This window comes from Lemur catta, chromosome 9 (assembly GCF_020740605.2).
Source record: "Lemur catta isolate mLemCat1 chromosome 9, mLemCat1.pri, whole genome shotgun sequence".
Classification (NCBI taxonomy): domain Eukaryota; kingdom Metazoa; phylum Chordata; class Mammalia; order Primates; family Lemuridae; genus Lemur; species Lemur catta.
This window is the reverse complement of record NC_059136.1, coordinates 67,035,937-67,108,025: the sequence shown is the minus strand read 5'-3', so window position 1 is coordinate 67,108,025 and position 72,089 is coordinate 67,035,937.

Below are 72,089 nucleotides of genomic sequence, written 5' to 3'. Positions count from 1 at the left end.
TACAAACACATGCAAAAAAGTCTATCCAATTATCAGTTGCATTCTCCTAGATACAGTGATTTTGCATATCTATGAGCAAGAATAATTTTCACTGTTATCTGTTTTGTAAGGCTTACAGAATTGTCAAAAAAAAAAAAAGATGAAGACAAGCTCAATGAATGAGCTTGGCTGGTCAGCCAATCATTTTATTTTGCTCATATCAAAGTCTCTCACAATTTTCCTTGACCATTTTGTGTATTAAATTAGGTGATGTATATAAAAAGCACTAAGCATAGTGTATAAAAAATAAAAATTATTCCCAAAATGTTGTATATCAAAGTTGATATAAGCCTTTAAAAGTACTAGTTTGAAACATAAAATGTGCAGATATTAGAGCATTTTCAGCCTATAAAAATAGCAATATCATATGGTTCAAATTACTATAATAATTATGGTCACTAAGCAGTAAGAAAAATGGTTCTAATGTCATAAAAAGTTTTGAGGGATGTAAAACTGTACCTCTGTTTGAAGAGAATGTATCTAGAACTAAGAGGCATGAATCTCTAAATTTTTGATGAACTACTTGCTGTTCTTGCAGATTCTGGAGGAGTCAGTTGTTGCAGATTGTGCCAGCTACAGGCATACTATTTCAGGCTATAGGGTATCATTTTCCAATATTCTAAACCACAAAGAGTTCACAGGTTAAAACATGTTAAGGGATACTGAAGTAACAAAGAGGTTGTTTTAGGTATCTCAGAGATTTAACAATCACAAAAAGGGATATTCCACATTTCAAACATTTATTTGACCATGAACTTGATTCATAAAGTAGCTTGCTCTTCTGTTGTTCAAGGGTATTCCAAAGGACACTACTTGAGAAAAGCAACTACAACACTTTGGCTACACACCTTTAGACAATTTCTTAGTCTAGGTCATGAAACCAAGGCAAAAATAATATTAGGAGAGTTCTTAATGCCTAGATAAAATGAGACCTCAGCAACCACACTTTTCCATGGCCTTGAAAATGGTGGGTTTTAAGTGTCAAAGTATATCCACAGTTGAATCTCATCTATGTCCAAAACTCTCACTCTATCTAACCACCTACTCTTTTTCTCAACCTAACTTTTGTGATTCTATTTGTGCCCTCATATAATCTATTCTCTTACAGCAGCAAAATTAGCCATTTTTAAAAATGTGAGTCAGATTATGTCATTTGTTCCCCATTCAGAACTCTCTAGTGACTCCCATTACACATGAAATAGAACCTAGCTCTTCTCTTAAAATAGAAAGTCCTATATGGTCTGACCCAAGTTATCTCTATGACCTCCACCCCCACTCTTTCCAGTCTTACAGGACTCTCTTTGCATGCTTCTGCCCAGTGTCTTTGCTCCACTGTTTCCTCTGCTTGATTAGTACAAGGTTCATACTCACTTGCCTTAGCAAGGTCTTTCTGTACATAGTACCTTTAGATACCACCTTACCTAAAACAGTCCCTGTACTTTCTATCTAACTACCCTCCTCTATCTTTCTTACTAGCATTTGACATCTGATGTGCATTTTTGTTTGTTTGTTTAATTTTTGCTTGGCTTAAGAACCCAACTACTCACTCAGCCTACCACTGCCAATTGTGGCACTTGAGCAAACTACCTGGAGGCCCAGGAAACAGCCTAGCTGAACCCACTAACACTGGTGCCAATATATACGACCCTGGAGTCCAACGACTGGCACAATAAGTTCACTGCTGCCATGACTGGGGCCTAAAGACTGGCCTACATAGTGTCTCAGTCCTCAGCAAAACTTCACCACAACCTCCCCTAACAACTGCACCCTAAGCCACTGAGGAAATCACAGGTACCACTAACACTGTGTACAGCTGAAGAAATCATACAGAAATTACACTACTGCACACAACCAAAGTGCCCTACCCAACCAACACCATAGATATATCTTTAAGGAAAATTCTTCTCCTATGAAAGCAAGTTTACAAAACTGGAAGAAGGAAAAATTGTACCAAATATCAATGTAAAGACACAGTAAAATGAAAAAGCAAGTAAATATGATACCTCCAAAGGAACACAATAATTCTCCAGTAAAAGATCCCAATAAAAAAGAAATCAATGACATCTCAGGAAAAGAATTCAAAATATTGATACTATAGCTTAGTGAGATTCAAGAGAATTTTGAAAAATCATACAAAGAAATTTTTCAGAATATGAATGAGAAATTTCCCAAGGAGATAGATACCATAAAAAAGAAACAAACTGAAATTCTGAAACTGAAGAAGTTACTAAATGAAATACAAAATACAACTGAAAGCCTCAAAAATAGACTACATTAAGCAAAAGAAATAGTATCAGAACTTGAACACAGGTTTTTTGAAATAATCCAGTCAGTTAAAAATAAAGAAAAAAGAATTAACAAAGCCTTCATGACATACGGGACACCATAAAGCAACCAAACCTTCAAATTTTTGGTCTCCCAGAGAGCTAATAGAAAACAGAAGGCCAAGGCAGGTGGATTGTTTGAGCTCAGGAGTTCAAGACCAGCCTGAGCAAGAGCGAGACCCTGTCTCTACTACAAACAGAAAGAAATTAGCTGGACAACTAAAAATATATAGAAAAAACTAGCTGGGCATTGTGGCACATGCTTATAGTCCCAGCTACTCGGAGGTTGAATCAGTAGGATCACTTAAGCCCAGGAGTTTGAGGTTGCCGTGAGCTAGGCTGACACTACGGCACTCTAGCCTGGGCAACAAAGTGAGACTCTGTCTCAAAAAAAAAAAAAAAAAAAACAAAAAAAAAACCAGAAGGATTAGAAAACTTATTTAATGAAATAAGAAATGAAAATCTCCCACATCTAGCAAGAGATTTAGAGATCCAGATACAGGGATGGAACTGGAGGTCATTGTGTTAAGTGAAATAAGCCACACACAGAAAGACAAATTTTGCATTCTCACTCATATGTGGGAGCTAGAAAAGTTGATCTTGTGGAGGCACAAAGTAAAATGATAGTGACTAGAGTCTGGGAAGATTGATGGGAGGATTAAGAGAGGGTGGCCAATGGGTACAAATACAGTTAGATATAAGTTATAAGGTATAATGTTCCACAGCAGAGCAGGGTGACTATAGTTAGCAACTATGTATTGTATATTTCAAAGTAGCTAGAAGAGAGAACTTGAAATTTTCTCAACATGTAGAAATGATAAATACTCAAGGTGATGGATACCCCAAATACCCTGACTTGCTCATTACACATTCTATGCATATAGTAAAATATCACATATCACATATCACATATCCCCTATATGTATCAACAAAAAAAATTAGAAATAACAAAAAAGAATGCACATGAAAAAACACTGTGGTCTGGGTCAGGGTCCGCTTCAGAGGCCTCCCTCTTGCTGATATCTACATACCTAACCACTTAAAGTGACAAGAGTGTCTATGAGTAACAAGCCACTAAAAAGTGATAGATAAAGCCCCTACTCAGATAAACTGGGGACACTGATTATTCTGATCTGTATCACAGATAATGGACTAAGTTAGGAATTTCACAAAAGACCTATTTCAGTCAAGGGACATATAATATCAACACCTGTTAATTAAAGAGATACTAAACATCTATTCTAATCTCAGCATGTCTCTAGGTGGTATAAGACATATAACATTATTTGTCATCATATATGCTTCCAAAAAGATGGTTTGGGGGCTGAGGAAAAAGATATTAATGATAGAAATAGTCATTAACATTTACTGAATGCTTGAATGAAAATTCTGCATGCATAAATCTTTTAATTCCTGCAGTGATCCTACGAGGTAAATACTAGTATTATCCTCTTTTGATAGATGGATAAATGGTTCATAGAGTTTAAATGCCTCCCAAAGTAACATAACTCATAACTAGTAAAAGCAAGACTCAACTTCTTCTGGCTCCAAAGTTCTTACTTTGAGCCTCTATGCCATATTGCCTCCCTCCCTAGAGAATAACGGATTTACTGCATCCCGTAATGTACTTATAGCAGATCTCTTTCTTGAAGACACTCCCAAATTTCTATTCATTTTTAACCCATCTCACATAATTTTTGAAATGATGCAACTAAATGAAGTAATTTGCAAAAGTTGCCTGACACACAGAGATACTCACTGAAAATGTCAGTCTCATTTCCCTGTTCCTTCAAAAAGCTTAAAATCTTTTTAATTATGATAGATATATAATATGGAGGTTAAAAATGAAAGAAATTAGGAGCCATTGGTATTGAGAGATCTATGAGCACTGGAGAATCCATGAAGGAGTGAGACTTGCTGTGAATTACAAAAGATGAGAAAGAGCTATATAGATGGAGGAAGGATAGAGGAGCCAGGTAAATTAATATCCCATGGATAGAAGTCTCCACATCACAATCCTCTGAGTCCAATCATACTGAACAATTTCTGAAATTTCAATGGGTTTTCATTCTTCTTCCAGTATGTCTATATTTGAAATATTTACCTTCAAATCATTTAGATAGGTAGTCTTTTACACCTACAATTATGTTGCATAAGCAAAATATATTACCCTGACACCAAACTAAAAACTATAACTGAACTAAAAACTATAAGGATAATTAAGTTAAAGTGGCCAATTTCTTGCTTGTTCATTTACTTTTACAATATAACCAGAAACTGTCTTATTTTTTAAATGCCTCACAGTATATAAATTATTCAGTTTTTTCAAATGCCAAAGCCCATGCCAAGCCATGAATTCATTGTATGGTCAGCATTAATTATTAGCACAGTTATTTACAGTTTCACTAATGACAATCTTTGGTTCACAATGGTTTCCTATATATAAAAGTGACTATAGCATTTTTATTGATATTATGAAAAGATATGGTACAGAATACTAAAGTGCTACTTTTTTTAATCTTTCACTTTTCTTTTCTAACTAGACACCATGAATTCATTTTCATTTTCAATGTTGGCCTTTGGCAACACTTGAGCTGTGAGAGTCATGAATCTTTGTATAACTCTAATTTTTACCAGTTAGGTGGCCATATGCATAGATAAGCAAGGCTTAAAAAACCTGGAGTGATAATTGAGTAAAGAAAGAAAATAATTGGGTCAAAAAGGATGTTAGGCAAAAGATAATCAAAGGAAAGTTAGATGAGGAAGAAGAGTCTTAGTGAAAGGCCCCCAAAGATATTTCATGACTTAGTAAGGAAGTGTTAAAAGTGGATAGAAGGTACTGAGAATAGAAAAATTATTGAAAACTACAAATCTCATTAATTGAACAGTTTTATCTAGGTCTGTCTGATTATAGACTCTATGAATGATACATATTGATCTGTTATACAGAAGATACTTGCAGTATAGTCAGCCCAGTCAATCCCCAGAATATTTAATTTATTCTAATAAGCCTGTCGAATTTATGTTCTGAGCGTTTAGCCAGAAAACTAACCCATATATTTTTAATAAGAAAACAATTATAAAATTAATAAATTTATAGCTACATGGATCAAGAAAAAGAGAGAAACAAATTAGCAATAACAAGAATGAAAACAGGAAAAATACTAGAGAGAGTCAATAAATTATTAAGGAATATTAGGAACAAATTATGGCAATAAATTCCATAAGTTAAATTAAATTAAAAAAGGCATTGAAAAATAACCAAAAACTGACACAAGACTAAATGTAGGATATAAATAGTCTGTATCTATTGGAATTCATCAATTTTTATTATAAGAAAAATCTTCCCACAAAGAAAATTCTAGGAACAGATACTTTTACTAGTAAATTTAGAAATCTCATAAAGAAGTTATACCAATCACTCAAAAAAATGCTAGTCTTTCAGATAATAAGTTAAGAAAACTGCCTACTCATTGTATGAGACCAGGATAACTATGATACCAAAATATAAAAAAGATATTTTTAAAAAATAAAATTATAGACCAGTTTCTCTCATGAACATACACTGTAAAAATCTTATACAGTGGTTAGAAAACTGAATCCAGCAAAATTTAAAAAGGATAATGAATCAAAACAAAGCAGGTTTTAATCTAAAAATACAAGTCTGATTTTACACTGGAAAAATGAATCAGTGTAATTTCATCATATTAATAAGACAAAGGGAATTAAGCACATGAGCATATCAATAGATGCAATAATAGCATTTGCCAACATCTATTTATGATAAAAATCACTCAGCACACCAGACATAAAATGGAACCACTTCATTTTGATAATGATCATCTATGAAAAAAGTTAGAGCTAATATATCATTTACTGTTTTAACACTAAGAATAAGAAAAAGATACTGTACTATAGTTTTGCAAAATGTTACCACCAGAGAAAACTAGGTAAGGTGTATGCAGCATCTCACTTCTCACAATTGTATGTAAATCTTCAATTATATTTTTTAAATAATTAAAAGAAAGCAATTTTGACCCCTAACCTCACACAAAAAAATAAAAGTCACTTCCAGGCAGATTATAAACCTAAATGTTAAAAAGGAAAACCATAAAGCCTCTTGAAGATTTAATGGAAAAATATTTTTATGTTCTTAGGGTAGATAACAGTCACTTTAAAGAAACACAAAGAGCAATAATCGCAAGGGAAAATACTGAAACATCAGAATTCATTAAAATGAAAGATCTTTTTTTGATCAAAAAAGACATTAAGATAATAAAAATAAAAACCACACAGTGGGAGAAAATATCTGTGGAATACATACCTGACAAAGATCTTTTATCAGTAATAACACGAACAAATAGAAATATAATGTGAGCCACATCTCAATTCTGACCTGCCACATTTCCATTACTTGATAACCATATGTCATTACTATCTACCATATTAAACAGCTCAGATTCAAAACATAAAAATAACTCCCATAAATCACTAAGAAAAGTCAGACAGTCCAATTTTAGAATATATATAAAAGACTGAAATATGCACTCTGAGAAGGGGATATAAAAATTAACAACATAAAATTTAAATCACAATGTGGTATAACTGTACATCCACACAAATGGCAACAATAAAAATTATTAAAACTACCAACTTTCAGAAAAGCTTTGAAGCAACTGGAACTCTCATGCCCTGCTTGCAGGAACACAAATTAGCATATCACTTCGGAAATATTGGGTGGCAGAGTCTCATAAAGCTGAATGTACAAATAACCTGTTAGGAAACAATTCCACTCCTAAAGAAATGACTATTGTGAGCTGCAAGAGATATGTATGGAAAGGTTATTACCAGTATTTATAATTTCTCCAAACTGGACACAACCCATATGCCTATTAACTGTAGAATAGTTAAATGAGTAGTGATGTATTTATCTAATTAAATACTACACAGCAATGAAAAATAAATAAACTGTTACTATGCACAATAGTACAATCTTAAGTGAAAGAAGCTAGCAAAAAGGGTACCTCTTTTTGATTTCCTTTTATAGAAAGCTCAAAAGTAAGCAAAGCTAATTTATATTGATATAAACCAGAACAGTTCTTCCAGTTAGGTGGAGTAATGACTGGAAAAGATTATGAAAGAGGTTTCTGAGTGGTTCAGTGTTTTATCTTTTGAACTACATAGTGATCACACAGGTGTATTTACTCGGCAAAAATTCATTGAATTATACATGTCTGATATGTACGCATTTTTGTATCTATGCTGTATTTCAATCAAATTGCTTACTACACTTAGAATTTCCTTTTATATGACTTTAATCAGTTTCTACAATGGCTTCTCTTCTGATATTTCCAGTGGTGCAATTTTCCAAATCACTCTATCCAATGCTGCTGGGACTTGCTGTACTGGCCTACAATCAAGGCCGTCAGTGTTCAATTAAAACCAACAAGAAGCATAATGGCTAAGCAAAATAAAAATTGTCAAGATCTTATTATTGCAATAAAATATGCTAAGAATTACGTACTGAATTTCCCAGACTGCACGATTGAAATGTTTGCTAATTTTCAAGACAATTTACCAGAAACTGCTGAAGAGGAACTTAATGAAACTGTGGCTGAAGTTAAATCAAAAGAATCCAATGCACTTCTCAAAGGAAAAGGAGAGTACTCTCCAGCTGGCAAACAGCTTTGGCCACATTTGATACTCAAAGAACTCTCAAAACCTAACTTCAATTTATTCTAACATTGACTTGCTGGAAAAGCATCTCACAGACCTCAACAACTTTAAAGAAACTTAAAACACTAGATTGTAGGCAGGGAAAAGGTAGGCACATATTTTTGTGAGAGAATTGAAAACGAATTTTCTTAAGGAACAAACAGCAATTAGTTTTCAAACTCGTTTTGTACATCACAGTCATTACATTATGCTCAAGTGTTCCATTGTAACCAGATGTTCTTGTATCCTAATTCTAATTCATTGCTATTTTGATGGCATATTCATTAACATAAAGCGGTTTTAATCATTCATTTCTTTATTCATTCATCAATTCATTGATGCTTCCTTAGATATAAATGCATACTAGATCCTAGGATGTGTACCACTGCATACATGTGGATAAATATGCACATTTATGAGAGAAATGGAGAAAGGAAATGAGGTACAGTGACAGCTAACAATAGGGCTAGGAAGCTATGTAGTGTTAGAGAAAACCTCACTGACATGAAATTTAAGTAAGGAAATAAAGGATTCCTATGAAGCCATAGACAAAATTAGGATGGTAGGAGCCAGTGGGGAGACAGAGTTGGGAAAGAAAGGAAGAATATTCCAAGTAGAGGAAACTGAGACAGGAGAAGAGTTTTGAAATTGAAGGAAAGGCATAATAAAAATATAATAGAGGATGTAGTAAAGAAATTACCTCCCTCCAAAAAAGAACAAGAAGTTGGAAAATAGTCTTAAAAATAAACATTAAATATTAATCTATTGAACAATTGTGACTTGTGGTATAAATATATTGAATAGACAGAGACTTGGAAAATAGAGTGGGGAATTGTTAATGTGCCAGATCCTGATCTTCCAGAAAGGGAGACTATATAATAGTGTCCAAATCTGATAAGTCAAGAAAGCAGTATAAGCACAGAATTTTGAAATATGAAAATAAAATCACAAGAAATAGCTTTGTACATGTCTCAATGAAATATTAATGTATTAGATGTGTTTATCAACACTATTCTGTATTATGCCTCAGAATTTATATTCTTTGATTCTTTCAACCTTATGGGCAATGATTTCTATTAATACACTTTTAATAGCTATTGATGGGTTTGAATCATAGCTCTACCACTTACTAATTGCATATGGTAGGCAAATTATTTAGCTTCTCTAGCCTCAGTTTACTTATATCATATGTAGTATATTGCTACTTGACTCATAACATAATTGTCAGTAAAAATTAAAGAAAAAACAATCAAAGCACTATGGTGCCGTGTGTGTGTGTGTGTGTGTGTGTGTGTGTGTGTGTGTGTGTGTGTGTGTATAGGACTATATATACTTTGATAATTACAACAAAAAATAATATTTCCTAGCCTATTGTTGGGCACATTACGTCAACAACAATAATTTTGAAATTATTTTTAAACGTTGGGCATCCCTTGCACATTCACAAGTAAAACAGAAATATGTTTACTGTCAACATCAAAATTATCTATTTAAAAGTGCTGCTTGTCATAAACACAGCTAGTACAATCATAACAGTCTGGAAACCTACTAACTTGGCCTTTTGTCTTGTGATGGTCTTGCTAAACTTTACTTTTATTAGCTTTTTGTAGATTCTTTAGGATTTTCTACATGGATGATCATGTTACTGCAAATAGTTTTCTTTCTTTTTTTCTCAGTCTATATGCTTTTTTCTTCTCTTTTTTCTTGTCTTATTATACTGGCTAAAATTTCCAGTACAATGTTGAATAGAAGTGGTGAGAATAGACACATTTACTTGTTATCTATGTTAGAGAGGGTAGACTTTCAACCATTAAGTCTAATGTTAAATATGGTTTTCATAGGTAATGTTTTTAGGCTGATGAAATGTCTATTTCTAGTTCCTTGAAAGTTGTTATTATTAATGGATGTTGACATTTTTTCAAATGTTTTTTTCTGTATCTATTGAGGTGATCATGTGTTTCAGGTTTTTTCGTTTGTTGATTTGTAGAAGAATGTTGATTTTTGCATGTTGAACTAACCTTACATTCCTTACAATCTACTAGACCATTATGCATTGTTATTTTCATATACTGCCAGATTTAACCTGGTTATATTATATTAATGATATTTGTGTCTACTTTATGAGAGATACTGGTCTGCACTTTTCTTATAATGTTTTGGTATTTTGTGTTTTGTGTTAAGGTAATTGTGGCCTCATTGACTTAATTGAGAGGTATACTTTCCTTCTCTGTATTCTGGAAAAGTTTATATGAAATGGATATTATTGCATCTTTAAATATATAGTAAAATTCACCAGTGACTACATCTGAACCTGAAGTAGTTTTTTGTTTGTTTTGTGAAGAGGTACCTTTAAATGTAATCTCCTTAGTAGACAGAATTTTTAGATGATCTATATCTCTTAAGTTTGGTAGATGGGGTTTTCAAAGAATTTATCCAATTCATCTAAGCTATCAAATTTATTGGTATAATGTTCATAATCTGCTTTTATTATCTCATGCATGATTTCCCGTTTCACTGCTGATATTGGTAATCTGTGTCTTCTCTCTTTTTTCTTAATCAGTCAAATCAGAGGTTTATATTTTTTTTTCAGAAAATTAGCTTTTGGTTTCACTTCTTTTCTCTGTTGCTTTTCCCAGTTTCAATTTATGTGATATCTGCTTTTATATTTATTTTTCCTTTTCTTCTGTTTACTTCATGTGTAATTTGTTATTCCATTTCTAGTTTCTTGAGGAAACATAAGATTATTGTTTTGAGATCATTTTTTTCCTCTAGCATAAAGATTTAATGCTATAAATTTCCCTCTATGAACTATTCTGGAATCTCTCACAGTTTTGATATGGTACATTTTTATTTTTTTGCATTCAGTCTAGTTTCTAATTTCCTTTGTGGTTTATTTTTCCATCATAATGTATACTATTGTTTAATTTTTAAATATTTGTATATTTACCAGATAATTTTCTGTTATTAATTTCTACCTTTATTCTGTTTTTTTAGTGAAAATACTTTGTGTATGTGTATATATATTATGTATAATATATATTGCATATAGTACATAATCTTTAACCATATTGAGACTCATTATGGCTCAGAATATGCTCTATCTTGATAAATATTCCATTTACACTTAAAAAGAATATACATTCTACAGTTGTGTGGAGTGTTCTGAATATGGTTGATAGTACTGTTCAGTTCCTCTGTAGTCTTACTTTATTCAATCAATCACAGAGATGATGTTGCAGTCTTCACCTTTAACTGGATTTGTCCATGTATCTAACTTTCAGTTTCATCAATTTTTTAATGTATTTTGAAGTATTATACACCACATACACATTTAGAATTGTTATTTTTCTTGCATCATTGACCCATTTATCATTACAAAGTGTCTTTATTTCTGGTAATATTCCTTACCATAAGTTTACTTTGTCTGATAATATAGTTACTCCAATCTTCTTTCGACTAGCGTTTGCCTGGTATATTTTTTATTCTGTTGTCTTTATATCTTAATATTTAATATTTAATATGGATTTCTAGTAGACACCACCTAGTTGGGTGTTGCTTTCTTATTCAACCTGATTCTGACATTATCCGTCTTTTAACTGAGTGTTTTAAATCATTTACATTTAATACAACATAATTGTTGGTACAGTTGGATATAAACTACTACGTTGCTGCTGTTTTCTAATTGTCCCATCTGTTCTGTATTCCTTTTTCTTTCTTTTTCTTCCCTTCTTTTGGATTGAGTTTTTTTTCTTTTTCTTTTTTTTGGATTGAGTATTTTTAAAGGATCTATGTAATAGCCATTGTGAGATTATATATTTATAGCTTGTTTTATTGTCATAGAGGCTGATCTGGGATTTAAAATATATATGGTGAACTTATCATAAGCTATTTTCTAATAGATTTATAGTATAAAACTTTACAATGTTATACTTCCATTTCCTCCTTATCTTCTGTGCTATTGCTGTTATACATGCTAACACATCATATGTTAGAAACACAACACATTGTTATTTATTTTTTGTATGAGAAGATCAAATATTTTATGAAGCTATTGAAATGGGAAAACTGACTTTTACATTTACCTAATTTTTAGCATTTCTGGCCTTTTCATTTGTTTGTATAGATTTATCTTTCTATCTAGTATCATGTTCTTTCTGCCTAAAATGGGCATGCCTCTCCTTATGTTCTCCCTAGCAGATATTTTTGCCTTTATTTTCTTCAGTTTATAGGTCTTGAGAATATAACAGATGTGAATTTGGAAAGAGAAATATCTTAAACTACGATAATTAAAGAAATCCACAAAGTTGGTAAGTTTTCCAAATTCAGACCTGAGTCAAGTCTAGGCTTCAATATTATAAACAAATTTTAAAAATAAGCAGTATTATAAAAACTGCAAGAAAAGGCAGGCTAAAAAAAAAAAAGTCTACTCTATGGCAGTACAGCAGGTGATAACAAAATGTAAATAATTGACCATGTAAACATTTTGTCCTGACATGACCAGTAATGTTTAGTGATTTAATTAGGACTAACCGTATTATACAATGTGGGAAAACAGTTCAGTCTTCACTAAAACACATCAAGACAATTAAACTAGGGATGATACTGCAATCTTGAAATTAAACCACAGTTGTTAGCATTGTATCAGCTTGAACTGCCTCTGTGTGCCTGCTTCTTAGGAGGGCATTTTTGTACATGTTTCTCTGTAGCTATTCTTCATATCAAAGTGAGATCAAATGGAGAGTTTGGATGCACACCACACAGGGCTCTGTGAGGTCCATTTGGCTCACATTCTAACAACCGAAGCACTTCAGGGAAAATTCCAGGTCAGCTATGATCACCACCTGCCAGGAATCCAGCCCAGGTATGATAGAGCCTCAGAGTCTGGACTGGAGCCACCAAAATACAGAAAAATGAAATGAACAAAAAAAATAAAAGCATGGATGTTCAGACTTGTTTTATTAAACTTCAAAGGGAGGGCTATAGATGGAAGGAATATAAAGAAAATCTAGAGATTAGAGGAAAATGAGAGATCAGGAATATATTAAAATAATTTTGATAGCTATGTATTTAAGAATGATATGGAACCACTTCTCTGGCTCAGGATTATTTGTGGTAACTTATGAAACTGTGCTTTCAGCAAATACAGAGCTCACCTGATTATACTGGCAAATAAAATGGAGAACTTTAAGTGGTAATTTGGTTAATAAAGTCTTCAGGAACGGTCACGATGGATGTAATAGGTGAAAGTTATTTGGGGCATTTTCCTTCCTGCCACAAGTTTCTCAGTGTTTCATCAAAGAAAATGGAAGTAGTTACCAAAAAAATGACCTTGACAAATCCAAATTAAGAGGGTAGATAACATATTCTGAATAATTCAGATAATACACCCCTTCCTCTGGACTGCACATATACTCATAGTACATTTTGATTTCTTTTTAATGTACTACATATTTCCCATTTAAGATTGCAGATTTCTTTAGAACTGGAATAATGCTCAGTTCATGTTGGTATCCTCACAATTCCTGCCCACCTACCAAGCACAGTGCTTGTCCTCCTGTAGCATGCTCTCCAAATAATTTATAGGATTGTATTGTTCAATACTGTTCTATAGTACTGTGCATCTAAAATACTGTAAGCAACATTTAAAAACTAACATGCTCAAAAGCACCTATGATGTTTAGGAGAAAAAATGTTATGCATTGGTAGTTAAATATATTAACTGAGCCCACTATATACAAGACATAATCTTAGAGTTATAATTTTAGATTTATATAACATATCACTACAATTAGTAGATGGGTTCTTAAAAGTCTCCTGATATTTGCTTTCTGTTAAGTCTGAAAAGTGTGATTTAAGTGAATCACACTCAAAAAATACTCACATCACTTCAACTCTCAGGATAATTTGTTCAATTTCTCTTCTGTGCTCAATGACCTCATTATCCAAGAGCTGGAGCTGAAATTTTCACTTACTATCTCTTCAGGATCTTCCCCATTTATATAATATAATGCATAATTTAAATGCATGAAGGTATATTATCCTCCTTGAAAGCTTCTGAAGTTGAATATACAAATATTGAAGCATCCTTAAACAATTTGCTTTTAGTGTATCAACACTCAAATTGAAGTAGAAAAAATTTAAGTGGTCAGCTATCTATATATTTAAAGGATATTGAAACGTACTTTTCAAGTGTGGAAAGATGTTCTTTGTCCCATAAAGTGTTTCTCTAATATCAAAGGCTGCTTTTAAGCAATAATTATTTTTTCTCTAGAACAATCTTAAGAAGTTGCCATAACTTCAGTTCAGGGTCTAGCTTTATAGTTTTGGAAAAGAATGTGACTGGAATATGCAAGTTATATTGATCTTGAGTGATTTCAATGCTTATTGCAAACCACACTTAACCTAATGTGACATAATCTTTTACTGCTAAGACAACTTACTGTGCATGTCACCATCACTAACCCTCAGGGGCAGATAATTAGAAGCTCAGAAGGAAGAGATGATCTACCAAACGTAAAAGACTATTTCAAAGATGTAACCAGTTCTCAATGGATCCTAGACTTAATAGGAATAAACAAAGATGTGTTTTTCTCAGGCTTAAATAACCTTTATCCTGAATTCTCAGCTTAGTGTTGTATTATGCAATTTTTACAATGGACTGACATACAAATAAAACACAATTTTTTAAGTATATGCACCTTTTCATTCGTGTTTTCATTGTTTTCCTCTATAAGCAGAGACCACAAAGTCAATCTGATAGTCATGAAGTGCATTTTATATAAGTGTTTGTACTCTACTTGGCATAATATTTTTTCTTTTTGCAGACTCATCAAAATAGCCAATGTCACCAAACAGCAAATTTGCCAGGTGTAGCTGTTCTACATAGCAACACATATGACTTGAAATACTAATGTCTTCTAAACCTGCTGTCCCCAACCTCCAAGCTGCAGACCCGTACCAGTCTCTGGCCTGAGGCCACACAGCAGGATGTGAACAACAGGCAAGCAAACCTTCATATGTATTTACAGCTGCTCCCCATTGGTCTCAGCACTGCATAAGCTCCACCCCTGTCAGATCAGCTGGGGCATTAGATTCTCATAGGAGCGGGAACCCTACTGTAAACTGTGCATGTGAGGAATCCAGGCTGCTCTCCTTATGAGAATCTAATGCCTTATGATCTGAGGAAGAGCTGTGGTGGTGATGCTAACACTGGGGAGCAGCTGCAAATACAGATTATCATTAACAGAGAGGTTTGACTGCACAATAAATGTAATGCACTTGAATTGTCCTGAAACCATCCCCCTCACCCCTGGTCCATGGAAAAACTGTCTTCCATGAAATTGGTCCCTGGTGCCAAAAAGGTCCAGGACCGCTGTTCTAAACATTCTGGGTGAGATGATATAATTCCAAGAAAACACTTTTTCTCAACAATAATATGATCTAAAAGTTTAGGTCTTTCAAAAAACATTCAATATGCTCAGGATATCATCAATAGCAAAATGTCAATAAGTGCTTTTTACAGTTTCCCAAGATACTTTTTTTTTAATTTCAGGATATGGAGGTACAAACATTTTGGCTACATGTTATGACTTTGCCTCACCCAAGCCAGGATTGGAGGCGTGCCCTGCCCCATACAATGCTCACCCGTCCATTATTTGTGAGTTTACCCACCTCCATTCCTCCAACCCCCAATGAATATCCAAGATACTTTATTAACCAAGAGGTTAGCTTCTTCACTAACTAGACCAAGCCCTGTGATTTGGCTTAAGTACTGGATGCTTTTAATACAGATTCCCCATATGCAACCACTGTTTAATCTTCTACATATACATGCAGAGTCAGGAAAACAGCATAGAAAATTCTCAAAAATGCGGAGCTGGTCAACAGCTCCAGTATACAGATTTTCCTCTAATGACACTTCCTCCTGTACCTTGCTGTTAATAAATATCATTATGTACAACATCCACTTTTTTAAATATTAGAAATCTTTACAAATGTTCCAGATGTGCCAGGGTATACCCATCACCCATAACTTTCTAAAGCCTGATGTTGGAGTTTTGTTTGCTCTTTTTTAAAAAATCTAATTAGCTTTTATTTGTGATTCTAGAATTGGTCAACACCTCATTTATTTCTAGTTTAAATTTTTATTTTAAAATGTACATCTCTTACTTTTGTTTTATCACAAGTTAAATATATACAATAATCTACAGAAACTTGGTAGTAGTCAATCAGCAGGGTAAGTTAATTTTGAACACCATAAGTATATACCATAAAAATATTTTAATCCAGGCATGGTGGTGCCTACCTGTAGTTCCAGCTACCCAGGAGGATGAGGTAGTAGTAGGAGGAACACTTAAGCTCAAAAGTTTGGGGCCAGTCTGGATAGCATAGTGACATCCCCCTCAAAAATAAATTTTAAGACATTTTTGTGCATATGCTTATATTATATAATTGTGATTCTCTTTAAAAGTTGATTTAGTGATATATTTCCGATATACATATTTTTATTAATTGACATAATAATTCCACATATTGGTGGGGTACCGTGTGATATTTTGATACATGTATACAATGTATAATGATTAAATCCAAGTAATCGGTATATCTGTCACCTCAAACTTTTATCATTTCTTTCTGTTGGTAACATTCAAAATGCGTCGTGACTCTGAATCCCACCTCTTCCTTTTTGCTCCTGAGACAAAATGTTTATGTGTGGATCCTTGACCACTTAGGATGAAGAGTTGTGTCCCAAGAGGCCCTTCCATGTCATGCCTTATCTTCTTTATCCCCTAAAAATTTGGGAAGAGAATATAGTTGGACAGTACTGACAGTCATATCCAGCTCATGTCTGATTACAAGCAACATTCTCAGCCTGGATCATTTCTCTGGAATCTTCTCAGAAACTATCCAACCTTTTGTAAGGCCTGGCCTATCAGTTCACCAAACATATCTTAAACTTCAACACTGGGTTGACATCAGCAAGATGGCTAATTAGAGGGGCCTGGTGCTTATTGCCCCCTACCAAAAAGGACCCAAACAACAAATAAACAGCTACATTCTGACTAGAGTGTCTGATAGAGAATGTTAGAGTGCAAAAGGGGCTGGTGGAGACCCTGAGGGACATGGAGTCTCAGGATGACCACCTAAAAATAGGAGCTAAAGTACCCTGCCACTGTCACCATATCTTCCCGATCAGGATCACCTCAGAACCAGGTAAAAATTGCCTGTCTGAGGAGAAAGTAAGCGAAAGATGCCCAGAAGCCACTATTAATATTAATGCTGCAGACACCTGGAGTTGCTGCTGCTGCAGGATCTTGCAATTCCCACAGGCCCGAAGCCCAGTTCAGGGAGCTATCAGAAGATCACATGGCTGCATTGCTCCACAGAAGATTCATTTTACCTGATTAGGTCCCTAGAATTTTGCTCTCCACTCTGTTTTAGGAAACTATGTAATGCATTAAGGCTCCTCAATCCCTCTAACAAGAGTGAAACTTGGAAAGGAGGAGCCACCTCTCCAGTCCCACCACATAGATACCACTGTGCAGGGTGGCATCCAGAGAGCTCAGTCACCAATCACTAACTAGTCTTCTGAGCAGCAGATGAGTCCACAGCTTGGGGCAGCTGGAAGAGAGGCAACATCTCCACAAGGGAAGCAGGCCAATCACTCTATCCTGCAGAATCCCACTGATACTGTGTCAGCAGACAGGCAATATGACTCCTGAGGAACTCAAAAATGCTAAGAGGTAAGCTTTTAAATCTCATGAGTGGCAACACTTCCTTCAGGAGTAGACTAGATCCAAAATGTAGTTAGACTGGTGACAACTATCACTACATTGCATTGTCTACTGCTTCATATTTTATAGAACACTTCATGCATATTATTTTATTAAAACTACCTTGAACATGAACATTCACCCCTTTCCCTGATTTTACCAATGAGTTCCAAGCAAAATATACTTGTTCAGTAAAGACACAGTGTGGCATGAACATAATGAAATTGCCTGACTTTCTGAGTTGAGCCAACAACTATGGGGGTTTGGGGTGTCTTCCCATGGTCAAGATTGGATTCTCCTCCTTCACATGCCCCACCCAATGACACTGCTGCCAACCCTCTAACCCTGCCACTAACCACACTCCAGAGACATTTACACCTTTGAAGGAAGGACAACATTCATAGACATTCAGCTTCAGTGAATACGGTATGAGAGACTAATGGAGAATAGCTGCGCTCCAAAATTATTTCTTTATGGCGAGCTAATAAAGGATAGATTGTTCACAGGGTGAAATGAAGTGTGAAAACACATCTGAATCTTTGAAACACTGCCACAGATGACAGCAAAACAACTACACCAATAAGATTTAGAGACATATTGCAATCTATGCCACGGTGGTCCACTCTATATGAAAAACAGAACACAATTACAGCAGCTAAATAACATTTATTAACCTCTTATTGTGTACCAAGCTCTGTGCTAAACTTTGGGGCTTGAAAACAAATAGAAAACAACCCCTTTCCTCCAGGAACTCACATTCTGTCAGTCTGTTGGAGACAGATAATTAAACAGACACTTAACAATAGTGTAGTAAGTGCTATAATGAAATCATATACAAGGGGTTAGCACGATATACAAGGGATAGAAGCACAGAGGACAAAGTGCCCAAAACTGCTCATCTTTCAGAAAATAAAAGAAGAGCCTCCTCCAAAAAGGCTTCTAAAACCAAAATTAAATGAACAAATTGAAAAAAACAAGAAGCCAATACTGATTGACTGTTAATCCTGTTTTAGGCACACTGCGAAGCAGTTGACATAGATCATCTCACTGAATCTTCACAGCCTCTTCTTTGTATGTGGGCTCCTATTATTATTCTCATTTTACTATGCAAATAATGTTAGTGTTATAAATCACTATAGAGGTTCAGGAGTTGTTATATTCCTGTGGTCCCATAGTTTTTTTTATTATTGTAATGTTTACCATAGTCTATCCTAAATAAGAGGTTTTTAAAAATTTTTTGATATAACTCCTCCATTATGGTTTACACTTCTATTAATAGAAAGCAATGACCTGTGTCTAATTCCAAAACAATGAAATACACATAATAAGCCCTCAATAAATTTTCACTTAAATTTAATGGAATCAAGTGGAAATGGTCCTAATCTTTGCTGTTAAATGGCCATTATATAATTTTTAGGTCCAAGCTACAGAAAGAAGGAAGAATGAGAACTGAAATAACAAAACTTGAATATAATATCATTAAGATCCACTATAACATAGTTGGTGGGCACTGAAGAGGTACAGCAGCAATAAAAAGAACTTGTACAATAAAATCTTATCTGATTTCCTTACTATTCACATTGTGCTTTGACCTTGCCACACTTTAGCTTCACCCTCAGGATATGTCCCTGCATTCATACTGTGTTTCCTATATTATAATTTACTTTGTTATATATTATTTGTGCAAACAGAGCCCATCTCAAGACCCTAGCTTCATTTCTCTGGAGTACAGAAAACTATTTTTGGACTACTTCTTCTCTCCTACAATGTCACCTCCTAGCCTTGTGTTCACCCATGTATTGTATTCCAAATGAATAGAATAATAAACATTCCTGAGTTTCAGAATCTGGAACCTCCCAATACTAGTGCTGCCTGTTCATAGAAGGGACCACCCATGATCTTGAACTTCCTCTCCAGCTGCCACAAGCGCTTGATTATGCAACTAAGTAGAATATTAAAGAATGGAATTGGTAGCATGACCCCATTTCATGTTCTGTTCTCCCTGAAAGTGGAGGAAAGCAATGGCAGGAAAGGCAAGAAATGGTTGGCATATTTCTCACTCTTAAGACCAGTTACTGTCACAAAAGGAATGATAAAATAAAAAAAAAATTAGAATTAGTATAAATGGCCATGTTCACTTTTAATAGTGCTCAGGTTGTAATTATGATGCCAAAACTTTTTAGAACCAGTAGATTTCTTACTTCTTACAAACTCTATCTTCCTGTGTGCAAATGAAGATGATAGGGAAATAGCTGTAGCAATCCCAGCAGAGAAATTTCATAGCTAAAAGTTTCACACAGAGCTTCCAATCTTGCAAAGAAGGAAGACTTGAAAAACTAAATCACTGAGGGAAAGTAGGCGCTTTGCCCTTGAGTGATTTGTGCCAATTTTGAGCATAACTATTAATTTTTGTAGAAAATGCTGTAAGAGATAATTACTTTGCTATTATCTATATAATACTAATCATGCAAATTATCTTCTAATAAATTTTTAATTTATCAAATCATGTGGCTTATGCTTCCCTATTACTTACAATTTCATTACTAGCAAAGGTTTTATCCAAGTTTATCCTGACAAATAATAAAGGTAATAATAACAGGAGAGTAATGTCAGCAAGATGGTGGAATAGGAGCTTTCAGTCCTCATCTCCTTAGAGAAACAGCAATTTTGACAACTACCTCTAGATGAGGTACATTTGTGGGAACCCAGGAGTCTAGTGATACCCCACTGAAGCAAAAAGTCTAGTAGACAGTTTGAGAATGTAGGAAGAATAGTTTCATTTTATACATACCATTCCTCCCCAAAGATGGCACAGATCTGTGCCAAGAGAAACTCCCTCAGCCTGAGATTTCTCCCATTGTAGAAGGTGAAAGCGTAGTGAGCACCTGGATTCTCCAGCCCTGTGGACAATTCTCAAGAGGGCTACTTTTTATTCACCCATCAGAACACTGAAGGGATTGACATAACTGAACAATCTGGGAGCAGCAAGGAGCTGAGCACTGGACTATGTAACTTGACAAAAGGCCACAGATTCTACTAACTACTTCATAGATTCCACCAAGGGTCTACCCACAAGTCTCATAGCATGTATCATCTGTGGACATATCCAACATACAGCCAGCACTCTGCATACTACCACCTCAGCTGGCTCCCAGAGTGACCCTTCAGACAGTACGTGCAAGCCTCTGCAGATTGTGTGTGATCCCATGAAGATAGCTAGCTCAAATCTGTGGGACTAGGAAAAGGCACAAAACCTTGAACAACTGAGGGCACTATCCTGGGAAAAATAATATAGGAGATTCACAACACCTGGCCAGGCTTTGTAGGGTTGAAGGAAGACTTACAATCTCAAGACACACCCACACACTTCCTGCAAGAGTGAACAAAAGGAGTCGAGTGGGGTAATTCACAGAAAAAGTCTCAGAGAATTTCAAAATCCCTAGCCAGTTTGACTAGTAAAGGTCTTTTTCTCCTGACCTAGTCAGTAAAGACTGGAGGAGGTGAGAGGTTCTTCAAATATAAAGACACCAAGACAAGAATTCACAGAATAAAAAGAATCAAGGAAGCATAACATGAAAAAAAGGAACAGAATAATTTTATCTAACTGACCCCAAAGACATGGAGATGTCTAAATTACCTCACAAAGGAATCCAAATAATTGTTTTAAGCAAGCTCAGTGAGCTACAAGAGAACAAAGATATAAAACTCAATGTAATAAGGAAAACAATACAGTAACAAAATCAGAAAAGCCACAAAAGATAGAAATCATATAAAGAAACAAAGTGTGGAGCTAAGAGATACAATAAATAAAATGAAAAATGAAATAGAGAGCTTTAGTAGCAAACTCAGTCAAGCAGAAGAAAGCATATGCGAACTCAAGGGTAGATCAATTGAAATAGTCCATTTAAAGGAGAAAAAAAAGAATGAAAAAGAGAGATGAAAACCTATGGGATATACGGGACATGACCAACTGAACCAATGTACACATTATTGAAGTCTAAGAATAAGAAAAGAGAGACAGAAAAAGTAGAAAACTTATGGTAAGAAATAATGACTGAAAGCTTCCCAAATCTTGGGAAAGATGTCGAAAACCATATCTATGAAATTCAAAATTCCTAAATAGTATCAACCCAAAGATTACACTAAGACACATTATAATCAAATTTTCAAAAGTTAAGGTGTGAATTTTGAAATAAGGTGTGAGAAAAAGAGGTTCATCATATACAAGGGAAGAACAATAAGGCTATCAGTGGATTTTTAAGGAGAAATATTTTGTACCAGAAAAGTATTGGATGACATATTAAAAACGTGAAAAGAAGAAAACCTACAAACCAAGAATTTTAAACCTGGCAAAGATGCCCTTCAGAAGTGAAGGAAAGATAAAGATTTTCCCAGACCTTCCTGCCTCCCATCCAAATAAAAAGTTGAGGGAGTTTAACACTACCAGATGTTCCTTGCAAGAAATACCAAAGAATCTTTTCTTAATTGAAACAACAAAATGCTAATTGGTGACATGAAAATATATGAAAGTACAAACGTCACTGGTAAAAGTAAGTATATAGTTAAATTCAGAAAACTCTAATAGAGTAATGATGATGTATAAATCAATTTTAATTCTAAAATAAAATTAAAAATAAAAGTATTAAAAATAACTATAGCTGCAGTAATTTGTTAATGGATACCCAATACAAAAATGTAAATTGTGACATCAATAACACAAAATGTGGAGAGGGAGAAGAAAAAGCATAAAGGTATTATATGCAATCAAAACTAAGTTATCAAATACAAATAGATTGTTGTAACTATATAATGTCTTATGTAAGCTTCACAGTACTACAAAGCAAAAACTGCTACATATAAAGTATAAAAAGAAAGGAATCAAAGCATAACACTACAAAATGTCATCAAATCACAAAAAAGATAAGAGATGAAGAAATAAAAGAATCACAAAACAGATAAAAATCAAATAACAAAAGGGCAATACTCTTTATTTATCAATAATTACTTTAAATATAGCAAGAATGGAAAAACAAACACCACATGTACTCACTATTAAATTAGAACTAGTCAATCAACACTCATGTTCAAAAATGATAATAAAACCAGGCAGGTGGGAAGGGGGAGGAGGGACAGGTAAATTCACAAGTAACAGGTACAATGCATGCTATCTTGGTGATAGGCACACTTATAACTGACTCAAACTGCACAAAAGCAATTCATGTAACCAAAATGTCTGTACCCCTATAATATTCTAAAATAAAAAAATAAAAAAATTTAAAATCCTATAATAAAGAAGCTGAATTTGCCAAACTTATTTTTTCACAGTGTACCTTTGTTGTAACATACTCTTCAGCTTTTCCCAGAATATTCTTGTGCTATATTGCTGAACAAAGTACCATCCAGTAGTTCCAACAACAAAGTTATAAGTCATTTCCACTGCTCTCAACATGTCAGTCAAGATAACCTGAAGATCCACTCACTACACAACACAGACACACACCACATACACACACACGTACATGCATATATATGAATATATGTGTACATATCGTATGAGCTAAGGCCGTGACTATTTGAGAGAATTTGTCAATTTCAGAAACCAGCCTTGGGTTCACTGGCTGTGTAGAAACAGAAGAGGGTTTATGTTGGGTCAGGGAAAGGTGGAAGTTAAAATGAGGCCCTCATATGAATTCAGGACCCTAGAAGACTGCAGCCTTGATAAAAGTGTGAGCCACTAGTAACCTGTCAACTAACAAGAAAGGAAGGTAATAAAAAGCTTGACTCCCTCAAACTTAGTTTACATTGAGTAAAAAACAGTTTTCCTGGATAACTTGTAACCCCCAAGCTTGTTCCACCCACATACATATTTGGCATTTGCACTTATAGTACCCTCCATAACTCAGACCACTGGGGAGCTTGGGAGAACCCAAACAAAAGCTTGCTTATATCATGCTCCTTAGTAAAAGATGTTGGGATGAAGATTTATATGCAAATGATTTGTTTCCTCCAGAAAAACCAGTTAAAGAACTAGGGGAGGTAGAACAAGAAAGAGAAAAAGCCCCTAAACCTGCACTATCAGGCAAAAACTCAGCTTCAGCTTGCTCTTTTGTTTTTATGCTCTAGAGTGTAAATTATACTTTTGAATTCCTTCCTGCCTCAAGGCAAGTGAATTGAGCTTTTCTATTCTTGCACCAGTCAGTCACAGGCTACAATCCACTCAGATGGACAGTTTGGCCATGTAAGCCTGTAGAAAAGAAAAAAAAAAATGGCCCAAAGGGTATCATCTCAAGAATACAGATGTGAATTATAAAGGCAAAGCACGCAGAAGTTGGAAGATGGATACACACAACCCCACAACCCGTGAAAGGGTCCTGGGGGAACTAGGTGGAATGCCAACAATGTCTAGTACCTGAAGCCTCTGGAGACTCTCTCTCCCAAATCAGTTTGGATGTGAATTTTTTAAAAAGCCAAATGTTGAAGATGTGCTCAAGTACAAGTTACAAATACATGAATAAACAACCACTATAAAAATTTCTAAAAATTCTTTGATAATATATGATATATAATACATATCATTATACATGTATGCATTATACAGAAATATAAAATTATATTAAAATATATACATATTTTAACTCAAGATAAGCATTGAGAAATTAAGCAGAAATTATTTGAGCATCTTTACTATTAATACCTGTCCCCTCATACAATAGCATTTCAATTTCCTTTATTATCCAGAATAGTAAAACTATGTAGCTTTATATTCCCAACTATAGTCTCAAATATATAGCTGGAGAACAATTTCCCAATCTGACAGAAAATGTAATAAACATTTTAAAATTGTATTCTAAAGAATGAATTCCTTGAAATTCCTAAGAATTTCTTAAACTAGAGCTATCAATTAGAAGTATTTACAATAATTAAAGTCATATAAAAGCATTTATAAGGTGAAAAGAAAAAAATACCAGTAGAATGTCTAGAAATGAAAACTATAAGAATTACGTCTGGAGCTACTCAATGAGTTAAATGCAGATTTAAATTTAAACATACATATAAAGAAAAGCAGTAGATCAGAAATAGATATGAGGAAATTACAAAAAATATAAAACAGAGAGAAAGCGATGGGAAAGAAAAATAGAGGCTTCTTAGACAGAATGACAAAACCAACATATACATTTAGACATTCCTGAAGGAGATGGTGGAGAGAATGGGGAAGAGACAATATTACAATAGCTGAGAATTATTCAGAATTGATAAAAGACTTGAAACTTCAGATTCAACATAAATTCCAAGATAAATTAAAAAAAAAGGCTGGACATTTCATAAAAAAATAGCATAACAACAAAGACAAGAAAATCTTGAAAAGAGGAACCACAAGTTGACTGAAAATAAACTTCTCAATGATAAAACAGAAGCCAAAAGAAAATGTAATACCATGGTGGGAGCAGTTTGTGTGTGCTAGTTAGTACACATGAACACATGCACAAACACGTGCACACACACACTCTGAATTTAAAACCATTTACGGGCTAAAGGTATGCAAAACTTAACTGTACCCAGTGTGTGTATCTCTGTGTGTGTGTGTGTGTGTGTGTGTGTAGTGTATGTATATATATTCTATACTTTGAGAAAACTTTCTAAGAAATAAGAACTTAGCCCAGAAAATAAAAATTAAAAGGTAGAAATTATTTTATGATATGGTCTCATACAAGATATTAGGTTTCTGAAAAAACATGACCAAAGAGAGACCTTCTTTTGTATCATTTGGAAAATATAAATTACATGAACTTTTATCCATATTTTATAAAGTGTAAGCCTACACAGAGTTGAAGTGTAAAGTTCAAAAAACTACATAAGTGATTGCACATTTAACTAATTTTTAGAAACAAAGAGCACATAGGTTAATTATAACTTTAAATTATAAAAATGTTTCCTTTTCAAAGTTAAAACTTCAAACTCCTATGAAACGTTTTATGTTTAATTGTTGAAGATAGAGATAAGAGGTACTGAAGTTACTGTGTTAAGAGTTGAATTTTTAAATTGCCAAATAATAATTAACCCCATTTATATGTGATTGTTATACAAAGAAAAAAATATATTGTGATCTGAGAGACCAAAATAGATGTCCCTTTCCCAACTAAGATGGACACTAAGGGTAAAGTACCAAGGATTACTGTGGGCTGAGGGTTCAGGGAGAACAGCTAGCATGGCAACTTCCTAACTTCCTATGGCTACACGAAAAAGTACACCCTCACCAAACTTCCTAACAATAGGAGCTATCGGGCAAATCGTCAGACCCTTCCTAATTCTGATTTACAACTGGAACCACCACAACTCTGATTGGTCAGGGGATCAGCCTTACAACATTTTATCCTGGTAAGCAACTGTAGACCTCAAGCCAGTTTCAGCCAGTTTATAGAAGGTACATAAACTGTTTTTGTAACTGTCGTTCATCATTCACCTTTTGATGTAAAAAGCTAAATTCTACCTCATTTTAATTCTAAAACACTGCCTCAAAGTAAACATGGGATGTATGTTTACCCATTGTGCATGCCCTGGACCCCCTCGTAAATATATATAGCTTTCCCCCAAACCTGCTGAATATGTATGGCTCTATTATGTAATACACACCCTGTGAGGTATAAAACCCAAACTGCCTTTTCACTCTTCGAAGATAGAGTACTTGCAGTCCATGCTAGAGGCTATCTTTTCCCAGTTTGCAAACTGATGTTGCCAATAAAGCTCTCCTTTCTACTATTTAACCATCCTGGTTGTCTCTTGGGTGACACTAATTTTTTAGTTGTGTGTGGAAAATAGGGAAAATGTGTGTATGTCATGTCGATATATATAAATATGCATGTATATATACATATAAAATAATGTATAATATATTTATAATTATATATAAATATACATTATATGCAAATATAAAATTATATACTATATGCATATTCTTTCATTTTAATTCAAGACAAACCTTCGGAAGCTAAAAGTTACCAGCAATTATTTGGGTTGAGTTGCTTAATACCTTTCTTCTCATCCAATAGCATTTCAATTTCCTTCATTATCCAGAATAATAGTAAAACTATATAGCAAGTATATAGCTTAAGAGCAATTTCTAAATCTGACATAGGATATAATAAACATTTTAAAAGTATATCGTGAAGAATCACATTGTGGCAGTGAAGTTAGAACTTCACTGCTTCTTCATTGTCATGAGTATTTTCAGGGTGAAAAGAAACCCCATTCAGGACATTAGAAACAAATTCATTCAGATTTCATGTCTCTACACCCCTTTCTCTATAGCAGAAATGATTTGATCTTATCCTCTGGCTTATCCTGCTTTATGGCCCCCAAACCAATCTTAATTTAAGACAGTAAATACTGGACACAAATAATTACAACTCCATGTACATGGGTTCAACTTCCAGCCTTGGCTCAATCAGAATTTAATCTTCTCTTCACGTGGTGATACCTGGGTCACTGCCTCATCTCTAAACCCCAGTTATTATACCTGAGTCTCAGACCTGTTTTTCTCACCTCTTGTACTATGAATAGATTTTGTCAGACTTGTTCCCATCCTAAAGGGAAATCCTAATTGATTGCTGATGAACACTTCCTTTGCGCTCACCATTCTTTCCAAAAATCTAACAGTATTTGTAACAGTCTGTCACATTTATTTGTTTATGTATACATCCAGCCTACCCCACTGTACTATAAGCCTTTATAGCAGGGAAATTATTTGCTATTTATCTCTGTATCCCAAATACCTAGCAGTGTCTGACTCATAATAGGCTCTCCAATAACATTTGTTGAATGAATAAAAGAATGTTTACTAAATGTTTATGGCACCTACTATTAGAACATCACCAGGCTACTACTTATGAAGCTGAACTTATTATCAGTTTTCAGGAGCTAGTTTATGATCTCCACACACACCCAAGAAAGGGTCTAGATAAGAAATAAAGAGTTTATCCAATTAAGTCAAATTATGCCCCTTACTGAGGAAAATCGGGACTAGGCATGATGTGTAATAATAGGTGCTAACTAGGCAGAGGAAGGTTTTATATATCTGCCATTTTTAAGAGAAATATTCAATTTCTAATTATAAAGGTAAAGTAGGCATTATTAAGCTATTAAAACAAGCATATAATATTGATTATGTTAATTACCATTTAGTAGGCACTTGACTGGTACAATGCACAGTTCCAAACACTGTATGTGGATTAACTCAAACATCACAGAAGACCTAGAGAGGTAGGTCCTCTATACGATTCCCATTGCACAAATGAGGAAACAGACACAAACAAGTTAAGTAATTTCCTCCAATTCACTCACTTAGCAAGTGGTGAAACTGGCATTCCAAATCAAGTGATGGCTACATTGTGAGTGATTAAGAGTGTCCACCAAATAAAAGTTGAACAATTGAACAAAAGAATGACTTAACAGTCTCATGAACAAATGGTGCTAGGACAACTGGATATCCAGATGAAGAATGAAACAAGACCCTTATCTTTCACCATTAAAAAAAAACTCAAATCAAAATGGATGAAAGACTTGAATGTAAGACCTGAAACTATAAAAATACTAGAAGAAAATGTTGGGAAAGGCTTCAGGATATTGGTCTGAGCAAATATTTCTTGAGTTAGAACTCAAAAGCACAGACAACCAAAGGAAAAATGGACAAATGGGATCACATCAAGCAAAAAAGCTTTGCACAGCAAAGGAAACAATCAGGAAAGTGAAGAGCAACCTACATATGGAAGAAAATATTTTCAAACTATTTATCCAATGAGATTACCAACAAGAATATATAAAGAGCTCAAACAACTCAATAGCAAAAAATAAATAAATAGTCTAATTAAAAAATGGGTAAATGATTTGAATAGACATTACTCAAAAGAATACACACAAATGGCCAACAGGTACATAAAAAAATACTCAACATCACTAATCATCATAGAGATGCAAATCAAAACTACAATGAGATATTATCTTATCCCAATTAAAGTGGATTTTATCAAAAAGATAAAAAATAGCAGGTGTTAGGATGCAGAGAAAGGGGATTCCTCCTACATTGTTGGTGGGAATGTAAATTAGTGCAGCCACTATGGAAAACAATATGGAGATCCCTCAAAAAAGTTTAGAACCAAATGATCCAGAAACCCCACTGCTGGGTATATATTCAAGATAAATAAAATCATTATATCAAAGAGATATCTGCACTCTCATGTTTAATGCAGCACTATTCACAATAGCCAAATTATGGAATCAACCTAAGTGCCCATTAATGGATGAAAGGATAACGAAAATGTGGTACACATGCACAATGGACTATTATTCAGTCATGAAAAGAGTAGATCCTGTCAAGTGCAACTACATGAAGGGGACTGGAGGACAGTATGTTAAGTGAAATAAGCCAGGCACGGAAAGACAAACATCACATGTTTTCACTCATACGTAAGAGCTAAAAAAATTATCTTCTGAAGGAAAGAGTATAATGATGGCTACCAGAGGTTTGGGAGGGTAGTGAGGAGGTGGACATAAAAAGGGGTAGGTTAATGGGTGCAAAAATACAGTTAGTAGGAATAAGATCTAGTGTTTGGTAGCATAATTGGGCAACTATAGTTAACAACAATTTATTATATATTTCAAAATAACTAGAGGAGTGGATTTTAAATATTTTCCAAACAAAGAAATGGCAAATACTTGAGGTGCTGGGCATCCCGGTTACTATGATTTAATCATTACACATTGTATGTGTATATCAAAATATCACATATACCCCATTAATATGTACAACAATTAGGTACCCATTAAATTTTTTAAAAAACTTTATTAACTCTTGAACTCATCTAAAACTCGACTCTGAGAGGTGAGGACTGGGACCTGAAACAGCTAAGCTCCGCATCCTGTGAGGCCTGGCAGTGTACCTGAGGTGAGGTGGTGCTCACTTAATCTATGCTGTGAAAAAATGCACAAATGTATATCTGATGCTGGTTTTTTTTGTTGCTAGGATGGCAGAAGTTAGACATGTAGTAATTATAGCAAATCAGAATTCAGGAATCATGGCAATTAATTAGAAAGCTTTCTCATCGATTCAAATCCAAACCGTAGGAAAGGGCAGTATATTTAAAGAATGACATGTATTCAAATCTTAGGTGCTAACATGAATTTCTAAAGATAATCATAAAACATAAAATAATTTTTGAAATGATTATTTTAATAATCAATGTTCTAAGGAATCTTTCCATATGTTCATGTGTAAGTGCTATTCTGGCTTGAAATATATTAACTAATAAAAGGCTGGGGATTGGTTAATATCACTAATATCTGGTTATGTCCTTCAAAACCTGTTCTTGTTATAATGCAGGATTGTAGATTTTCTCATTTACACTTATCAATTCTCTAAGTTGACTTAAGTTTACCATCTCTGCTATAATATTAAGTTATTTATTTAATAATAGGATTTACCATTCTCCCCAAATGTACTCTCTAAGAAGAGGTATGAAGTAGAAATCAGGATTACTATTGATTTCATACAATGTACTTGGTTTCTCTAATCTTGCTATATGTGTGCTTGAAATAGTTGACACAGGCTTTGCAAAATTTGTATTGAAAAACTGACACATCAGAGTGAAGGCCCAACTTAGAACAGAATTTCTAGCCATGTTCAGGCTACCCAGGATTAAACAAACTAACATTTGTCAGTCTTTGGCTTAGAAAGAAAAGTGGTTAATGAAAGGCCATTGTCTGAAAAGGAAGTTTGACATAGGCAATAGAGAAACCAGAATGAACACAGGAAACTTAAAACTACCAAGCTCCTTGTAAGTATTTGTTAATACATAGTGTGAAGTGGTCATTCAAAAGCAAGGTCTTGTTATCACTGACCCTGGATAAAAAGAATTTAATGAGTGGATTTCTTTTGAATTTGAAAGCTACAATTACAATTCAGAACCAGGCAAAGTTTTGTCAGATAATATTTCATAAACCAACTGTTTAGGCTGAATTAAATTATTAATTTTTTTTATTTATTTATTTTTATTTGAGCATATTATGGGAGTACAAGTGTTTAGGTTATGTATATTGCCTTTGCCCCACCCGAGTCAGAGCTTGAAGCAGGTCCATCCCCCAGACGGTGAGGACTGCACCCATTAGGTGTGAATATACCCATCCCCTTCTTGCCCCTCCCACCTGTCTGACAACTGATTAATGTTATTACTATATGTACACATAAGTGTTGATCAGTTAATACCAATTTGATGGTGAGTACATGTGGTGCTTGTTTTTCCATTCTTGTGATACTTCACTTAGTAGAATGGGCTCCAGCTCTATCCAGGATAACACAAGAGGTGCTAGATCACCATTGTTTTCTGTGGTTGAATAGAACTCCATGGTATACATATATCACATTTTATTAATCCACTCATGTATTGATGGGCACTTGGGTTGTTTCCACATCTTTGCAATTGTGAATTGTGCTGCTATAAACATTCTAGTGCAGATGACTTTGTTATAGAATGTCTTTTTTTCTTTTGGGTAGATGTCATGTAATGGGATTTCTGCATCAAATGGTAGTTCTACTTTTAGCTCTTTGAGGTATCTCCATGTTGCTTTCCACAGAGGTTGCACTAGTTTGCAGTCCCACCAGCAGTGTGGCAGTGTTCCTGGCTCTCCACATCCACACCAACATTTATTTTTGGGGGACTTTTTGACTAGAGATAAGTGGTATCTCATTGTGGTTTTGATTTGCATTTTCCTGATGATTAGAGATGTTGAGCATTGTTTCATATGTTCTCTGGCCATTAGTCTATCTTCTTTTGAAAAGTTGTTGTTCATGTCCTTTGCCCACCTTTTGATCAGGTTGTTTGATTTTTTTCTTGCTGATTTTCCTGAGTTCTATATAGATTCTAGTTATCAGCCCTTTATTGAATGTGTAGTATGCAAATATTTTTTCCCATTTTGTAGGTTTTCCATTTGCTCTTGTGATAATTTCCTTGGCTGTGCAGAAGCTTTTTAATTTGATTCTAGCACAAGAACAGAGACATAGACCAATGGAATAGAACTGAGAACACAGATATAAAACCATCCTCATATAGCTATCTAATCTTTGACAAAGCAGACAAAAACATACATTGAGGAAAAGAATCCTTATTATATAAATGGTGCTGGGAAATTTGGATAGCCACACCTAGAAGACTGAAACAGGATCTGCACCTTTTACCTCTCACAAAAATGAACTCATGGTGGATAATAGATTTAAACCTAAAGCATGACACTATAAGAATTCTAGGAGAAAATGTTGGAAAAACTCTTATAGACATTGGCCTAGGCAAATAACTTATGGAGAAGACCCCAAAGGCAATCACAGCAACAATAAAAATAAATAAATAAGGCTGAATTAAATTAAATAAATTAGTAAACCTTATTATAGAAAGCAAGCTGGTATAATTAAAGGGTGAGACTATTCAATTCTTTCTGTAGCTATTTTATCAATTACTATTGTCTGAACAAAATATGGCTGGACTAGTATGTATGTAATTTATATTCCTGGACTATTTATACAGAAAAATTAGTGTTTTTTTTTTTAACTTCCTACCTGATTGTATGATCATTGATCCTAGCATTTTTTTCTAATGTCTCTACAAACCTCATTCAAGTGACATGAGTGTAAAATTCATACAGAAAGTAAGGGAAGCTTGAGAAAACCATGCCAGAAACTTCAGAATGAAAATATGAATAAATAATCTAAAACTGAGACATAAAAATAATAATCTCTCCAAAGAAACATATCTGAGTAACAAATTTCAGCTCTTACAGACACTAACAAAAATAGCAAATGAGCTGGGTAATATCAGAGTTAAAACTCTGGAAGAGAAAATGACATCATTAATCAAAGGACAAATAATCAGGGTAAAAATGCAAATCCAAATATAGTTACTGACATTCCTGACACAACAGAGGAAATAGAACAAGTCTCATTCTAATATTTCAGGGTGAATTATTTGTCACAGGGCAATAATTCATTATTATCACTTTTATATTAAAATTAAGCATTGTAGCAAATTCTAAGATTATGACAGATAAGACAAAATTGAGAACACTACCAATGCTCTGTGAAATTGAAATCCAAAGTTGAAAGAGTTTCTATTTATTGAGTTCCTATTATGGGTCTAACATGGGACTTTACAAATTCAATTTTATGTAATTTACTCAAAAACCCTATGAAGTGGGAATGTATTTTTCCAATTTACAAAGAGTAGAAACTGGGACTCACACTATTAGTCAGGGAGTGTCAAGAAAACTGGCAAAATATGATTGATGGTGAGAGACTGGTTTTGTAGGGCAAGATTATCTAAATGTAGTGAACTTAATTTAGTTACTGCTCTAAATGAACAGTTATGCCTCACAGGATGATATGTAAATGCACCTTCAGCAGTTGCAAGTGTTCATCATCTTTAGGAACAGTCTTGTTAAAATAGATACCAACTTTTGACATAGATATTGATGATTCATCAGCAGATTTATATCTGTTATTTTTATGAGGTCTATAATACTACTTTGATGATTACAGATGGTATTTGTCAAACATTGCATGCAAATGTCATATTCAACATCAAATATCTTGAGAATGCAACATTCAATAGTTACTCTTAAATTTAACATGCATCTTTTAAACTCATTGTGACCAAAAACTTTATGGCAAAATGAAACAAAATAGTTACTAAAAATAAAATTATTGATTTACACTGTGCAATAAGAAAACAGTAGAGACACAAACAATATCTTCTATAAATCCTGCAGTGAAATATTCCCTGTGCAAATTTTACATATGCCTAACCTATTATTTCCTGTGTTTCCAATGGACCTCACTGACTGTTGTGACATTTTGTTTCTTGCAACTTCAGCTATGTCATGATCCAGCTAAATGGTACACCAAGTGGCCTTTCTGGGAAGTAACTTTGACTCTTTTATTAATTAGGATTTATTTCCTTTGTTTTATCAGAGATAGCCTCCATGCTCTTATTGAAAAGTAAGTATTAAATTCTTATACCTGGAACCAGTTGGGGAAAAGAGAGACAGATGATTGCTGATCATTTTTCAAATATAAACACATATCAAAGTGAAAACACTGTTCACTGCACGTGTCCATACACTATTAGTAGAGACTGTGGTAGAAGGTAAGAGGACAAAGTGGAGGTGTACCAACCCAACCTGGCACATTCATTGCATCTATTAACAATAATAATAATATTTTATCTTATGTATTAATAATGATTACCTTGCAACTATTAATAATAATAATGCCTTTATTTTTAAAAGGAAACATTTGGAATAAATGCTAATACACTGGATGGCAGGGATAATCAGAATAAACTGGCTATTCTACACTCAGACACACATAAATGGATGTGCACATATGTGCACCTACACTATATACACACCTATATCAATATCACAATATTAATAGTATGGCAAAGCACTTCTAAGACAGAAGCATTTAAAATGTGATTCATGGAAACCTAAGTCACTATTGCTAGGTTTCCATGAACACTCTACTGTTTTATACAAAACTAAGTGTGTTGTAAATGTGTATGCACATGTGTGTTTTTCTGAGGAAAAGTGTCCAAAACGTGTATCAGATTTTCAAAGATATCTAAGACCTCAAAAAGATTAATAACCACTGTTCCAAAAGGTCATAAAAACTTAAATTACCTATTTTTGTACACAGTGAAAACAAAAAAATGTCTGAAAAGGAAACAAAAATTAAACAGAAGCCATTGCCTAAGAAATGAAATTCAATTACCTTTGCCATGGTATAAAGCAGTTTACTTTCCAAAGACTGAACCAATCTCTACTGCATATTTCATTTTATAAAGACATCATTTATTTTAATCATGAAAGAAGGAAAACTGAAACTCAAAACTCTATATTCCTTATAAAAACCAGCATTGAGTCATCATTGTTATATATGGTGTTATATACATTTGTCATATAAATGTCATTATACATGTTTCTTGTTAGCCTGATTATAAACTCCTTTGAGTAAGAGCCATGTCTTTTGGATCCCCTGTACCAATTATGACAGATTTTTCTTTAATAAATACCTGTTAACTTGAGATAACCTTTTTTTTTTCAGGTTTAGAGATTAAATTTGTATCCATTTCATTAGGTTTCATTAAGACAGTCTAAACCTAACAAAGCATCTATATCATATACAATTAAAATAGAGCTTTGGATATGTGTGTGAGTGTTTATTACAATGAGTAAGGTTATTTAAAAACAGGAAATCTCAAACTATACAAAGTTCTGTTTGTGAAGGGCACATCTTTGATTTATCAAGCTTGCTGATGACAGTTATAAAGTATGGCTCTGTTTCAACAACAAATAAAGGACAAAATTTAGAGAAAAATCTTTGTTTACAATACAATGAACTAAAAATGAGAATAAAAGTTTCCCAGATAGTAGAGAGTTTACATAGAATTTTATTTTTTCTAACTTCAACTATCTTAAAGATTTATGATTATTATTTTATTCTACATGCTGTTATAAACATCCACTTTAATGATAATATGTCTCTCCACTTATTCTAGTCTCTGGTTTATTTAGCACCTTGAATTATGCAGAGATCATGTACCTGGAAACTTGTTGAGCAAAAATTATGAGTGCAAATATGGCTAATATTTTTTTTTAATTTCAGAGTATTACAGGAATACAAACATTTTGGTTACATGAATTGCTTTTGTGCCATTTGAGTCAAAGTTATAAGTGTGACCATCACCAAGATAGTGTGCCTTGTACCCGTTAGGTGTGAATTTACCCATCCCCTCCACCCCACTCCCATCTGCTCAGTTTCTGCTGAGTTTTACTACCATATGTACATATAACCATTGATCAATTAGTTCCAATTTAATAATGAGTACATGTGGTGTTTGTTTTTTCATTCTTGTGATACCTCACTTAGAAGAATCATCCTCGGTTCCATCCAGGCTGTTACAAAGAGCTAGTTCACCATTTTTTATGGCTGAGTACTACTCCATGCTATATATATATACATACATACATACATGTATGTATGTATGTATATACACACACACACACACACACACCACATTTTATTAATCCACTCATGTACTGATGAGCATTTCAGATGTTTCCACATCTTTGCAATTGTGAATTGTGTTGCTATAAACATTCAAGTCAAGTGTATTTTTTATAAAATATCTTTTTTTCCTTTGAGAATATCCAGTAGTGGGATTCCCAGATCAAATGGTACTTCTACTTGTAGCTCTTTGAGGTATCTCCATACCACTTTCCATAGAGGTTGTACTAGTTTGCAGTCCCACCAGCAGTGTATAAGTGTTCCTTTCTTTTCACATCCACCAGCATCTGTTGTCTTTGGACTTTTAGATAAAAGCCATTCTCACTGGAGTTAGGTGATATCTCATTATGATTTTGATTTGCATTTCCCTGATGATTAGTGATGTTAAAAATTAAATTAAATTAAGAGAACCAACTGAAAAATCAATCTTCAAAACTCTTTTCAGAGAAATTACAAAAAAGCAAATAATGAAATAGGGATAAAAATTATAAAATCATCAGGGATAAAATTGAGGTAAATTATATAATATAATCACACATTTCAAATAATCCAAATGGCTTAAGACCAAAGGGAGTCACCATCCAAAAAAAAAAATCACTTCCTTTTCTAAAGAAGGCAGTATAATGCTGACTGGAGTAAATAAAGGACATTCTAGTACAGCACCATGAAAACCTCAACTGAAGGAATGAGAGTGAAGGCAGACATAAACCAGGAGAGATGAACAATTCACTCCTGCAGGTATATTAACACAGGTAGGAGAAAAAGCATATACAAACAAAAATTGAAAGTCTAAAGGAAGTATTCCTTTTTTATTCTAATCAAGCTTCTTCAAAGCAATATGGCTTATTCCAATATAAGTAAATAATTTCTGAACCACAGTAAAACTCTATTAATTGAACAGGAAAAAGGCTTTTGGGTAAAGCACATGACCATCTTCATTGCAGGGACTAGGATGGAAAGACATAAAGTGGAAGATCCCTTCTTAACATTTTCTGAGAGGCTGCAAGTGATGACATATGTCCATGAACAGTAAGAAAAGGAAAATATGGCCCTCCCCCCTGTAAGTTGGAGAATATGAAAAGACTGCAACATAAATGGTAGAGACAAATGACATGCAAAAAGATATTTGAAAAATGCTTATTTGTGATGAGACGCTAAAATCCCTGCTATAAAATCTGAAGCATTATAGCAACACAGCAAAATAAACTATCCACTAGCCTCTCTTATGAACATAAATTTTAGAATATAAATTTTGAAACTTCTGTGAAACAGAAGATACCATAAACACAGTAATAAAGGTGGAAGAAAATGTTTATTTCCCATTTTAATTAAAACAATCTGTTAGTAAAGAATGCTAATGGTAAAAAGATAATAAGCAGAAAATACATATGTAGCCAAAAATACATAAAAATTTTCAACTTCCTTAATAATGAGTAATTATAAGATAAAACAATAAACTACAAAGTTTTCTCACTTATAAGTCTAGTATTAGCAATGGTACCAAAACACAGCTGGTGAGATTATACATTAGTAATCATTTTTAGATATAACTATCAATTTAATATGATATCTTTTGACCCAATAATTATTTTCCTAAAAATCCAGTTTAGGAAAAAACTTGCAGATGAGCATAAATATACTTGTATTTGGATGTTTGTTTTGCTGTTGTCTGAAACTAAAAAGTAGAAACAACTCATATAGACCTCAATAGAAGAATGGTTTAATAAATTATGATATATTCGTATATTAGAAATGTGTGCAGTGATTCAAAAAATGGAGTAAAGCTGGATGAATTGTTATGAAAATATCTCCAAGATATACTGTCAGGTTAACAAAAAAGTAAATTACAGAATAAAAAAGGTATTATGTCATTCCTGTTAAAAATAAAAATACCCAAACTACATACACACACACACACACACACACACACACACACAATATGTGTGTGTGTACATAAAGAAATATCTGGACACATGAACATAATGCTACCATTAATTACTTGTGTAGAGTGAGTTCAAAGAGACCTTCACTTTCTGTTTCCTATATATGTGTATTGTTTAATGATTTACAATGACCATGAACTCATGTATTACTGAATAACTAATGAAGGCTTAATACATTAGCATAATTGTGAAATGTCTGATAATAATTTTTACAAGACATTTGGAGAAACTTTATGAGAAAATGTGACTGAGAGACATAAAAGAAAATGTGAATTAATGAAGAGATATATGATATTCTTAGATGGGAACACTTGAGATTGTAAAGCTATACTTTTTCTTGTAAATTGACCTATAAATTTATTACAACTTAAAACAATATCCCAGTGAAATTTTTCAGAACTTGACAAGTAACTTTAAAGTTCTTTCAAAAGACAAAAATATATATCAAGCCAGGAAAAAAAAATTTTAAAGAACTGAATAATTAGAGAAGACTTCCCATACCAGATATGAAGGTAGTTATACTCTTATAGAATAAACAGAAGAGTCATAGGACCAAATAGAAATCTAAAAGAGACTCAAAGAAATATATTATAAAGATGGCATTTCTAAGTAGATTTTCTTTTTATGTTTACATATTTGAAAATCAGTCTGCATATTTGACAAAAAGATAGATCCTTCCCTCTTTGTGAAGAATGAATGATTTAAATACAAAAATTAATCTACATGGATATAAGAGTGAAATGTAGGTAATAATTTACAACATAGTAGTATAGAGAAAGACTCCTGAGTTCTTCAAGGAAAGACATATCATAAAGAAAAGCTTTCTGGATGACATACTAAAATGTGAAAATATCAAATCCAAAAGCCAATAGTAATTTTTAAAATTAGGTATTACATTACAAAATGAAGGTTAATAATCTTAATAAATTAAAGAGTTCTTACAAATAGTAAGATAAAGAAATACACCCAATAGTTGTTTACTTCCAGATGAGTGACTAGAAATCCTGAGGCGTCCTCTCACTTGCCAAGTGCTACACCTATGATATGCCTGGCAGTTTGTGGCACCATTGGTCTCAGAAAAGAGAAGTCTCTGGGGAAGCTTCCACAATAACAGCAAACAACTAAACTGAGCCCAGAGCAATCTGAGGCCCGGGCTTTTGTATCAGGGAGGCAGATGAGGCATGCCCAAGCCAGAACTAAAAAAGTGAGCATCAGGGGAGGTAACTGAAAAATGGGCATACCAGAAAGAGCAGTGTTGCCTCAAGACCAGACTTCCAGAAAAGCACTGAACATTGGGGCATAAAACTTTAAAATATGGGAAACAAAATATAGCTGAAGATATTTTTATCTTGGAGTAGAAAAGGATTTTTTCACTAAAACACAAAAGTGCCAACAATAATCAAAATATTATTCAATTCAACTATTTATTTATTTATTTTAGCATATTATGGGGGTACAAATGTTTAAGTTGCATATATTGCCCTTGCCACCCCCACCCTGAGTCAGAGCTTCAAGCATGTCCATCCCCTAGATGGTGCACATCGCACTCATTATGTATGCATATACCCATCCCCTCTCCCCCCCTCCCATCTGCCTCACACCTGATGAATGTTATTCTTATATGTACACTTAGGTATTGATCAGTTAAAACCAAGTTGATGGTGAGTACATGTGGTGCTTATTTTTCCATTCTTGGGATACTTCACCTAGTAGAATACATTCCTGCTCTATCCAAGATAGTACAAGAGGTGCTATATCACCATTGCTCAACATCTCTAATCATCAGGGAAATGCAAATCAAAATTACAATGAGATATCACTTATCCCCAGTGAGAATGGCCTTTATCAAAAAGTCCCCAAATGATAAATGTTGGTGTGGATGCGGAGAGACAGGAGCACTCATACACTGCTGGTGGGACTACAAACTAGTACAACCTCTGTGGAAAGCAATATAGAAATACCTCAAAGAAATACAAGTAGATGTACTATTTGACCCTGCAATCCCACTACTGGGCATCTGCCCAAAAGAACAAAAGACATTCTATAAAAAAGATATCTGCACTCAAACGTTTAGAGCAGCTCAATTCACAATTGCAAAGATGTGGAAACAACTCAAGTGCCCATCAATACATGAGTGGATTAGTAAAATATGGTATATGTATACCATGGGGTACTATTCTCAAAACATTAATAATAGAATTATCACATAATTTAGTAATCCCACTACTGAGTATATATCCAAATAAAACAAAATCAGTATGTTAAAGAGATATCTGTTTTCCCATGTTCACTGCAGCATTATTTACAATAGCCAAGCTATGATATCAACTTAAGTGTCCAACAATGGATGAATAAAGAAAATGTGCTATGTGTATACAATGGAATACTATTCAGGCATAAAAAAGGAGATTCTGTCATTTGTGACAACATGGATGAACTGGAAGACATTATGCTAAGTGAAATAAGGCAGGCATAGGAAGACAAATACCACGTGATCTCACTGTATGTGGAATCTAAAAAAGTCATACTCAGAGAAGCAGTGAGTAGAATGCTGGTTACTAGGGGTCAGGAGTGGGGATCAGGGAAATGTTGATCAAAGGTTACAAAATATCAATTAAACAGAACAAGTTCAAGAGCTCTATTGTACAACATGGTGAATATAGTTAATAATAATGTATTGTATATTTGAAAATTGCTAGGAGGGTAGATTTTAAGTGTTCTCATACACAAAAAAATGATAATTGTGTGGGTTAATGGAGCTGTTAATTAGCTTGATTTAGTTGTTCTACAATGTATACATATATCAAACTATGTTGTACATCATAAATACATGGAAATTATTTGTCAATCAAAAATTAATTAATTTTTTTAAAGATTGAAAAGAGAATCCCCAAACTGGGAGAAAATAGTTGCTATGCATATAAACCACAAATCCAGAATCATTTTTATATCATAAAGGATAAGATAAACAACCCAAAGGAAACTGGTTAAAAGTTATTAAATAGTAGGCATTTCACATAGGAGAAAATGTATACATCCAATAATGCCAGTGAAATGCAAATGAAGACCACAGTAAATATATTTTTACAGCTATCTGATTGGCAAATATTAAAAAATATGTCAATACAATACAAATGTGTCAAGAATTGGAGAAAATATCAATATAAATCTCATACAGCTAGCTGTGAAAATTGGTACATCACTTTGATAAAACAATTTGGTACTTTCTTATAAAGTTGGACAGAAATACCACCTTTATGTATACAACTCAGAATATCTCTTGCATAATTACATACATAAAAAATATTTACATGAGAACTCATTATAATAGCCCAAAACTGCAAACCACCTAAATGCACATAGATAAGAGACCTGGTTATAAATTGCAATATATTTACACAATGAAATGTTATGCAATATTGAACATTGATTAACTATCTTGTTGCTTGAAAAAACAATTCCTGGAAGACAATACAGGGTGATACTCTTTTCCTAAACTTCTAACAATGACAAATCAACACTATGTTGTTTAGGTATTTATGTATACATAATACAAATTTATATATTTTTAAAAAGGCAATAGAATGATACATTTTATTTTGAGATTGTGTTTAACTCTGAACGAGGCAAGGTGATAGGATAGAGGAAATGTCTATAGGAAAATTAAAGTATTTAATACATTTCAGTTATTGAGTTGTGTGGTGGGTACTTGGATGCTAATTATATTATTAAAAATATAACACATATACCTACATATGTAAAATAGCAGAGGAATATGAATGAACCAATTGACTAATGATGAGAGTGCACTATGATTAATCAAGTTCTTTGCAACTAAGGACAATAAAAAAGAAAGAAAAAATAAAAGTTATAACAAGTAATTTACAAAATTAAAATTATAATATACCAACAAATATATAAAATGTTTTTAAAGATTAATTTTACTACTTACCAAAGGACTAGAAATTAAAACAAAGGTATCATTTATCTTTTGGATAAAAAATTAAAATAAGTATTGATAAGATGCAGAGTTGGCAGAAATGTAGAGATTTCTGGAAGGCAATTTGGCAAATAACCTTTGAGCAATTGCATTTCTTAGAACTTACTAAAGGGAAATATTTAAAGAATTTATCAGGAATACATTATATATTCCAGAATATTTATTTATGTTTTTAAGTGTGGACATATCATATTTATGTCTAATATATCTAAATGTCTAATAATTTTTGATTCATTGATTCAATTTTAGCATACTCATAAATCAGGACAGTAAATATTAAGACTTTTTTACATTGAATTTCAGAGCTTTTATCCACATAAATAAGTACACTCAAAAGTCTTAAATTAATTTTATATAGTTATTGGTAGAATTGGGGGGATCATATATTTTTAGAATTTTACTTTATATAACTCTAAAATTTTTCTCTAATAATCATGCATTATTTGTTCAATTAACAATACATAAATTTGTTTTTCTTAACACTATTTTGCTTTTACAAATGGAATCCTGCACCCAAAACCAGGCAAACAACTGACAATATCACCTCTTTCTTCAGTGATTAAGAAAGCTTCACATGCTAAATCTAAAGGGGAAAAGTCAAGACATGACTAAGAGTCACCAGTTTATCTGCAGGGCTTCTTTCCTTGTCAGCAAGAAGAAATAAAGCAAGTGATTTCGCGTAAGTGTTATTAGAGAGGGGAAAATAAAATAAAAGTAAGTGTTCAGGATCGTGAACTGTTTTCAGTGGCTATGGAAGAAAGTAATGGCATATCAGTGACCTGGAAGTATGGAATCTTAAAGTTTTGATTGAGTATTTTATATTAGTAGGGTCCCATCAGGATCTGAAAGGGTTTTTAACTGGTTTGTGATGCTAGGATAGAGACCTATATTTCCTTTGCTGCACTTTCCTCTTCTGTGTAGTACAGTTGGTGAAATCTTTCTTTCCTGTCTTTCACAGGACACTGAACACAGTATCTGCAATATCACTAAACTCCTCAATGTGTGATCATAAATGAATCTTTCAAAAAAGGCAAAAACTAAGAACCATGATCTGAGATCAGACTCAAAATTGTAGAATCATCATAACTGCCCCTAATACATCACTTAAAAGAATAAATATGTTTCAAAGGTCAACTTGCACACAGAATATAACTAAAATTGCTTTCTATGTTATTTTGTAATATCAAATATTACTATATTAGAACTGCCAGCTTCCAAGATGACTCGTGCTGATCCCAATCTCCTAGTATTGTTTGTTACTTCATGGACAACCTCCCCATCCTCATGATTGTATAAAGATTGGTCTGTGTGACCAAAAGCATATGGCAGAAGTGATTTTATGTCACTTCTAAGAATAGGTAATCAAAGACACTACACCTTGCCTTTATTACTTGATCTCATGCTCTTGAGCCCTCTCTCTCTTGGATCAATCTGAGGGAAGATAGTCACCATATCATGAACAACTCTATGGAGGAGTCCATGTGGAAATGAACAAAGCCTCCAGCCAATAGTCATGTGAGTGGATCTTCTTGGAAGCATACGCTGTAGCCCAAGATAAGCAGTTAGATAACTACAGCCTTGTCCAGTAGCTTGATAATGAGCCAGACCTACACAGCTAAACCACTGACATTTAGAAACTATGTGAAATAATAAATATTTATTGTATTTTATTGTTAAGCTTTAATTTGTTATGAAACAACAAATAATACACTTTTCCATCTAAATTTGAAATTGTTCTGAACTAACTACACAATGATAAATTTCCCATATTCTAGCATTAGGTTTTAAAAAATAGTTAATAAGAAAACAAAAGACTGGTAAGACTACACAAAATTTACCTATTTTATAAAAATGCCTTGCCTCTCCACAGTTTTTCTTTTGGTTATCTAGGGGTAGAAAATTTTTGCTTCTTGTAAATTAAAGGACAACAAATAGAACGTGTGTGTATGTGTGTGTGTGTGTGTGTGTGGAGGGGGTAGAGATTAAAAACAGAATAGAAACTACAAGTGGAAAAAATTTCTAAAGCTAAAAATTTTACCAATTTTGACATTTTTTCCACCAGCCATTTATCCAAGACATTAGAGCACACCACCTCTGTTGTGAAATGAGACATAATAAGATGCATATGTGATGTGAATCTATCTCCAAGAATATTTCTGTCTTCAAGGAACAAATTATCCTACATGTGGGATGCCTACACAATTTGGTGATCATTTACCAAGTTTATAATTCTTTATATAAACCACAAATATTACTTTGAGTAGCTAATATAAATCTGTTGAGCTTTTTTCCTAACAAAATTTAAGGAAAAATCTGATGTCTGGAAGAGATCAGAGCCTTAACTATATCTGAGTTTCTCTAAGCATGAAAGATACCTTTGATTAACAGCATACTGTTCTACTGCACACCACAGTCTTAACTAAATATATCAACAGGACATAAATGGAGTAAGGTGGGGGGTGGGGGAAGAGTGTGTGTGAAACAAGCTGCATGTTCAAGAAACACTGCAGAATTTCCATGGAACAGAAATCTAACGATCTGCTCTCATATATATCAGACAGATTTGGAAAATGAAATTGGCACAGCAATACAATCAGTACTTCAATATAATTTACCACCACCACAGAGCTTTTAATATAGTCACAATATTGCTGTGTCTTGTGATGGCTCGAAAGTCTGTTTTGAAAGGAAAATTGAATTAAGTATTTTCTTTGGTATGCCAAGCATTTGATGAATCTATTATAATCTAAAAGCTAGGCATGTCAGAGCATTAGCATTGATGTTTAATAGGATAGACCAGTCCCAGAAAACTGTTCATATAAAGCATTTTAATATAAATTGCTCCATTTTTCAAGTTTTTATTCACTTTCTGTAGAATTTTATAGATTTATTCTTTTAAATAATGTCACTAAAGAAAGGAATAAATATGTTCGCATTTGAAATAGAGAACAGAAATAAAAATAGCTTTCTTTTAAGGAACAAGCATGTGAGATTTGTATGCTCATGTGTGGGTACATTCCTGTATGTGTGTCTGTCTGTATATGAAAGAAATAGCAAGAGCAAAAAAAAAAAAAAAAAAGAAAGAAAGAAAGAAAAAGGTAGGACTCAAAAACTATAAACTGCTATGGTGACCTAAACTATTTCAAAGCTTTCCAGTCCTCTGTAGAAGTCATCTCAATTCCACATATGAATATACATGATTCTAACCCAAATATCACTAGTTAAGCACGGTTTTCCTCTATCATTAGGAAGCATACATGACTTAAATATTTTTTTACATTGATTCAGCCTTTCAAAAAAAATGTTTGCTCTGTAGATATAAAGGAAAGATCAATACTTACCAAAGGGTTTAGTCTCTAGACATATATCTAGGAGTTCCCACTCCACAGGTCCAAATAAATGAATCTGGATGTATTAATAACATTAAAAGTTGTCTCTTTTGTTTTAATGAGTTTTATTTTGTTCCTGTTGTGCTTAGTGTGTACGTGTATGTGTGAAGGTGGATATAATATGATAGCACCAATCCTATATGTTGTTGCTGTAAAGATTTAAAGAACTAGGAAAATTCTTTTTTTTTTTTTTTTTTTTTTTTTTTTTTTTGAGACAGAGTGTCACTTTGTTGCCCGGGCTAGAGTGAGTGCCGTGGCATCAGCCTAGCTCACAGCAACCTCAGACTCCTGGGCTTAAGCGATCCTACTGCCTCAGCCTCCCGAGTAGCTGGGACTACAGGCATGAGCCACCATGCCCGGCTAATTTTTTTGTATATATATTTTTAGTTGGCCAGATAATTTCTTTCTATTTTTAGTAGAGACGGGGTCTCACTCTTGCTCAGGCTGGTCTCGAACTCCTGACCTCGAGCGATCCACCCGCCTCGGCCTCCCAGAGCTAGGATTACAGGCGTGAGCCACCGCGCCCGGCCTGAAAATTCTTAGTAATCCTTCTGACTTGTTATTTTATAGAGATCATGGATTTGTTTAAGATGGAGAAAATGTCTTACTCTGAATTGAGAAGTACGGCTATTTCTTTACAATAATATGGAACCCATAGTTGAAACACCAATAAAATCTATTTTTGCTAGAGATAAAATACCAGATAGAATTCAGTTTTAAAATGTAGATCATTGACTTTAACATTGTATCTCTCGTCTAAGAATTGAGCTAGTAAAATGAGAACAGATCCTAGCATATGTAAAACTCAGCCATAAAGAAGTGAGTCAGATGTCTCGAAGTTAAAATAGTTGTAAGATCCAATGCTCTGCAAATATAGCTACAGACATACTACCTGAATATCCCAATTATCCCAAATATAGCCAGCCAGACCTGTAGATGTGGTTCACAAGAGACTTTAAGCCAACAACAAAAACAATAACAATAGAAAGGTATAATATCAAGAAATTTACCAAATAGGTATAATAATTGATTTTACATGTCAATTTAACTGGGTCATAGGGTGCCCAGATATTTGATTAAACATGATTGTAGGTATGTCTGAGAAGGTGTTTCTGAATGAGATTAACATATGACCAAGCAGACTGAGTAAAGCATATTGCCCTCCCCATGCGGTTGGTCCTCATCCAATCCACTGGAGGCCTAAACAGAATGAAGGTGAGTCAGAATAAGTAAGAATTTGCTCTCTGCCTGCTTATTTTCAAACTGGGACATCAGTCTTCTCCTGCACTTGCACTGGAACTTATATCATCAGCTCTCTTGGATCTCGGGCCTTTGGACTCAAACTGAAACTGTACCATGAGCTCTACTGAGTCACCTCCAGATTGCAGTCAGCAGATTGTAGGACTTCTCAGCCTCCAATATGAGCCAATCATGTGTATGTATTTCCTATTGGTACTGTTTCTCTGAGAACCCCTGACTAATACACCAGGTATCATCCATAAATTATTAAATGTTTGGGGTTTAACCAGTTGCTAGCATGAAGTTGCTTAGTTATCAAACAGTAGAGCCAACATTTTAACTAAGGAAGACTGAATCTATGGTTTACTTGTTATATCACTTCATTTCAATTAAGTTCAATTCTACCAGTCACATGACATAACTGATAGATTAAGAAAGAATACTAGAAAGTTATATGATTAAAACCTCACCGAAAGTACCAATGTTCAAAGACCAAACATGAACCCTCTCAATTGCAGGTATGGTCAATTTTTAAAAGTTAAGCAACCTTCATATGTGTATGTGTGTGTGTGTGTGTGTGTGTGTGTGTGTGTGTATTGCTGATGACATGGTATATATTGAAAACATCTTGGATGAACTTGCTCTATAATAATGCTGGTTGTTACCCTTCCATTAATGCAGCTGTCAGAGTTTTAAAATAAGCAAAGAGCTTTTAAGGTTTTCTTTCTTATTTCTTCATCCAGCTGAGTGATAAGTAGCATGAATACATGTGGGAAAATAGAGTAGCTTGGTAGATTTAGAAACATATGTTTCAAGCAAGAGAGAGCTAATGACACATAGCAAACTAGGAACCCTTAATAAACAATAAAAGCAACCTTGTATGTGATTGCTGTGGTTTGAAAGGATGCCCTCTAAAATTCATGTTGAAACTTAATCTCCATTGTGGTGGTATTAAGAAGTGGGGCCTTTGGGACATGGCTAAACCATGAGGGCTTTGCCTCATGAACGGATTAATGTTTTATAAAACGGCTGGAGGAAACTTGCATAGGTCCTTTTGCTCTTCCACTCTTCCACCACATGAAGACACAGTGTTTTTTCCCTTTTGTTTTCCTACCTTCCACCATGTGAGGACTCAGTAAGAAGGCCTTCACCAGACACCAAATGCTAGCACCTTGATCTTGGACTTCCCAGTCTCCATAAATGTAAGATAAGTCTCTGTTCTTTATAAATTACCCAGTCTTAAGTTTTGGGTTATTGCAGCACAAAGGATCTAAGACAATGACCGAATAATTTTCAATGAAGTTTTAAGTGTAAGATCCTGGAGACAGCACTCAAATTGAGAAAAAGCCCATAAATAGAGACAAAAGTAGCCTTAACACAAACACACCAAACCTGAAGCTTAATACCAATGCCTGCATAAATCTCACCTGAAATAAGACTCAGGTCCAGGGAACATTTTTCTTTCCACTATAAATTAGCCATCCTTTCAGTGGAAAAGAAGATATTTTTCAATAGAATAGGGAGGGCATTTATGGACTCCATGTCATACATCTTGAAAATTATGCCACAAAAATATTACTGGTGCTCGGATTCACTATTTTAGTAATTCTCCGAAGTTTGGGTAGCAACTACAAAATATATTCCCAGTGCTACTACTGGGATGGGTCAAAAGTAGACTAGCCAGAGCTTTTTTCCTTCAAAGGGTTTACAATATTGTAGAAATAGAAAAGACAATAGTACAAATCATTATAAGAAACAAAACAAATCCATAAGGTAATAAATTTCATAGGAGTATTGAAGGATAAGTTGAGTTTGTCCTAAAGAAAGGTTTGGAGAGAGGTTGGAAGCAACAAGGCTGAAGAAAGAGTATGAACCAAGTAAAGAGTTGGAAATAGGAAGGCAGAGTCTGCTGAGTTTCTGTTATTAGTCATTGAAGGTCTGTGTTCATCCAGAGAGATACTATGAGAATAATACAGTAAAAATATTCATCTGGCCACTGTGAGTTGGAACAACATATTGGAGGGATGAAAACAGTAAGCTATTGTGATAGTGCATACAGGCATTCACAGAGATTGAATGAACTTGGGTGGAAAAAGCCTTAATCCTGTCAACTGACTGGATATGACCACTAAATCTGAAGGTATAGGCTAGACATAGTGGCTCGTGTCTATAATCCTGGCACTTTGGGAGGCCAAAGCAGTAGGATTTTTTGAGGCCAGGAGTTTGAGAGTAGCCTGGGGAACATAGCGAGATCCCATCTCTACAAAAAGTTTAAAAAGTAGCAGGGTGCAGTAGCATGTTTCTGTAGTCCCAGCTACTCAGGAGGCTTAAGTGGGAGATTGCTTGAGCCCAGGAGTTAGAGGTTACAGTGAGCTATGATTAGGCCACTGCACTCCAGCCTGAGTGACAGAGTAAGACCCTATCTCAAAAAAAAAAAAAAAAATTCTGAAGGTATAAGTAAAGAGACCTGTAACATTTGAAACTTGGACACTTGAAATAATGTTGGAGCCTTTAACCAAAAATTATGTCAAAGTCAGTTAGACAAGTTGGTTTGGTGAGGAAAGATAAATTTTTGACAATAGAGTTTCAGAACTTGAAAAATGGAAGTGTTCAGTTGCAAGACATTCATGTAGGTTTGGAGCTTGCGAACGAGGGCAGGGTTGAGTAGAGGTTTGAGGGTACATCATCACAGACACAATGACTGAAGTTGTGAAAGTGGACATATTCATAAAGAGAAAGGGTATAGAAGTTGTAATAAGCACAGAAAAGAATGTCAAGAATATTTATATTTATTTAAGGGACAGAAAGAGGAGGAAAAACTAGTAATTAAGCACATAGAGTGTCAGATTAATAGGACTAAATTCAAGACCATACAGTATAAATGTAGAAACAAGGAGGCATAAAATCTAACACTTTTACCATGACTTTACATGTTTCAATTTAATGAATACCCTGAATAATATTAGGGTTTTTTTGAGCAATACAGTCTTAGGCTTAATCTTGCTACGTGTTGATTTCTTCATCTGTAAAACGGGAATAATAACAATACCAAACTAATGAGACTTTCAAGAAAATTAAATGAGTCAAGCCAAATAAAATTCTTAGGATGGTGTGTGACACCTAGTAAGCATCTACTATTTTCATCATTATAATTTCACTTTATACGTGATGAAATAGGCAAAGGATCAAAGCACTGGTAAGTAAAACCAAAAAGAGGGTCAATAGGAGATGATGTTCAACAGTATCAAAAGCCAAAAAAGAATTAAGAAAATACAAGCAAGCTTGTCATTAGAAAGTTCATTTACTATTATCCAGACAGCCACCATAGGGGTAAGAACAAAATCCAGAATTTACGTGGTTAGAGAGAGAAGTATTCTAGCTATATAAATGTAAATTTTTAGCAGGCTCTCAGGGAGGTAACCATACATGCTAATGAAGCTCATCAACTTCCCTGTATTCTAACAAAAATGCATATGCAATTTATGTATACCTATGTCACAGTATTAGTTGTGTTATATTGCAATTAATAATTAATAATCAATATGAATTTGTCTACATCTCAAAAAGCTATAAGAAAGAGACAATGTCTTTATATTCCTAGTACCTAGGACAGTACTGGTGACGCAAGAGACACCTAATAAATGCAAAAAAATAGAGTTTAGACACAGGCAATGAATTAGGACAAAAGCAAGGCTGTCACAATAGGAAAAACATTCAATTTGAAATAAATCAAATATATGTGATCTTCTCTTTGTTGTTAAATTTTTTAATTAAATTTACAGATCTACTTGTTTAAACCAGATTTTCTGTGTCATTATTTGTGTGGGCAACTTTAGCAATAGAAATTCATGAAATCCCCTTTGGAGGAAATCTGCATAGTATACAAATAAGCAAGCATTTTTTTCCAAGATTATATAGTGGCATGTGTAATTCCATAGGATTGGATATGATTGTATTAATATACTTGTATATTTCTTAACAAAGGGTTATGTGCTGTTGAAATGTCATGACAGAACTGCAAAATATATCTCCTGTCAACCCAGACCAAGTCCCAACTTCCACAGTCTGCCAGAGTACAGCTCACTGATTCTTTTTTTAATTGGCTTGTGAGTCTTTGCTGTTTTTAGATGAAGGGTGATTTGGCTAATTAACAATCTTGTGGGTTCTTTCTTGTTTTCTAGCTGGAAATGAAAATGACTCTCTCCTAGTTAGTTTGAAAGAAGTTAGGGAAAACTCATGTCTGGAAATGGCATTATGAACTTTACCAAAATGCATCCAGAGAGTTGACAAATGTTTTGGTGTAGATAGAGAGGGGAGATTGATTGGGTTTGTATGATATATGGAAATATAGCAAGAATATTTTTTGAGCACTTAGTGTACTACGTGCTTTGGTAGAAACTGGAAGGTATAAAAACATGTGACATAGATCTTGTCCTTGAGGAGTTTACAATCAACTTGTGCAAGACTAGATTAATAATTTAAAATTTTAGAGCAACTGAAACATACTCTCATCAACACTTATACCCTCATCATCAATTCCCTGTACTTCTCCGATAATCTCCAGATTAGTCTTCTGTCAGTTCAGCACAATTCTGCATGCTATTTAGAGAGAAGCATTCGTAAAATACAGACCATGTGCTACTACTATTCTAGCTTTAAAACATATAATTCCTGTCACCACAAGAGAATAAAATCCACCTTCTCAGGATGGCATACAAAGCACTCCATGACTTGGCTGCTGGACACCTCACTATTCCCATTTTCTAACTCTATATTTAATGTTCAGTACCACTTAGACATACAAATTGAAGTTCCATAAGAAACTCCACTGTGTCTCCTCCTAAATGGCTTTGTTTATGCCATTTCCTCTATCCAGTATGCCCTTCCATCCACGTGGTGAACTTTTGTTTCTACTTCAAAATGTTGTTCAAATGTCATTTCCTTCCCAATAGAAATATGGAAATAGATTCAGAGTGCTTACTTTCTCAGGGTAATAATCAATGGTATTCTAGTAAAAGTTTAACAATCAGCTCTCGAGATATTTTTAAAAAGCCTGACTTTGTAGCATTTATCAATTTCCTTGGTATAAATATGCCCAAATTGGCCAATTTCAAGCTCTTAAATTGGTATCACATAACAGGAAATTGGGAGGAGATGCCTCATTGGCTCTCCTCAACCAGTGTGAGCTGGCTCTAGCACACTTCTGGTTTTAATCCAAGAAAGTTGCCTGCAATTTATAGATTACAGAACTCTCTAAATTAATTAACACTGACTTGTATACCACAGTTGCAAAAAATGCTAAATAAAGGCCTGGATAATTTGTTTTTTTAAGGTCTTGCTGTAGACTTTTATAATTCCCAACCTTTTTGTCCCATGTCATCTCTGTGAAATAAACCCCTTGGAATCAATCAGAATATATTTGTCCCATTTTTTCAAGCTTTTCCCTATCATCCCTCCATATAATAGATATGGTAAGTCACTTGACTTAAAACTAAAGTCAGTGTTTCTAGGACCAATATTTTATAAGAGGATATAAAAAAAATTCTACTGTAGAGCCTTTTTAAAACTCTTTATCTCCTTGTTTATACATTTTTAATTTCTAAATAATATTAAAACAATTATATCTTAAAGAAAAATTTTAACTTTTGAATCTGTAAAATAGATTGAAATTATTTTCCATAGAAAATAAGTTTGTTATATAAGTTACTGGCTATCAATGCTTATGCACAAACTTCACCTAAGTTTATAAATTATAATAGGAAGTTTTCAGGCTTTCTTTATTTTTCATTTATATCTAGATGAGGTAAAATCAGTTTTGGAAGGTACAGATTTATTTTAAAATTTTATAAAGAACAGAAGAAAAGTATCTTTAAGCTATCAATTTATTTCTATAACTTAATTTTCTTTAATGAATAATTATTATAACTGAAAAACTATTGTAGAAAATAATGGATTAAGATCACCTACCCTTAAATCAAAGTAAATATTTTAAGAAAATATCTTCAAATTTTAAATGACTTATATTCAAAACCTTTATATAGTGAATAAGATGTTGAGTGTCTCATGGGTACATTTTACCAACAATTTCTATCTATAAATTCACCAATAAGTATGACAATAAAAATGAAATCTTTAATATCAGGTTTAAAAAGTTAAGTTGAAAGATCTCACAAAGTGTACAACAGAAAGGGGAAAAGCAGAGTGAAAAGATAATATTAGAGAAACAATTCAAGATATCTAAAATCTGAGCAAATGAAATACCAAGAAGAATAGTGAAAATGAAGAGAAAGAAATTCACATATAAATAAGAAGGGACTGAAGTCAATGACCTAAAAAAAGCAGAGCAAATTAACCCAAACCAAAAAGTAGAAAGAAAATCTCAAAAACTGGTACAAGAATCAATGATATAAAACATAGAAAAACAATAGAGAAAGTCAATGAAACCAAACTTTGAGAAGATTAACAAAATTGGTAAAGCACTATCCAGGAGAATCAGCAAAAATGAAGTAGAAGAAGAAGAAGGAGAAGAAGAAGGAGAAAGAGAAGGAGAAGAAGAAGGAGAAGGAGAAATTACTGATATCAGTAATGACACAGGTGACAACTCTCACTATCTGCGCAACAAAATAGTACAAGACAAGAAACTATTATAGTAAATGTATGGCAATACAGTTGAAACTTGGATGAAATGAATATATTCCATCCAAAACAGTATTACTAAAGTTCACTCAAGAAGAAATAGGCAACCTGAGTAGCCTTATATCTCTAAAGAAATTGGTTATATAGTTAAAAACCTTCTCACATAGAAAACTCTAAGCCCAGATGGCTTCACTTTGAATTCTACCAAATCTATAAAGAAGATATGAAACCAATTCTACATAAATCTTTCAGGTAGGTTAAAAGGAGAGGCTAATTTCCAACTGATTCTAAGGGACCTGTATTACCCTGATACAAAACCATACAAATAAATTATGAGAAAACTACATGTAATTATTCCTTATGGACATAGATGCAAAAATTCTTAACAAAATCACATTAAATTATAAACAACTTTCTCTCTCTCTTTCTCCCTCTTTCTCTCACTCTCTCACACACACAAACACAACACATTAAACATTTGAAAGGTTTAGAATTTAGCATTTTAAAATCAGTTAGTGTAATTCACTATATTAACAAACTCAAAGATATAAGCCATTTGAACATCTGGGTAGATAAACAAAAAGGACTTAAAAGTTTTAACATCCATCAATAACAAAAACATATTAGCAATCTAGGAATAGAAGTAAGCTTCTTCAATCTGATAAAGAGCATTGATGAAAAACTGAATACTAATATTATACTTGAAGGTAAAATACCAAATTCTGTCTCCCCTAAGATCAAATACAGCGCAGGATGCCATTCTTGCCACTTCTATTCAACATGATACTGGAGTTTCTAACTACTGAATAAGGGAATAAAGGGAAACACAAAATACAGATTGGAAAGAAAGAAAGAAAGAAAACTGTCTGCATCCTCAGATAAGGTGATAATCTATGTAAAAATCCAATGGAATCTGCAAAAAAAAAAATTTACTGGAACTAAAACCTGAGCTTAGCAAGTTTGCAGAATAGAAAATCAATTTTATTTTATATACTAGCAATGAGGAATTAGAGTTTGAAATTTAAAATATAACACCATTTATAATAGCATCAAAATCTGGGAAATTCTAATAGAGAAGTCATACAAAAAATATGTAAGACACTGTATGTCCATTGAAAACTAAAAATATTGCTGAGAGAAATTCACAAAAGACCCAGATAAATGGAGACATATATCTTATTCTTGGTTCAGAAGACTCAATATTGTGAATATGTCAATTTTCCCAATTTGATATATAGCTTCAATATAACCCCAATCAAAATCCCAATAGGATTTTTGTAGATATTGACAAACTGATTCTAAAATTTACGTGGAAATGCAAAGGACCTGTAATACCAAACCTACTTTGAAAGAGAAACATATGGTTGGAGGACTAATGCCACCGAATTTGAAATGCTATTTTAAAGCTACATTAATAAAGGCAGTGTGGATTGACTTCAAAAAACACCAATATATCAGTGGTAAAAAAAAAAAATTGAGTCCATAAATAGACCCACACATATATGGAAATGATCTTTGACAAAGATGCAATGGCAAATCAGTGAGGAAAGATAGTCCTTTCAAAAGAACAATTTAATATTGATACACACATACACACACACACACACACACACACATACACACACACACACAGCCTACCCAACATCCAAAAATTAACTCAAAATGAGTCATAGTCCTAAATGTAAAATATAAAAGTATGAAACTCCTAGATGATAGTTTTCTAAAAGTCTTTGTGACCTTTGTGATTGTCAGATGTCAATACTTCAATAAAGCTGTAAAAAAATACATATGGATCTTAGTGAGCAACAGTTGTAATTGTCTGAACAGAATGATTTAGATGGATAGACAGGTTTAAAAAGATGGGAAATAAACAACAAATGAAGTTCTGTGCCACATTGTCACTGGTCATGGAAGAGCTAGTCAACTGCTCCATCTTTCTTACTGAGTTGAGAAAATGATAATGAAACATGGATTCCACAGATGACAGTCACTGAGAATAACATACTTTGTGGGACAAAGGGGAGGAATGGTAGATATTTTTGTGGGAGAAAACTACACTTATGGGTTTTTCATAAAGGAAATTTTCCAACAAGGTGGTGGTCTTATAAGCCAAAGCAGTGAGCTGCCAGGGAAAGAGAAGGAGTCTACAACTATAAAGACCTGAATTTGAATCTTGTGTGAACTAATCAAGTTATCTAAACTCTTAAGCCTCAAGTACTTTATCTAAACAATTATTATAGTAATAATTATCTCATGTGGCTGTTGTGAAAATTAAATAACTATCATTTTTTTCCTTAGTGAGAGTAGAATAAAAGATAGCCCTGATGAGCAACAGCTATAAAATACATTCAAAGTGCTGTCAGAGCCCGAAACAATTAGAGTCCACCTGTGCTGAATTTGAAGCTACATTAAGGGCTCATTTCCTCCTACAAATAGCATTTGTTTTGCTTCATTAAGTGTGTTACCTTGTGTCAGTGATGTGTATACCCTGAGTACCCTGTGTGCACTAAGTTATAGTCCCACTCCAGTCCCACCACTGGTCACATGACCATCTCCTTTTTATTCTAATGTGCACTACAATTTATCACCTGTAAAAGAAATCTGCCAGCCGTCACCACTTCCCTTTCTTTGGATCCTGTCTTTGTCTTTGACTGATGTCATGACTCAAACTAAATGGACCTCCTTTCCCTTTCTCTAATGTTACCATCTAGTAAGTGTATGATCACTGCTTATAGTTACCTACTATCGTACTTCTCCCACCAGAATGGACTCAGATTAAATTTACAATGCGCCCTTGGAAATTGTGGTTTAGGCACCCAGTCCACACTTGGATTAACAATTCTTGTGCCAACCCGTGCTTTCTTTGTACACATCTTCTTTCCCACTGACTGCCTTCGACGTTATAACTTTCATAGCAGTTGAGCTGAACCTGTGGGTCCAAGAGAAGTTAGCATGTGGAAACTTCAAGCGTCTTTCTAATGTTATGCTCTAGTTTAGAGTCATTTGTTAGTTCAAGACCTCTGTGGAAGAGAGATGCTCTTTACCTCTGGTTCCAAGTACTAAATCTGCTGCCACATAGTCTATTTCTTGGAGGTCTCTTTCATCGCTGGCTCAAATATAGGACATAATCTTCCCTCCTCTTTCCTTCCTTTATGCTTTTAGGCCTTTCCCCTTTGAGGTCTTAATTCTAACCAATGAAGGAAAATAGGTTTGGGAAATTTAACAGACATGGGAAAATAACAAAGTCACATAGTCCCAAGCACCTGACTCCTGTCCAGAATGGTGACTTAGAAACCTCAATAGATTTTGCCCAACTTTTAATCCTGAAACTGGAATTTATCAAACCTCTTTCTCCTTGTCCACTTATTCTTCAGGACAGGTTGATAAATCTTCCCTAAAGGTCTTTCTTCCTTCCACAGGGATACCACAGAACAGAACAGAAGGTTCCTTCTGGCCTCAAGTGGTTGGTTTGTATCTCTGAAGACTTCCAAATAAGCTGCCTGACAATTTCATTGGTTCATATCTATATGAAAATGATCTATTTGGAGCATCTCCTCATAAATTGAAGGACATAAGTTTGTTCATAGTACTCATTACAGCCATGAGTTTACTTTCTCTGCATGATTATTTAATTAAATATATAATGTGCATTTTTTTGAGAATGGGAATTTTATTCATCTATGTGTCACAGCATTAGCAAGGTTATTGACCTGTAAGTTTTAAGAAATATTTGTGAACAAATGACAAATAAATGAAAAAAATTCATGGTCTCTTCAATTATAGATGAACCCAGAAGTGGTTAGATATTTAAGTTTTGTGTGAAATAACATTGAGAACTGAATGTAGGAAGTATTGTTTGAACTAAGAAACAGAATGACAAATGAATAACAGAAGGTACAAAAAAGTTGGCATCTCAAGAGGAAATGGAGGAGGAACAGAAAAAGTGGAGGAACAAGTGAAGGAGAGAGAAAATGTATATATAATCTTTACCATATTATGGGGAGTTTGGGTTTAATTATATGAAATAATTTTTATTTTACTTATTTTTAATGGTAAATCACAACTCATTCCAAGTTTTACTCAATGATTATTAAATAATCTATTCCCAGTAATAATATACTAGACAAAGTATGACAAAGTCTTCCTGTATTTCCTTATTTTGCTCCATTTTAGTCCAAACAGGTTAAGCTGAGATAAAGAATAGAAAAGAATATATATATATACACACATATATATATAAACATATATTTTATATTGCAAGAGTAAAATCTTGTTAGGAAGTATTTTGTAGAACTAGTCATCAGGAGACGTGGGTTTAACTTCAACTTTTGACATTAATTAGTTCAGCAGCCTTGGGAAAAACAATCTCCATTTTACTCAGATTCTGCAGCCATGAATCATGGAGGATCACAAGGGTATACTCTGCCTTGCTCTTAAAAATCCACTCTAACAAGAGCGAAATATCAGGGCTGAAAACATCCTAGGCTCTATGGATTCAGTCCAGGATGTTTCTGGCTAATTCATTAGTACTGCATTATAAACTCCTGATAATGCAGTTTATTTTTTTTTGTGGTTTATTGCACTGGCTCATTTTCAATTTGTAATTTTTATTTTCCTCTATAATCATCCCTTGAAACAATTCTTAATTTAATGGAAAGATGACTGGCTTATGCATTAGAAAAATAAGGTCTAATCCTCTACCAAAAAAAAAGTTATCTAACTTCAGGAAAACCACTTATTATTTGGAACTCAATGTCCTCCTTCATTCATATTCATTCCTTCCACAAACATTTATTGAGTACCTACCACGTGCTAGATACTGTTTCTTCATCAACAAAATCATATTTGACTATACAGTTCTGTATATCCTAAAACACTTTCCAGTTCATGAATACAATGTCTTTGCATTCTGTTTCTGATTATACATCCTTTCCCTAAGTTACGAACTTAAGGTTCTCCCTTAAGAAGCCATCAGGATGATTACTGATCATTTCTCCAAGTGCATCCTATTCCTTCCTTCATATTCAGACGGTTTGTTTCAACTTCCTTCCCTTTCACTGTTTAGTTTTGCTTCTAAATTTTCATTCAAATTCCTGTCTGGCCAAGTTCATCTGGTCATTCAATGCAATACCAAAAGAAAATGACACATTCAAAAGTAATTTGAGGCCAGGAGCGGTGGCTCATGCCTATAATCCTAACACTCTGGGAGGCCGAGGCAGGTGGATCGCTCAAGGTCAGGAGTTCAAGACCAGCCTGAGCAAGAGCAAGACCCTGTCTCTACTAAAAATAGAAAGAAATTATCTAGCCAACTAAAATATATATATATAGAAAAAATTAGCCGGGCATGGTGGCGCATGCCTGTAGTCCCAGCTACTCAGGAGGCTGAGGCAGTAGGATCGCTTAAGCCCAGGAGTTTGAGGTTGCTGTGGGCTAGGCTGATGCCATGGCAGTCACTCTAGCCCAGGCAACACAGTGAGACTCTGTCTAAAAAAAAAAAAAAAGTAATTTGAAAGTATAAAAAGTAGATAAAAATGAGTGATTATTATTTCATCCAAATTAAAGTGGCAAAAGGAAAGGACTGTCACTCAGTGATCTGCATCCCACGCTCTGTATGCTCTGGCCAGACTAGAGCTCTGTATCCCATGCCCTCCTAATTGTTTACCACTCTGGTTTTATCAGTCCTCAGCGTTCCATCTTGTGTCTTTAGTTTTTCTCTCCATGATGGCTCCTTCGACTGGTGCTAAAAATATTCGAGAGTCTCTCCCACCTAAATAGTGGCTTCTGTTAAACATACTTATTCTCCTAGCTGCTGTCTAATTTCTAACCTTCCCATAATAGCCAGCTTCTTGAAATAATAGTATATTGTCACTAATTCCCTTTGAAATGAAGAGTCTTTAGGTTTCTGTCTACAAATCTGCTTTTACTGACTTCAAGAATCTACCTTAACTGTTAAATCCAATAAGCAATATTCTCCATTTACTTTGCTCAAATGCTCAGAAGCAATTGCCATTTTTGATCACTACATCTATTGCAACTCCTCCTTATTGGCTGTAGCAACAGCATCTTTTCCTGATTTTCCTTCTACTCTCTTTGATTTCTGTATTTTCTTCTTAATAGGTTCCATTTTCTCTGCTCATGCCTTGAATATCAGTTCCATAACTGCTCCTTTTGGCTTTTTTCTCAATCCTAACACCCTCCTTGTGCACTGCATTCAAGTCCACGGTGATGACTCATATTTCTAGATATATAGTCCCCAGTACCCTCCTGACACCTATCTGTTGGACATATCCACTTGCATTTCCCTTGGTCTCTTCAAAATAAACCTATTATCTCCTACTTCAAATAATGTCAGTACCACACTAGATCTCCTCTCAATCCTTCTTACCAATTCTCTGTTACAGTTTGTGTATATCACTCACACAAAGGTGGGCTTTCAATGGCCATCACTTGTGGACTTCTTATAGGTAGGCCTGGCAGATCCTTGAACCTCTCTGTCCACAGGTGAAAAGTGTCAGACCTGCCTGGAAGATTACCATTCCCATCAATCACCTGCACAGCTTTTTGCCGATGACTATGAGCACAGGTATATAAAAATCTAGCTGCCTTTCCCTGAGTTAGGATATTACACGGATATTTCCAGACAGTCCTTCATATAACCAAGAAGGTTAAATTCCTTCTCTTGTATTTTGTGAAATTCTGTAGCTTTATCAAATAATATCATCTGCCCGAGTTCCCAAGTCACATACGAAAAGGATATACTTTGGGTAGAAGAATAGATTTGGCTAAAATAATAGGGTAGAGATTTTGACCTGTCACAGAGAAATAGGTACCGTATGTTTAGGATGAAAGAGAAGGATGAGGTGGTCACTGTTCAGGACTGGAGGTTATATAGACCAGAAAGACAATGTTTCTCAACCTTCCAAGTTTGACTAGGACCATAGTATATAGGCTAGTAAGTCACTGAAAACTACTTCCAGTGCCCAAATATCAGCACTAGTTTGGTATGCTACAAATCAAAGATAACCCAAGGAATCACAATTCTTCTCTCATTAAACTAAAATAATCTTGTCTAAATAATTTGCTTTTCAGCTTGATATTTTTCAATTTCATTTCAACCCCTCCATCTTCCCACACTATAAGAAAAATGAAAAAAAAGGAAGTAGAATAGTTGGAAGAGAATGTATATAAAAATTTACTCACCTGCATCTCATAGTCATTTAACAAATTAAGTGAACACCTACTTCACTTGCCAGGCATAGTGCTAGATGTTGGAGATACAGTGGTTAGCAAAAGGGACAAGGTCCCTGCCTTTGTGATACTTACTCCGCTCCACTCCACTCCTTTGTGATACTTACTTCACTGTGTAAGCAACTAAATAACAGGGTTCTCCTTTTAGTCATCTCCAAATCTGCAGTGCCTCAAGTGTCTTAGACAATAATAAATTTGTTAAATTAATGAATAAATACATTCTGATAGTTCTTTATCGGGATGATACAGTAATATATTCTGTGCTTCATCTATTATTTTAGAATTAATCTCCTAAGAATTTTTAAAGGCATCATACATTCCATGATTACATTCCCATTATCCTGTCTCATGTATCTAACATGAACAAAGAGAAAAGAATCATTACTGTGACAGAAATCGACTATTATCTATCAACTACTCTGCATAATTAGATGTATAATATATGCTTCCTCTTTAATTATTTCAGTGCTTATTCAGAAACAATGGTTTCAGTCATAGTAAGTATCACTGACCTTGATATAATCCTCGTTTCAAATATGTTACAGCTGATGCATTAATTGCCCAAAACTACTAAACTCTCAAAGCAATTGAAAGGTAAACAATAAAAAAATCCATTGAATCATATGACCCAATGGACTCTCATACAAAAAAATACAAATATGCTTTTCCTTGGCTGCTAAAGATTGCAATTTATCTGAAAGTCTGAGCCCAGAGTGAATACTCACATTATTGTAATGTAAGCACGTCACCAGTAGTTCGCAACGTACACTAGACTAGGGTTATATTTATGCAGTGCAAGTGTGGTAGACAATTTCTGTCTTGCTAATTTGATCAGTTTTATAACCATATTAACTAGACCAACTAATATTAGCTTTATTTATCTATATGACCAAATTAAACAGACTGAAACTAATCCCCTTAGTTATTTCAGTTGCCTTAGCACATAGGTACAAAGAAAAATTATAGCTCTACCCTAACAGAATAAATAGGACTTTTGGAAAACATAGCCATGCTATTCATGTGTCTGTTAACTACTAATAGTACCCTTGGCAAAGGGAGAATTGAATCCATTATCCATATAATTCAGGTCACAGAATACTCATTTTCATCATCTGATGGAATTTTGGACTGAAATATATAGATAAGTGCCTCAGTCTTCTATATCCTTTGAAAGTGAGCGTTTATGCTGCTACCATCCTGAAATGATTCAGGAAATAAGAGAGCCAAGCTCATCAAATTTGTGGATGGGAGGAAACATAAGATTCTTCAATTATTTCTGTGTGTGAACATTTAGAGACAGATTTTTTCCCCTGAATCCCAATATTTTCTACAAATACACTTAACTAGAGCAAAAGCAAAGCATATAATTTTACCAGTTAAGGCCAACAGGCACTTCAGACTTGACCTTTTAGTCCTTAATGAAAGTAATATTGCCTTTCTTGAGGTTTTTAAGATTAAAAGAAAAAGATGGGTTTCTCTTTTAATGTAAGTTAAGCTAAAGTTACAATTCTGCATCTAAGTTTCTAAAAGAAAATTGAGTGCTTGTACAAGAAGCAAACATAGATGCCTATATATTCCCTTAATACTGAGGAAAATCACCTTTTAAAATTATAATGTAAATAAATTTAAGTGCCCAAACATGTATTTTAATGACGAGCTTGGCTCTCTTATTTTCTGAATCATTTTAGAATGATTGGGGAATGAAAATTTTCACATCTGCGTGTTCCCATATTTAGAGCCAATTCTGAGAATTTATTGTAATGATGATTGGGTTAAAATGAAGATTATTTCAAGACAAGAAAATAAAGTGACTGAAAACATTTTAAGTGTCCAGGAGTTACTGTTGTATAAAAATCCACATAACATTACCAAGTTTGGGAAGTTTTGTCCTTACTGTATTCATATTTCTGCACAGAATAGCCACAATAAATGATATCTGTCCAATCATTCTAAACTCACTAAAATTCATAAACATTCCTACTTGTATTGATTTATTATATTAACTACTCCTATCACCGATTCACATTCTAAACATGCCAAACAGGAAAGATTATTAAGACAAAATATGTACTAAAGATATTAACTTTGGGATTAAATGCTATTTTGTTAAGACAATGCAACTTAAATTAGTATTGAAAAATATAAAATACTAGGGATAAATCTTAGAAAATATGTAAAAAAATTATAAGTTTAGGTGAAAATGGCAAAATATTCCTGAGATTAGAGAAGACTTAACTAAATAGAGAGATATATGGTGTTCATGTATTGAAAAGAATATTGCTAAAAAGTAAATTCTCCCCCAAATTTAGCTATAGGTTCAATGCAATCTCAATCAAAATTCCAGCAAGCTTTTTAAAAATAAATTTATAAGGACGTTCTAAAATTTGTATGGTAATGAAAAGGACCTGAAATAACCAAAGCAACTTTGAAAAAAACAAACATAAAGGGCTGATTTCAAGGATTACTATAAAGCTACATTAATTAAGACAAATGCCCATCAATAAATGAGTGGATAATAAAATGTGGTATATGTATACCATGAAGTTCTACTCAGCCACAAAAAACAATGGTGATATAGCACCTCTTGTATTATCTTGGATAGAGCTAGAACACTTTCTACTAAGTGAAGTATCCCAAGAATGGAAAAACAAGTACCACCACATGTACTCACCATCAAATTGGTATTAACTGCTCAACCCTTAAGTGCACATATAACAATAATATTCATTGCATGTTAGGCAGATGGGAGGAGGGAGGAGGGGATGAATATATACACACCTAATGAGTGCAGTGCACACCGTCTGGGGGATGGACATGCTTGAAGCTCTGATGCTGGCGGGGCAAAGGCAATATACGTAACCTAAACATTTGTACCCCTGTAATATGCTGAAATAAAAAAAAAATTAAAGAAAAAAGACAGTGTGACATTGCCCTCCAGATAGACAAACAGATCAATGGAACAGGATAGTAAATCCAGAGATAACCTACATACATATGGACAACTGATTTTCACAAAGTTGCAAAAACAGTGCAATAGATAAATAATAGCCTTTCAACATATAACACTAGAAAAATTGAATATTCATATGCAAAAAATAAACTTGAATGCATACTCTGTAAAATAGGCAAAATTTAATCCAAAATGGGTGATAGATCTAAACGTGAAAGTTAAACTATAAAATATCTAGAAGAAAACATAGGAAAAAATCTTTGTAACCTTGGATTAGCAAAAATTAAAAAAAAATACAACACCAAAAGCCCAATTAATAAAATAAAAGATAGATAAATTTGACATTATCAAAATTAAATATCCCATTCTTCAAAAGACAGTAAGAGAATGAAAAGGTAGACCACAATCTAGGGGACAGAATTTCAAAACATATATCTGCTACAGGACATGAATTTAGAATCTATAAAGAACTCCCAAAATTCAACATCAAGGAAACAAATAATTGGGCTGGGCACATTGGCTCACACTTGTAATCCCAGTACTGTGGAAGGCCAAAGGCAGGAGGATTGCTTGAGGCCAAGAGTTCAAAACCAGCCTGGACAACATAGCGAGAACCCCATCTCTACAAAAAATGTTTAAAAACTAGCCAGGCATGGTAGTGCACCCAGTAGTCCCAACTACATGGGAGGCTGAGGCAGGAGGATCAATTGAGCCCAGTAGTTCAAGGCTGCAGTGAGCTATGATTGTACCACTGCATTCTAACCTGGACAACAAAGTGAGACTCTGTCTCTAAAAAACAGATAAAAAGAAAAAGAATTAAATTTTAATTTAAAAAATGGGTAAAATATTTCAATAAACACTTCACCAAAAGAAAAAAAGATGCAGTCGATTCTCATTAATCACTATAGTTATGTTCTATAAAGTGTCAGTGGCTTAGGGAATATTGAACCATTGCTACTACTAAGGGAAATACATACATAGCTATAAATAGGTAGATAATAGATATATACATTCCTCACATAGATTATAATCTTAAATCCTAAAATAACTCATCCTGGTAGTTTCTATTTTTTTTTTTTGTACAAAAGAGAAAACAAGTTTTATCAGTGTGAAAAGATTGCCTAAACCCACTCTGTTAAGAGATATGAGATTTGGGATTTAAACTCCATCCAAATGGCTCTGTGGCTTTTCTTTCACTATACCCCACTTCCCCCATTGTCTCATCTTCTGATCATCTCTGTATAAGGGGCTTTTCACGTGCCTGTTATATTAGTTAGTCAGGGTTCTCCAGAAAAACAGAGCCAACAGGATATACATAAATATATAAGAAGGGCTTTATTATAGGAATTTGTTCATGCAATTGTGGAGCACGAGAAGTTCCACAATCTGTCATCTGCAAGTGGGAGAATCAGGCAAGGCCATGGTGTAATTCAGTCTGAGCCCAAAGGCCTCAGAACCTAGACAGCTGCTGGTGGAAATCCTGTAACTCAAAGACCCAAGAACCTGGATTTCTGATGTCAGAGGGCAGGAGAATGTGGATGTCTCAGCTCCTGAAGAGAGAGCAAATTTGTCTTCTCTCTGTTTTTTGTTCTATCCAAGCCCTCAAAGAATTGGATGATGGCTGCCTGCATTGGAGAGGGTGGATCTTCTACTCTGTCCACCGATTGCTGATACTCAGTAATAAAAAGAAATACATTTATTGATACATGAAGCATCATAGGATGAATCTCAAAATAAGCATGCTAAATAGCCAGACAAAAAAAAGATTGCATACTGTGTGATTCAATTTATATAAAATGTCAGGAAATACAAACAAATGTATAGTGATAAAATGCAGCTCAGGAATTTGAAGAGTGGAGTAGCAGGGAGCGACTACAATGGGGCACAGGGAACATTTTGGGATGATGGATAGGTTCAGTATTTTGTAATGATGGTTTCACAGGAGTACACGTATGTCAAAACTTAAATTGTGCACTTGAAATGTGTGCAGTTTATTGTATGTAAATTTAACCTTAATAAAGCTGTGTAAAATCCTTCTGTGATGTCTTAGGTAAAGTTCCTGAGGAAACAGACGCTGAGAGGGGATTTGAGTGCAAGAATTTATAGGGAACTTATTAGAGAAAAATGCCTGGGAAGGAGTGAGAAGGCGGACAAGTAGGAAGCATGGGAGTTGTCCCAAATTGAAGGAAAGACTCTGAGTCTTTGCACTCTGCTACAACCAGCCATTGGTTCCACCTGTCTCCAGGGAAAGGGCAGAACCTTCAATGAAGTAGTTTCTGTCAGCCAAGGGCAATTCCCAGAGAGACACAGCCATGAAACATCTGCACACAATATTCATAGAACCGTGGGGAATGAATACCTGAATCTGGATAATACAACACAACATCCACCAACCTACATTCATCATCTCCTTCCTCATTTTCTGCTACTACCAGTCAGAATTCTGCTCAGCCTCAGAAATGCCCCAAACATTTTCTTTTCTCTTCTCACTATGTAACAATAGCCTACCACCTCCTGATGATAAGGATCAATTGTTACTCCTCCTAGGAGAGTGATTCCTTAACATCTTGCTAGTCTACCATAAGGAGCTCAGAGTAACTGGTGGCAGCTATCACTTAAAATTTAATGGGAATCCAGCTCTGACCCTTATTAGAGGGTATCTTTTCTGAGAATCAATCTTAAATCCCACAGTTATGAGACCAGCCTGCACAAATTCCCCCAAGTGGATCGTGGAGAGCATAGCCACTCATACATCAACCCCTTGTTTCCTGGGGCAGTATATCCTACCTACCAGTGGCCCAGCATTATATGGTGATTGTTGATTGAAGGTGCGTCCTGTGTTCTGCAGGATGATGTCCCATTCCTGCAGGATATCTTCTCCAAGCTAGCCCCTCAGCGCTGCTTTCAAAAAGATATTCCATTATCCCATCAGGCCAGCAGCTATGACCATAGAGAAAATATTCTGTAAGGCTTTAGATAAGGATGTTATCTGAGACTCTGTGAGCAAGAAAGGCAAGCCTGGAACTTGACTATATAAATTCCGATCAAAATGAATTAACTTGTTACCAAGCTGCAAGTTGGCTAGTAGAACGGTGCAGTATCAGGGGCCAAGCTTGGGATTCTGATGTATGTTTGCATATTTGAAAGGTTGTACAATAGCTGCAGTGGCAGTGGCTTGGGCAAGCTTGGTGAGTGGGAGCCCATGCTCTTGGTTCCACACAAGGTCCCTATCTCTGCTTCCACAGTTTCCTGATCATAAGCCCAGGGATATATGAAGGCAGAGCCTTACTAATATCACCTTGCCAAGCCATATTCCTTATTCGGTTTTTAGGGCCTGTTCTGTGATGGATGGTTTCTGGTAATATGGACATTTTGTGCCCATTCCCACAGCCAATCCATATGCCTCCTCCTCAGACTTCTTTCAGTCTTTCTTCTTCCAGGTCTCTCAATTCCCCAGCTTTATTTAGGTATAACTGACAAATAATTTTACATATTTAAGGTATACAGTGTGATCTTTTGATATATGTGTATACTGTGAAATGATTACCACCATCAAGTGAATTAACATGTCTGTTATTTCACATAGTTATTTTTTTGCATGTGCGATGAGAACATTTAAGATTTACTCTGTTAGCAGAATTCAGGTATAAAATACATTATTATTATATAGTCACTGTGCTGTATATTATGTCTCCAGAACTTATGCATCTTATAACTTCAAGTCTGTATACTTGACCATTATCTCTCCATTTCCCTCACCCCCTGAACCCTGCTAGCCACTCTGTTTCTATAAGCTTCACTTTTTTAGATTCCACATACATGTAAGCTCATGCAGTATTTGTCTTTCTTTGTTGGGTTATTTCACTTAGTATAATGTCTGCCAGTTTCCTCATCACTGTCTTTCAATGCCACTCCTGGGTGGGGCTACAAGGCAGCAGCAGTCCATTTCAGCTCACATCCATATACCAAGGCAACCTATACCTGAGTCAAGCTCGGACTTTTTTGTTGGGTCGTAGTCTGTTCTGGGTTCTTGGTGTGCTGTTGGCCAAAGAATGACCAGACACACCAAAATCAAGGCAAGTATGAAATGAAGTTTATTGAGGAAAGGACAAGATAGGTTCATAGAGCAAGAGCAAGATATAAGTTCACAGAGTAAGAACAAGATATGTTTCACCACAGATGATGAACAGACCCCTTGTCATAACAAAAGGGCCTTGGTTATGGTCTGGGGTCCTGTTTTGTAGTGTCTAGGCTGGGCCCTCATGGTTTAAACATTACCACTGAACTACTTTGATGGAAAGTTGGGAGTTATATAATGTGAGTCTTGCTATGCATGTGGATTTCCCATGAGCCATTTTGAAAACCCATTTGGGGGGAGAACTACAATGTAGATTTAAGCTAATGACATGATAATTAGCCTTAGGTTGTTCTAGGTCACCTCTCAGACCCTGTTGTACCTGTGCTATTTGGCCTGTAGGCCAGGGAATCCTCTGCATTCTTTTGCAATTGGCAGGCTAAGTTCTGATTGGTAGATTGGTAGGGCATTCCCTCTTCCCTCAGGTGTGACAATTGCTCAGAGCACCTGCCTTTGTCTCCAGGAGAGGCTGGAGGTCCCTTGCTGTCTATCTAACATTCCCTTCTCCACCAATTGATGTTAAGAAACATAGTGTGAGCTGAGAAAGTGGTGCATCAAACAATGGTGGATAATATGAGGGGCTGAACCATGCAACTTATCCGTACATGCAACTTATCTGTACCCTCTGGCCCTCCTCATGCCCCATCCTAGACATACCACTTCCATCTTATTGTTACTGCACACCAGTCTCCCAATCCACAACCTTATGAACTGATTAGTCTGAGATACCCCAGCTCATGATGGAAAGTTCTTGTAACTTTGTCATTTGATGTCTCCTGATCAAGTGTGCCACATCTACCCATGTCTATCAGGATACCAGGCACTTTTTTTTTGCCTTGAGTGGTATAGAATTTGCTGCTACAGATGGTATGACACTGTTCCAAAAGTCCAAAGGTCTGTGTTGTATAATTACTCTTCAAGTGGAGTCTGACATAAAATTCATATGGCTCTTTTCCCACCACAGTTGGAGCTAATGACACAGGATCTGCTGGGGAGTATAGCACAGTGTCAGGGCTGTTTGCACTGCAACCTGGACGTACTTCAGAGTCCTTTCATCTATTAGCCTCACTTAAAGCCTGTAGCTTTCCTTGTCACCCAGTAAATTGGTCAAAGTATTTCCAAGTATGACATTATGTTGCCTCCAGAGCCCCAAATGACCTTCTAGTCATTGTACTTCCTTCTCAGTAGTGGGAGGTGTGAGATGCAGTTGCTTATACTTTACATTAGAAGAGACATCTCAGTATGCTTCAGATCACTGGACCCCTAAAAAATTCACTGATGTGTCAGGCCCATGAATTTTCATAGGCTTAATCTCACACCTGCTGAAGTATATATACGCCAATATTCTCGTCATTTCTTTTTATCTGGTTCCAACATGCTATTCTGAGGAATGTCCAGAGAGTCCAGGTTTTTCAGACTATATTATGACAAGAAAAAGAGTCAATATAGCCCTTAAACAAGACCATAAATGTATACTGCTGCCTATCCCACAAGAATATGGATTATTTTCTGGACTAGGGATGGGAAGGAATGCATTCTCCAAATCCATGAGCCAAGAACTCTGACAGATACAAACAACATGCAGATTTTTCCCCGGATGAAAATGTCACATCTATTGTCAGATTATCAAACTTCCCAAAATGTTAAGAATCACTTCTCTAAGAAAATTATCCTTACATTGCTGAAAATCATCATGTTATTAAAGCCTTGAAATCTTTTTCCACATTCTAAAATACTTATATGATGGTTAATTTTATGTGTCAACTTGACTGGGCTAGGAGATGCCCAAATAGCTGGTAAAACATTATTTCTGGATATGTCTGTGAGGGTGTTTCTGGAAAAGATCAGCATTTAAATCAGTAGACTAAGTGAAGATTCTTCTTCACCAATGTGTGTGGGCCAATCCATCAAGGCCCAAATAGAATGAAAAGGGAGAGGAAGGGTGAATTTGCTGTCTCTGCTTGAGCTGAGACCACCCATCTCTTCTCCTGTCCTGGACGTCAGTGTTCTTGGACTTACACCATGACCACCTCCTATTCTCAGGTCTTCAGACTGCTATGGAATTACACTATCAGCTTTCTTGTTTCTCTAACTCACAGATGGCAGAAAGTGAGACTTTTTGGCTTCCATAATTGCATAAGCCAATTCCTATTAACCAATCTCCTATTGGTCTTTTTTTCTGGAAATCCTGACTAATATAAAATCAAAAGCCAAAAACCTTTAAACATGATTATACACACGCATTTAACATTCTCCTCGTTTTTTCACAGTGGTTTTCGATTTGTCTGGTTTCTGCTAATTATCAGTTTTTGTAAGCTAATTAATCTTCCTGTAAATCATCATTAAATGTTAGTGTCACATGCTCTGACCTATCACAGTAAACTCCTCCAAGCCCAAACCCACAACATCCAGTAACTTTATGATGACACATAAATTTACATTTACCCAGCACCGTCATTTCCAATGAGCTCCAGAAATAAATAGCTGCTTACTGCATTTCCACTTAAACATTCCACAGTACATTTAATTTAACAGCTCCACAATTGAACTTCTTATCTTATCACTGCTTTCCCTCCCCCACCCCAATCTCTCCATATCTGGAATCCCTAGTCACAGTACATAGCAGTACTGTGCAAAAGTCATCAAAGTCAGTGCCTAAAATTCATCCTCGGTGTCTATTTATCACTGACTTCCTATATCCAATCAGTGTACATCCTGAGCATTCCATCTTTCTATTAAAATATGTGTTAATTACCCACTTCAACATTTCAGTAACAATGGCTTAGCTTCAGTGTTCATGAGTGCCATTACTTCTCAGCCTTCTGGCTAAAAGATCAGGTGTAATATTCATGAGCACCACCATGAATCCTAAAATGTTCTAACTTTCCTCCAGTATGCCCTCTCCTCCAATCTATCCTCCAAACTGCTCCAACAAGGATATTTCCAAAATGCAAATATATCACTCTCCTTCATAAATCCTCACATATTTTAGTATAAAATTCAAACACTGGCCTGATAGAATAGCCCTTCATGATCATATCAGCATCTTTCATGCTGCTCCCTTGTATTTATTCTTGGCTCCAGTATACCTAAAACATGTTTGGTTGTTTAAATGAGGCTTGAAGATTTATGTGTTGGCAACTTTACACAACTTTTTATATCTTTCTGAAACTGACTCTGCCCTCTTCTTCACAGAGCTGACTCTATTTGTTCTCACTCAGTTCAAAGGCCACATCTTGTGGGAAGCCTTTCCCAACATACCAATCGGATTTATCTTTCTCTTTTTAGAAATACTCAGTACTCCCTTCTATAGTATTTAACATATTGTACAATATTTCTAATATTAAGTTGTCATATATTAATCAAAAATTACATGTTTTACTCTCTTTTTCTTTTGAAAGAACACCTTTTCTTATTTATGAATTGTAACATAAAAATAAAAGGATAAAAAATTTTAAAACCTATTTCAATGATTGATTTTCTCCTATAGAATTTTGTATGTGAATTACTTATACATCTTCTACTCATGCATTATAATTTGAAACAAGAATAAATTATCTTGAAAAGCTACAAATGACAAAAAAATAATATTTAGGGTATTAGAAAATAGTTCTTTTTGTTCTAAAAATTTTTTCTCTTTCAACATTTATCAGTACCAGGAACTTTTCTAGGTCTAGGGAGGCAGGAGTGAACAAAACAGACAAAGCCTCTGTTCCTGTAGATAGATATGGAGATAGACACAGGCAGACATGGACACAGAGAGAGAAACAGGTGTAGATATAGAGATAGAGATACAAATAGAGATAGAGGTATAGACATAGATATAGATAGATATAAAGTATACATTACTTCATTTATATAATATCAAATAGTGATAAAAATGATGGGAGAATCAGGTTATAAGGAGAAAAAATGATGCAGCATGGGGTGCAGCTTTACATTGGAAAGCTTCTTAGTTAACATGAAATTGATACAGAGACCTAAAGGGTATCAAGCCAGTTAGTGAGCAAGCCAGTTAGTTGTATGGCCATCTAGGTAAAAGTAATGCAAGAAGAATGAACAACATTGTGAAACCCTGAGAAAAAGTTTGATATACTTAAGGAAATGCTAGAAGACCAGTGGGTGGAATGGGCAAAGAGGAGAATGGTCAAATATGAGGTCAGTTTGGTGATTGGGGCTCAAATTCTTTAGGACCTTATGGGTCATACTTAGGAAATTGGTTTTTAATTTAAATAAAATGAGAAGCCTTTGACATGGTATGATTTAAATTTGAAATATTATTTTGTTTGGTATATAGACAAAGGATGGGAAGAAGGGCAAGTCCAAGTATAGAAATAGGAGGAGACCAGTTAGGAGATAATCACAGTAATCCACATGAGAAATGATGGTGGCAGTGAAAGAACTGAGAAACAGTCTACATAAGCTGACAGTTTTGAAGTGTTATATGAAAGGAAAAGAAGAACATTAAGGATGAATCCAAACTTTTCATCTGAGCAACTTGAAAATTGGAATTTCAAATTACAGAAATGGAGGAATTCTATGGAAGAACACATTTGGAGGAATGGAAATCCAGCAGTTTTTATACACGCTAGTTT